The sequence below is a fragment of the Saccopteryx leptura genome, chromosome X, assembly GCF_036850995.1.
Source record: "Saccopteryx leptura isolate mSacLep1 chromosome X, mSacLep1_pri_phased_curated, whole genome shotgun sequence".
Classification (NCBI taxonomy): Eukaryota; Metazoa; Chordata; class Mammalia; order Chiroptera; family Emballonuridae; genus Saccopteryx; species Saccopteryx leptura.
Genome location: NC_089516.1, coordinates 103,424,439 through 103,496,527, shown reverse-complemented (window position 1 = coordinate 103,496,527; position 72,089 = coordinate 103,424,439). Strand labels below are relative to the sequence as shown.

Below are 72,089 nucleotides of genomic sequence, written 5' to 3'. Positions count from 1 at the left end.
ATGATGGTTCACACTAGTTCAAAGTAGCCTAAGTAATAAAGCAGTAAACCTCAGACTTAAGTAGTTACTACTAACAAATCTGTGAATAATAGTACCTTGGAAATCTTGAGATTAAAATAGGGTTGATAGCTGTTGTTTCCTGTAGCTGTTTCTGTTTTCATAGAAGTTGTGTGGTCTTAAAAGTAAAAACTCTGGAGGCTGGCCACATCATAGCCGAAGACTTACCTCATTTTGACAGTTACCTGTGATTTGCAGTCTACTTATTTTGGATGTGTGTCACTGAGCATATGGAAGACCTGCCATAGCTTGCCACTGTAATTAAAAGGAAATCTTATGAATCCCTACATGATATGCCCTTTCTTACCTCTCTGGCCTTACATTGTACACTCTCTGCTTGGTACTTTTAGTTCCATAACATGTCAGGATCCTCCTTCTCAGAGCCTTTGAATTTATAATCTCCCAGCTTCTACTAGCCTCTCTTTTGCTTTTCAACCTTCAGCTTTTCAGCTCTATGTCACATTAGAGAAGCCTTCTTTGATTCCTCTATTTAAAGTAGGTATCCTTCAACACCCTCCCCTTACTCTTTCAATATCAATAGTTTTTAAATCACTCATTATTCATCACTGTGCATTATTGTCATATTTGTTTGTTTGTTTAATCTTTTCTCTCTTCTTGACTAGAGTATAAACTTCATAAGGGCAGGGACTTTGTCTAAATTCTTTTTTAAAATTTTTTTTATAGGGACAGAGAGAGAGTCAGATAGAGGGATAGATAGGGACAGACAGACAGGAACAGAGAGAGATGAGAAGCATCAATCATCAGTTTTTTGTTGCGACATCATAGTTGTTCATTGATTGCTTTCTCATATGTGCCTTTACCGTGGGCCTTCAGCAGACTGAGTAACCCCCCCACTCTAGCCAGTGACCTTGGGTCCATGCTAGTGAGCTTTTTGCTCAAACCAGATGAGCCTGCGCTCAAGCTGGCAACCCCGGGGTCTCGAACCTGGGTCCTTCCGCATCCCAGTCTGATGCTCTATCCACTGCACCACCGCCTGGTCAGGCGACTTTGTCTAAATTCTTAAACCTTATGTTTCCAGCATCAAACACAGTGCTTAGTACATATCAGTGATTAGTAATTTTTGATAGGTTGCTTTCTCCAAGAAGGTAACGATAAGCATGGGTGAAAGATCTTCCTCAATTAGCATACAGGACATTTAAAGAATTTTATTTAACATCTAGATGAAATATTTCTCTATATTTTTGAAAGTTTATTTCAATGTAAATATGTTTATAGAAACATACTCATAGTGATTGATAGAGTACAATTTAGTTTAACTTACATTATATAATTTGAACCAAAAAGATGAGACATGATTTAATATTTTAAAAAGGATTGGAAATCTGGTTTATTTTAATCAATTATGAATATAATAAAGAACCTCTCTCAAAAGTTTTTAAAGCAGGCAGCTAAACTCAGGAACATTTTATCTTTGGATTACTTCTGAATAATACACAAATTGCCCTCTAAAGCTTCAAAGTTGGTGTACCAAAATATTTTTTAAATGATTGTGACAGCTAACATAGTGTATAGTAAGGAGCTATGTGTCACAAATGAAACGACTATGATAGCTATCTTATTTTTTTACTGTTCTATTGTTTTATTTTTATTTTTTAAAATTAATTTTAATGGGGTGACATTGATAAATCAGGGTACATATGTTCAGAGAAAACATCTTTGTTAGTATTTTATGTTGCTTATAAATCTACACAAATCAAGACTTAAGTAATTTATTGATTCTGAGTTCCAGTGATGTGTTGGAACTGGCTTGTACCAGATCATAAGAGTAGATTGTGTATACATCTTTCCAACTCCACTTTAATTGACTTAAAGTGGGTAGCTTGAAATTGAGCATATTGGGAGTATTTATACCATGAGAATCAGCAAATGCCACAATCAGGGCTTTCTTGCTCTCCCTGTTATCCTAAACCAGTTATTAAATATTTACTAGCACACCATATCGCTGTTTAACATTATTAGTTTATCCTCTGAGATCAATAAGAAATCTCAACAAAATAGTTGTCAGTTCTGATTTTTATATAAAAAATGTTTCATCTCTAAGTTTTCAGTCTCAAATTGAAACTCTACGATAGGCAAAGTATATCTTCCTTATGCAACCTGCATGGGTGATAGATAACGACGTTTATGTGGTTTTAAATTTGTAAGTACTTATATGCAAACTCTCTTTATTTCAAGGACAATGGGACTCTAGTAATGATTTCAGAAATAAATGGTTCCTTCTTGTAAGACTAGAGCAGAACATACACACAGTAATAAAAAAATATTAAAAAAACAGCAACAAAAAAGCAAAAGACCTAAGTAGCTTCCAATGGAAAAAAAAAACAGCTCTGATAAAAAAGAAAAAATAAATAACTTAAAGTATATGTTAAGAAGCATGGAGTTTGTTTTGGCGTTGATGAAAATGTTCGCAAATTAGATAGTGGTGATAGGTTAGACAAATTTGAGAGTATACTAAAAAATACCAAATTATATTTTGAAAGGGTGAATCATATGGTATGTGACTTACAGTTCAATACAGTTGTCAGTAAAAGAATCCTTAAGGTATATAAAAGAACAACATAAACACAGATGCAAAGAAGAGTTAACAGAGAAATACGGTTTCACAAACTTATCAAATACTTGGCTTATACTGATTTAGAGTAAGTTGTTACCTTCACAGATTCTAAAGAATGGCAAGGGTTGGCAGGCACATGAACAAAGCTAAAAGCAATCAGTATTTCTTTATATTTCACTCCCCCCTTATTCTTCAACACCTTTCCCTTAACAATTAACATAATATTTCTATTATACCCTTTTGGTGTGGGTCCAAACCAGGGGTCAGAATTTTTATTTTTTCTATAAAGAGCCAGATAGTAAATATTTTAGGCTTTGTGAACCACAAGATCTTTACCACAACTACTCAACTCTGCAGTTGTAGCATGAAAACAAACATAGATGATATACACAAATGAGTAAATTGTGGTTGTGTGCCAATAAAACTACAGAAACCAGCAGCCTATTGGTGTTGGTGCATAGCACAGGCTCTGACTTGCTGATCATTTGTTTAGACTGTGAAATATTGTGGGAGTGTTAATTCTGCTTGTGAAATTATATTGTACAGAGTAGTGTTTTGCAAACTAAGGATGGGGATGGCATATGTATTAGAATCACTTGTCATTATATCTTGTCTTTGCAGGAATTTTTATTCAAGCTTGATGAAAAGCAAAATTTAGGTATTCCTTGAGTCCCTGACCAATACCCATTTTAACATTATTCTAAAATAGTACATATTATCCTATCCTCTATGTAAATTACAGAACTGTTTTCTTCTCAGTCTTTCCCACATGATCTCATGGAAGCAAGACTGAAAAGTACTTTTAAGTGAAAAATACCAAGAGCCACAAGACACAAGCGATTTCTTTTACCCCAAGAGAATGATCAACTGTTAAATTAAGAACAGGAAACAAAACTTTATCCAATAAATTTGATCATTATTTAGTATACATTTAAGTCTCCATATTATTCAACTTAAGGTAACTGGAGGCATAAGGGATAAAGGATAAAAAGTGGTAACTATAAACAAACATTTCTTAAATTTGAAAATAATGACTGATTCCACAAATGACAGAGGCAATTACTAAGCAAAAGACAATATTTACTTGTCTTATGTAAAAAAAATAGCCATATTTCAAATATAGTTATTACATGTCTGTTAATATGGGCTTATTTTTAATGAGAGAGGTTTGAGCATTTCTCTTTATATAGCCCTATATGTGAAGCAGTGGTTCTTAAGGGTACACCAACTGGCAGATTATAAAATTTATCTCTGGAGATTACACTGTCAGAAGTCTGATATTCCACCTAAAGATCTGTCTCTACTCATCCTTCCAAAATAAAACAGCCTTAGTAAGCCATTATTACAGATGAGAATGTGGTTTATCAGTGTGTAGGGGCAGAAAAAATGCTTAAAAACTGCTGATGGAAAACACCAAAGCAGATGAATATACATGAATATAAGGCTATATCACAGGTAAAAGACAGGATGCTTTCTTGTATCCATAAGAAACACTTAATGAAATTCATTAAATAATCAGGGTGCAATAAATGTGTTAAATTGCTAGCTCATTTATTCTCATATTTTAAATTATTGCCATTAAATGCTTGGATATAAGCCTGATAACCTTTACAGCATTCTGGGAAATGAAGTGGACCATTACAAAAGAAAAATACTTTGGATTAGTTTAGTATGTTGTATTAAATTAAGCTTGTTGCCATTCCTCCTTCTAACTCATTTTGTTTAGTCAAGTTCCCTGTTCACAAGGTATCTAAGAAATGAGACAAAATAAGCAATAAATAAATAAATAAAAATACAAGGCAGAAAGTGATGTTTCCCAAAATAAATATGGAGTGCCAGGGAAATTTATAGGTGGGAGAGATGTCATCAGGTTGGAGCAGAGTAACAATCAAAGCTCCATTGATTTCTAGACCTCTTCTTTCATGCGTAAAGTAGTTACCAATGTTTTGGGATAAGTTAGACACTGCCTTTCAGCAGTACTTATTTTTTTAAATGTATTATTAGGCCTTCTTAATGTGTGATTTTAAGTTTCTTAAGGGTAAATATGTTACATTTTTGGAGCCATAAATTTTACTGTTGGAACACTTTACTCCTCAGATAGTGTAAATTAGTTTGGGAAAAAGAGGTTATTCATCTTACTGGGTTCAGACATGTGTTTTCTGAGTCGTTTCCAGGCACATATATCTGTTACCTAATATATATGGTGGAAGTGTTTTAGGGCTTTGAGGGAGAATTAGTACTTCTATTCCTCAGCAGGCATTTGGGTAGCAGATGAAGAAGTGAGACAGTTATGCAGTTCAAGTGTAGGCGCCCCTGCAGCACACACACACGCACACACACGCACACACTCACATACAGCTGACTTGGCAGCTGTGAGTATGGAGGTGGAGACTCAGTGACTGCTAAACTACTTCAAGTGCTTGCAAGTCTGAGGCTGGATTTGAAGCCTCCAGCGTGTTTGGAGTTAATTCCTATTAGGTTGGACTCCGCCCCTCTCTCCCAAAGGTAAAGCAAGGTTCTCAGGCATCACTGCAAAGAGCAGCTGGGTTTCCCATCCCCTTCTGACAAGCTGTAAGGAGAAATTATTTCTGAGATCTGAGTTTGAAGAGAGGGAACAAGTCAATCAGCCTTCGTGGTCAGAAGGTAAATTTGCAACTTCGGCCAAATGAAATTGAAACGGCTGGATAAGAAACTGCTTTGCTCTCCCCTCCCTCAGCACTCCCTTCTCCCCGTCCTTTCTCAGGCTTCCTGCCCTTTTATCTCACAGCTCAGAGAAGCTGTTTCTTCCCAAAGGCAGGCTGATCCATTTTCCTTCCTGATAGTTTGTTGTTTGCACAGAGGCTAAGCAGTGCTGGATTCCTATTTGATATTGACATGGTTTGAGGACCTGAGGGTTAAATGCTAGCTGGTTTCCCCAGAAGAATTGGTAATTTGAGGAGAGAAAGCACATGTCTGTGGAAGTAGACAGAGGGATTTTGTTTTTACTTGACTGTAAAAATAACAGTGGATCTGGTTTGCTGATGTGCTGGGTTGATCTCTTAGACTTCCTAAACCAAGGTTATGAGACTGAAATGGGGTGATGGTGTTAAACTGAAATGCAGATCTTGAAATCAGGAGGGCTGGAAATAAAAGAGTGCATTCACTCAGTAAATATTTGTGAGTTCCTACTATGTGCCAAACATGATGAGTTGTAGAAAACCTGAGACAGTTTAAGTATAAATTCATTCTTGAAAAGAACACTGGGCCAAGTGATTCCATTTTGCAATGGGAAACTTAAAGCAGAAAAAAACCCTAAGAATGAGGATAAATCACTTAGAAAGTGTTTGGGGAAAGAAAGGCGCAAAGAGTGATGTTCTATTTTTTGGGTGACATCAAGTCTTCTCTATTACTTATGGGAGAATGGAGTCTTGCCTTGTAGGTGGGAATTGACAAATATCTTAGTGTTCAATAGACCACAGGTATTATTTCACTCGAACTTTACAATCCATCATCTTCATTTTATAGGTGAAACTGAACCTCAGAAGTTTTAAGTGATCCTCTCAAGGTCATAAAACCTATAGGAGATAGACCTCAGGACTCTCTCTCAAATCTGATTCCAAAATCAAGGCTCTTTCCCACAGTATTTCTCAATCATTAGTTCCCATTAGAGTCAACTGAGGATTTTTAAAAAATGAAAATCCCATAAATTCTTATTCAGTGACTCTGAGGAGTGTAATAATCTGCATTTTGAACAAGTATTGAAAGTGCAGAGGTTTTAGATTCCTGATTTGAAGAAACACTCTTACCATACCATGTTGCCTCTCATTTGCTGAAGTGGGTTGGGAAACATTCAGGCCACCTTCTTCCTTTACTGGCCAGATTCTCTGAATGGAGGTATCTGCTGTGATGACATCTTATTCCCTGTTGAGGCCATGATAAGAGGGACTACTGGGGCAACAGTAACAGGGTTGAGGCTAGAGCCTAATGGTGGGAAAAGATGGTTTACCAGTTAGCCCATTGTTGATGGAGCTTAACAATGTCTTGCCAGAGCAGGCCTATAGTAGTTTTTAACTGATATAGGGTATGAGACAGGACTCCTAGCCAATCAACTAAGCACTGAAGGTGGTGGTACCTGTCAATCCAGAGTAAGAACTTATATGAAGACCTCTACTTGGCACTCTACTTTCCAAAGCAGAAGACAGATAGGGGGCTCAATGAACAGCACTTATTTTTCTAAAGAAGGGAGAAGCTCATATGAAATATAGAAAAATCATTCTAATCTTTAACTTTTCTAACCTCAGACTCTGGAGAAAGGGAATAACTTGAGATCTGATATGGAAGTTCTTTTTATGGGCTCTCTCTGTCTCTGCATGGTCAACTTGATTATTTAGAATTGATCTTCTAAGTTGTCAATGATTTGGTGGTCCTCTCTCTCTACTTACTGTCTGGATTCTTGTCTTCTAATGCCTTATCTTCTTGTGATCATCTCCACCTCAGGATGGAAAGATGCAAATAAATAAATAAACCAACTCTACACAAGTAGTTTTTCTAGTCTTTCTACCCCAGGATAAAAGAGTAATGAAGGAGGTAAAAAACTTAAAAAGGGGATCGCAAGCATGAAAACTGATGAATTTGAAAGACAAAGTTTAGTGTAAAAGTGAAGTCTTCACCCTGGCTGGTTTGCTCAGTGGTAGAGCATTGGCCCAGCATGTGGATGTCCTGGGTTTGTTTCCCAGTCAGGGCATACAAGAGATGCTACCATCTACTTCTCCATTGCTCCCCCTCCCTTTTCTCTTTTTCTCTCTCTTCTCCTCCCACAGCCATGGCACCATTGGTTTGAGCGCATTAGCTCCAGGCACTGAGGATGGTTCCCTGGAGCCTCTGCCTCAGGTGCTAAACATAGCTCAGTTGTGAACATGGCCCCAGATGGGCAGAGCATTGGCCCCCACACAGGGGTTGCCTAGTGGATCCTGGTTGGGGTGCATGCGGGAGTCTGTCTCTCTATCTCCCCTCTTCTCACTTAGAAAGGAAGAAAAAAAGTGAGGTCTTCTTATGCATAGAGTGATGTTTTCCAAGGGCTTGGAGAAGAGGCTAATGAGGAATCATTGCTCAATGCATGTAAAATTTCAGTTAGGCTATTGAATCAATTCTAGAGATCTTCTGTTCAATTTTGTGTTTATAATTAATAACACAGTGTCGTGTACTTTAAAATACATTTAGAGGATAGATCTTATGTCAAAAGTTTTTAGCATACATATACACACCCACAAAACAATACAAAAAACTTTTGGAAGGTTATGAATATGTTTAGTACCTTAATTGGGGTCATGATTTTACAGATATAAGCATATGTCTAAAATCATTGAGATGTATACATTAAATGTGTACAATTTTTGTATAGCAATTATATCTCAATAAATCTTTAAAAAAGTGAGGTCTTCTTCAAGTCATTGAGATACAATGGGAAATAAAGTCCTTGGAATGGCTACATCATGATATGATTTTAGGCATAGGAAAACCTGAAGCAACTCACTTTGTGGAGATATAGAGGAAGAGAATCTTCTGAGTGACTCCGGTGGCATAAAAGGAGAGAAATATTGGAAAATGGTCATAGGTCCTTTTTGAGGTTGTGTCTGAAACAGAATAATTTAGAATGCTTGGGTTGTTTATATATTACTCAGCTTGATAGAAGGAGTCACATTAGGCAAAGACTTTTTTTTTTTTTTTTTTTTTTGAAACAGGGCTCTATTTATGCACTGGAAACATACCTCTTTAACTTGGTCATTCCTTAGGGAAGTCTCAATATTGAGTATGATGTATTTGTAACAAGGTTGGCATGTAGGCAAACACTATCTGGGGGTGTGAGTAGAAAGGCTTGTTTATATTTATTTATCAAAACCAGGGACAACAAAACGGCTCCTTGCAGACCAGTTTGAAGCCATTAGCTTTACCATCATATTTCCCTCAGTGGATGCATATCAGAAACTCCTTTACTAACCACTTCATGTTCTGGTTATTGTTTTACTGGCTGCTTTGCCAGGGCCTTTTACCCTTGGTAAGGTATAGCTTTCCTTTACTCAGAAGTTATATGACATGTTCAAGTGAGAACAAAAGATTTCAAGTCTTTTTCTGTGGGGACTGGGAGGAGATGAGATAGAGAAAGTTTGGTCTGTTTTTCTCTACCAAGAAAAATATTGTATAAGAGCAATGTTTCCAGTTTTGCTGATACTAAGTGCCCACATATGAGTAGATACATACAAGAATGAAAAGGTAGAACAAATTACTCAAGACTGGACAATCAGACATCACAGGGAGAGGTAGAGTGCTCAATTTGGGAGAAAAATTCTAACAGTAAGTCACTAGCAATCTGAGTTGATGAAGGATTTTCATATGGAGGACAGTGGCCAACCTGTTTTCCACTCCTTCTGAGGAACTTACCAAGGCAATTGGCCCTAAATTACAGCATAAAATATTTAATATGAAACATAATAAATGATTTCATGACAGTGAAAATTGTTAAGCTACTGAGTAAAATTGTAGATTTCCCTTCTTTAGAGTTCTTTAAAAGCATTATAGATAACTATTTGGCATATACAGCTTAGGTACTTAGGTGGGTTTCCTGCTTCATGTAGTTTGAAGCTAGCTCTATTCATGATATGTGTTAGAATGACTACTATATCTCTAAAAGTCTTGAACATTAGTCCTTAGTAAAAGTAGTAAATTTAGAACATTCTTCATGCTTCCACACTGGTTGTTACAAGTTTCTAGCCACATTCACTGCATCTTGTATAACCACTCTCAGAAGCAGACATGTGACCCATTTAGGAGATGGAACAACTAAAAGAGACCATGTATACCTAAAGAGAGAGGGTCAATAACAATTCTATCAATGCCTGGCTACTAGGCCAATTAGCAGAACCAACAGGGTGAGTTCTCGGTTTTTGAAATCCATTGTAGCTAGACATTCTAGGACAGGGAAACAAAACCTTTGCATACATGAAATACACAAGAGTAAAAATAGAATGAAGTATAACATTGCGTGTGATTTTTACTTATGTGAGTGCAAAGTTTTGACTAATGCGTGGGAATAAACTTAGATTGCTTTTGAGAGACAAAGGGAAGTAACTCCACTGCAGACAATGCAAGAACTAAAAGCATTTATTTGAATGCATTTCCCTGTCCAATACATGTGACTATGTAGCAATCTGTATGCACAAACTCCACATGATCTATTACCTCTCTATCTAGCCGTAGGAGAAGCTGGGCTGGAGCTTATTTTGTGTTCAGAAAATATTGAGCCATTGGACTTCTGAGACCTCTTCCTTGACTGCATGAGTTCAAGTCTACAATTCACAAAAGTGTACATCCAAACTATTTAATTCCATGGTCATTTTTAGCTTTATATTGTTTGAGTCCTGAAGACAGACCATTAGCAAATTATCTGTGGCAGTACTTTTCAATCTGCTGTCCAAGGACAGTGCTGGCTCACCACTGTTCTAATCCTAAATAAGATAACTAACTCATCCCAAGTTTCAGGCATCCATAGTTTTAACACTGAGTCCCACATCCCAGGAAACCCCTTAGTCCCAGGGAACTGGCATGGTTGGTCATTCTAATTCTAAATGAAATAAAGACAATAATTTTTTTCCTGATGTTGAAAGCATTTAATTTAAATTTTGAATACCAGTGTGTTTTTCCAAAGATGAATGTATTTAATTTAAACTGAATTTTTTAATTCTGCCTTCCCAAAGTGTGGCTTTAAAATACCATATAAAAATACCATTTTAAAGATAAAATTATGATCACAGTGGTTGGTAGTGCTGTAATATTTTTATTAAAGTACAGTTGACATATAATATTTTATTAATTTCAGGTATACAGCATAATGATTCTCCATTTAAATACCTTCTAATGTAATTACCACAATATGTCTAGTAACCATCTGTCATTGTACAAAGTTATTATGCTATTATTGACTACATTACTTACACTGTATGTTACATCACCATGACTTATTTTCTAACTGCAAGATTGTATTTATTTCCCTTCACCTTTTTACCCATTTCCCCACCACCATGCCTGTGGCAAGCATCACTTTCTTCTCTATAGCTATGACTCTGTTTTTGTATAATTTTGTTTTTTTTCATTTTTTAAGTACATATAAGTGAAATCATATGGCATTTGTCTTTCTCTGTCTGACTTATTTTACTGAGAATAATACCCTCTAGGTCCATCCATGATGTTGCAAATGGCCAGATTCCATTCTTTTATTGTTGAACAGTATTTTATTGTATAAATGTGCATACCTGTATATGGTTGTGTATGTGTGTGTGTAATAGGTGTGTATATATATATATATATATATATATATATATATATATATATATATATATATATTTACATCCTCTTTATCTAATAGATAAGGTATTAATAGAGTATTGTAGTTTTTTAAACATCTTGATTTGTTACAGATGATGATAACCTTATGTCAGAACCCCTCCTCCTATTTTTAGTATAGTCTAAGTATTACTGATTGATATAGTTTCTTTCTCTGCCCTTCTACTGGTTGTCATACTGGGACTTTTGATCTCAAGGTGGTGATGTTCATGAGGGACATATGTGGTTAGTCTGACTACAATTTCTGAGCTTGAAACAACTTATGTTCCTGTGCTCCTGGTTTACACACTGCTTAGAGAAAGTGGCCTTTCCCATCATCCCTGCTCCCCCTCTAATTCTTTCCTCATCCTTAAACATTTTGTTAGAATCCTCGGTGGGAGACAATAGAGGCTTTTTATTGAAATACTTTTGGGGTCATGAGGGAGAATATAAGGAAAGGCTGCAGGCAAAAGAGAAGTGGGAAATGATAGCTGTGCCATTGAATCCCTGGGTAATCATGGGAAAGTCACTTAGCTTTCTGACCCTCAGTTTGCTCATTTGTAAATTGGGGTTAATACCTTTCTCAGCAACCTGAAGAGATTGCTGGGCAAAGCACATGAAATAACGGACTTGGAAGAGACCATGATGATGCCGCCGCAGAGGTTTATCAGCTTGTTTTCTCTCCTCCTCCAGCCTGGGCTTCCAGAAATCAAAACTGTTACAGAGGGCTGCATGCACTTTTCATAATCTTACCAACTCTACTATAGCAAGCAGAGGCATTACCTCATTGTGGCCAAGTACACTTGCTTTCTCACAGTAATTACTCAAAACGAGTTCCACTTTCCCCTTGTTGGCTTTCAACCCCTCATCACATCTTTCTCTCATTCCCCCCACTTTCAGGCACAAAGCCTCATTCCCAGGGGCCCAGCTCAGGGAACTTTCTTCCCAAGCCCTAACATTCCAAAGTAAGCACCTGCAATTTATGATCTCTGCTCCCTTCCTGCACAAAGCACATAGCACACAATACATATATATCAAGAAAAGAATTGCAATGGAGTGAAAATAGAGCATTATACTAAGACTCAAATAGCTCGGCTGTGGTCTGGCCTGTGTACTTCACTAGCCCTTTACCCTTGGTTAAATCACTTCCTCTCCATATTCCCATCTGTAAATTAAGGGTGTGGTAGGAAAGTGCTAGCCTAGGAATCTACAGATCAGATTTCCTATTCTGGTGTTTTTGCTTTCTAACTTACTCTGTGACTTCGGAGAAATCATTTCCTTGTTTACCAGACTGTATTTCCCCATATGTAAAACAAGCAGGTTGAATTAGGTGATTCATTAAGGCTCTTGCCATCTTGGAAATTAGATGCTTTTGTGAAATAAGTTTTGATAAATAAACATGACTTAGAGTGTCTAATTTGTGCCAGGCACTGTATGACGTGTGAAAGGGATCATGGCTGGGCACAGTTCCTGAGACCCTAAGTGTAATTCCTGCTTTCTCCGACTGTCGGATTGGCCCATAGAGTCGACTCCTGTACTTTCCTTGTCTTCCATCTTTAAACCCCACTTCCACCATCTGTAACTTTAACCAGTATAGATGAAACATGGAGAAGCTTCTGAAATATACTACATCATTTGTCTGCTGGATACATTCACAGTGCTATCATGGAGCTGCAGAGTGGTCTCTGTCTCCCCTAATCAAAAAACAGGCCAGTAAGCAATGGCAGATTAATGGAGTTGGACAGAAAGTGTTTGATATTTGACAAAGGGGTCTATGAAAGCCATTTGTAAACTGGACTGAGAAGATTAGTTTTATTTATTTATTTATTTATTTTTAAAATTTTTTTCATTAATTTTAATGGGGTGACATCAATAATTCAGGGTACATATGTTCAAAGAAAACATGTCCAGGTTATCTTGTCAATTATGTTGCATGCCCATCACCCAAAGTCAGATTGTCCTCCATCACCTTCTATCTAGTTTTCTTTGTGGCCACCCCCACCCCGTAACCACCACACTCTTGTCCTTGTCTTTTAGTTTCGTTTTTATGTCTCACCTACGTATGGAATAATGCAGTTCTTGTTGTTTTCTGATTTACTTATTTCACACCGTATAATGTTTAAAAAAGACTCTCAGCATCTTGAATCTGAGATAACTTGTTCCAAAGGCACCTTGAAAGGTCGTTGTAGCTACATATATGTTCCTGCTGCCCATTAGGGGATACCTGATCTATTTTAGAAATATGAGAAGCTTTCTTGATTATATTAAGCTAAGAAAGAGGCAGCTTTTCTTAGCAGTCAGTCTAGAGTTAAGAAACCCTCACTGGTTAGAAAGTTTGCTCCATTTTGGTTTGGGATGAAAGTGACTAAATGGTGCTTACTCAGTGATAAGTATTGAATGTGAAACTAGGCAGCCCTTACTTTATTCTACCCATTTCTTTTTAAAAACTTTATTTAGAAAATTAAATTTAACAGGGTGACGTTGATCAATAAGAGTACATAGGTTTCAGGTAAACATTTATAGCATTAGAACTGTTGATTATGTTTTGTACCCTATCACTCAAAGCCAAATCATTGTCTGTCATTGTTTATTTGTTCCTTTTCACTCCCTTCCCCCTATTCTTCCCCCATATTCCCCTCCCCCTGGTAACCACTTAACTTTTATCTATGTCCATGGGTCTCAGTTTTATATCCTACCTACGTGTGAAATCATATAGTTATTTTCTTTTTTAATTCAGTGAGAGGAGGTGAGGCAGAGACAAACTCCTGCATGTGCCCCAACAGGAATCCACCCAGCAATCTCACTAGGGGGTGATGCTCCACCCATCTGGGGCCCTTGCTCCATTGCAAACAGAGTTATTTTTTAGTGCCTGGGGCAGAGGCTGTGGAGCCCTTCTCAGTGCCTAGGGCCAACTCACTCCAATTGAGCCATGGCTGCAGGACAGGAGGAGAGGAAAGAGTGAGAGAGACAGAAAGACAGAGATAAATGAAAGGAGAAAAGATGAAGCAGATGGGTATTTCTCTTGTGTGCCCTGACTGAGTATCAAACTCGGAACATCCACATGCCGGGCCAATGCTGAACCACTGAGTCAACAAGCCAGGGAAAGCTTTTTCTGATTTACTTATTTCACTCAGTATAATGTTCTCAAGGTCCATCCATGTTGTTGTAAATGTCACTATGTCATCATTTCTTATGGCTGAATAGTATTCCACTGTACATATGTACCACATCTTCTTTACAATCCTCTACTGAAGGACCCTTGGGTCATTTCCATGTCTTGTCCACCGAGAATAATACTGTGATGAACATGGGGGTGAATGTGTCTTTACATGCCCAAGTTTTCAAGTTTTGGGGATAGATACCTAGTAGAGGGATTGCTGGGTCATATGGTAGTTCTATTCTTAATTTATTGAGGAACCACCATACTTTCTTCCATAATGGTTGTACTACTTTACATGTTCTACCTATTTCAACTTGACTGATGTATCTCTGTGAAAAGCCAACATGAATGCACTACTGGCCATCCTACCTATGTCAGATGGGCACATTCTACAACTCCATGGTAAGCTCTTTTTCCTTCTTTTCCCTTATATTAAGGGCAGGCCTTGTGAGTTGTCTTCCTTCTTCTTTTGTTCACTGAAAACAACTTGGCTCCTCACCCTCTTCAGATACCACCTACTTCCAGATCTCCACACCAGCAAGGTCATTCCACTGGAAGCTGGAGACTCTCTGGGCAGTGTGGGCTTCATTCAGGCTTCTCTCTAGCTACTTGTTACATGCTGTATGTCTGGAGTTAAAAGTAGTCAGATCAGCCTGACCAGGTGGTGGCGCAGTGGATAGAGCGTTGGACTGGGATGTGGAAGGACCCAGGTTCAAGACCCCGAGGTCGCCAGATTGAGCACGGGCTCATCTGGCTTGAGCAAAAAGCTCACCAGCTTGGACCCAGGGTCGCTGGCTCCAGCAAGGGGCTACTCAGTCTGCTGAGGGCCCGCGGTCAAGGCACATATGAGAAAGCAATCAATGAACAACTAAGAAGTCACAACGTGAAACGAAAAACTAATGATTGATACTTCTCATCTGTCTCCATTTCCTGTCTGTCTGTCCCTGTCTATGCCTCTAACTCTCTCTCTGTCTCTGTAAAAAAAAAAAAAAAAAAAAGTAGTCAGATCAGGCTGAATTTGAGTTGGCAGAGAACTCACTAATTCTGTTCTATGGTTTTTTTCATTGCAGCCTAGAGACCACAGAACTAAATCAGGTAGAAGGAAAAATGGGAAAAGTGCTGGAAAGCAGCATCCCATAAGGACTCAAATGGTCCTCAAGAAAATAATCTTATCCAGAAGCAAGGACCAAGTGGCACATAAATAACCTCCCAGGACTGGCCAGCCAGATGATAAATAGGCTGATGGAGCCTACATGGTAATTTTTGGTATTTGATGCTGTGACCCAACTCATCTCCCCATACCTGAAGAGAAACCTGAGATCATGAGGAGCAGCCTGACACTGGTGGGGACCATCTGGGCCTTCCTGTCCCTTGTTACTGCTGTGGCCAGTTCTACCAGTTACTTCCTACCTTACTGGCTTTTTGGATCTCAGCTGGGGAAACCAGTGTCATTCAGCACATTCCGGAGGTGCAACTACCCTGTGCGGGGAGAAGGGCACAGTCTGATCATGGTGGAAGAGTGTGGGCGCTATGCCAGCTTCAGTGCCATCCCAAGCCTTGCTTGGCAAATGTGCACAGTGGTGACAGGTACCGGCTGTGCTCTCCTGCTCTTGGTGGCACTGGCTGCAGTCCTGGGCTGCTGCATGGAGGAACTCATCTCCAGAATGATGGGACGTTGCATGGGAGCCGCACAGTTCGTGGGAGGTAAGACAGTGTCCCTGGGATTGGAGCTTTGAGGGGTGGGGTGGGAATGGGAAGTGCTACTTTATTGGAAACCCACTCTCACCCCTCACCTATGTTCATCTCTAAGACTACAAAAGTTGAATCCTTTGAAACAGTCTAAAATTCTCTAAAGGGCAGTGTATGGCAGTTTTATTCATAGTAAAATTGGTGACTAGACAGTTGATATCTCTTTTTCTAGCTTCCATTTTCATCACCTTCTGCACGCAGGGTGTCCATTTAAGAATACTATCCAGGTATACTTTACAAGGGTAGCAACATATATTCTAGTATTATTGCTTCAAAATAAACTTAGTCTTTAAAAGGTCTGATCTCAGAAGACAGTGATTTAATAAACAAATGCACAGAAGTGCTCATTACTAACAAGAGTTTAATGTAAAGTCCCTGCCAAAGAAATATATCTCTAATAGTGAATTGCTAAGCCCCAAATGGACTGTAGATAACTGCTTATTTGGCCCATATCTAAGGCTAGCCCTGTCTGGCAGCCATTAACAGTCTTTCTGGATTTCCGATGGCCTTATCCCATACTATTATCTTTTTCCTCATTCAGGCTTCCTCTAAATTAGTGCAGGTAAACCGGAGCTGCTGGCAATGTATGAATGGGCTAGGAAAAACCAAATGCAAAATGGCTACCTGTAGAAAGGCAATGGGAACAGTTTAATTTGAATTGTATAAGGGGGAAATAAAGCTAGTTTAGACAGATAGGCAAATATATATTAATATATGAATATGTGAGGTATATTTTACACCTAGATTAGGCACTGGGAAAAAGTGCTTATAGAAGCGATTGTTGAAGTCTGTCAATTTTGCTCATAAAGTTTTTGAAATCGTTATTTAATTCATTTTCATTATCATCTTCATTAGCAATATGGTGTGAGTGACTGAAGCCAAGAAATTTGAATCCCACTTCTGGCTCTCCCTGTGATGATGGACAAATGACAGTGACCTCTCCTGTTTTCAATTTCTTTCTTTCCTTGAATTTGTCACTGACAAGATAGTCCGGGTCCCAATTTTCTTTCTTCTCTCCAATGATTATCTTCAGGAGGTCTTGGGGAGAGATGGCAGTGATGAGCAAAGACAGTGGTTCTCAACAGGGGCTGATTTATTTCTCACTTCCTTTCCTAGGGACATCTAGTCATGTTTTTGAGACATTTTTGGTTCTCACAGTTTGAGGGGGGTGCTACTGGCATCCAGTACTAAAGGCAAGGGATCCTTTTAAATACTCCACTGGCACACGAGAACAAAAAAAGCTCCCCACTTCCAATAACAAAGAAGTATCTACCCCAAAACATCACCAGTGCCAAGGTTGAGATACTCTGAGCTAAGGTATCATGGTTCCCTGGCCTGTTTATGAAAAACACCATTTTTTTCATTGAATCACAGTTAAGGGGATGTTTTCAGGTTCTCTCTTCCTCAGACTCATTATAAAAGTTTTAAATTTGTTTATTTATTTTTTCCCAAGTGAGAGGAGGGAAGATAGACTCCTGCATGTGCCCCCACTGGGATCCACCCAGCAACACCCATCTGGAGCCAGCACTCTTCCCTTTTTAGGCCATGCTCACAACTGAGCTATTTTTAGCACCTGAGTCAGAGGCTCCAGGGAGCCATACTCAGTGCCCAGGGCTGATGTGCTTGAACCAATTGAGCCATGGTTACAGGAGGAGGAGAGAGAGAGATAGAGAGAGAGAGAGAGAGAGAGAGAGAGAGAGAGAGAGAGAGGGAGAGAGAGAGAGAGAGAGAAAGAGAAAGAGAGAAGGGGTAGAGGGAAGGGTGGAGAGCAGGTGGTTGCTTCTCCTGTGTTCCCGGACCAGGAATCAAATCCAGAACATCCACATGCCAGGTCAACACTCTACCACTGAGCTAACCTGCCAGAGCAAAAATTTAAAATTTGAATTAACATTCTAGCCTCCCTTATCTCTGAATTTTTCCATTCTTTAGCTACTAATGGCTTTTCTGGACACATTAGAAAGTCATTAGATTGCTTCTTTTTTCCCCTTGTAAACCATGGTATAGAACCAGTTACTAAGCCTAGTTTAAATAATCCCACTTTTGGGACTCCCTGGATATCTAAAGTGAACCTTAAGCAGGCTCACCTTTCACTTACCTGTCAGGAGTAAGAGGTGGTCCTTGAAATTCATATTCATAGCTTTGAGGCCCAGCTCAGTACTAGACACAGCAGGTTTTTAATGGAATTAGAAAGAATGAACAAATGTCTAAGACAATGTCTATGTATATTGGGATAAGATGGGTATATGAGAGCTAGGTTCATTCATATCCTTTCCTTTTCTTCCAGGCTTCAACTCAAGTTTGTTAACATCCAAGTTATCTTCTTTTTCTGACTTGAGAGTGACAACTTAGTTTCATTTGCATTTCTAAGACTTTCTGGCAGAGAGTAAGAAGTGCTAACTGGGAGAAATCAGAAATTTAGTAACAATAGCCCCCATCAGACTCCAAGAATTAATAGTGGCTCCTACTGACAGCTTGCATTCTACCTTGGGCTTGGCTGAGACTTTTAGAAAACCCTTATGGTCTTCTATATGATATATTTTCATTGATTCCACCTCCTAGGTCTAGAAACTCAAAGGAAATTGTTGAAAGGAGATGTGAGTAGGTAATGGAGATTTAGACACGCATAGACTGAGTGAGGAAGAACTTCACCTGAGCGGCAGATGTCATATAGGGGAAGTCAAAAACGTGCCATTTTAATCTCATGTAATTCTGCCATTTTATATTCATCATTGACCTTTTCTCATATGAACATGGTGGCAGTATTTACACATAGTTGAGGGTCTTCAACATTAAAAAATAAAACACAATTTGACAGTAGTCATGTAAAGAGTTAGGACTCAAGGTATGCTTTAAGGTTTATCCATGGGAAAGGGAATGATATTAGACAGAATACTAAATTACCACAACTTCCACATTTGTAGCACCAACTCACTGATAGGCATTACCACCTCCATTTTAGAAACCTATGCCTGTTAAGGTTGCATCAGATGTGAAGGAGTGGTGAAGACTACTTGGTTATATCATATTTTCTAGGAATCCCTTGGCACATGGCCATTTCTCAAGGCTCTTGAGAGATTTCAGGTCGTACCCCTCAGATACAGGTTCTACCAGTGGCAAAGAGCCAAACATGGTCAGCATTTTGAGCTCAATGAATAAAAGACAAGAGAAAGAGCTGTGGGGGTTTAGTTTAAACTTGTTCAGCTGAGGGAAATTGATTTTGTTGCTTCAGGCCTGCCCGGTTCTCCACAGCTAGTGCATTAACTGAAATACAGTAGGGGGAGGAGCCAATTTGTTTCAGGTCTGGTTTATCTCTGCCAGACCCCAAACCACTGAAGAGATGGAGTATCCATTAAGTACTATCGCCGCCCCTTGCTTGACTCTTGTTCCCCAGTTTGGCAGCTTCCCACAGAGATGAGTGGTGGGAAGTGGGAGAGACAGGAAGAAATAAAGATCTGCTTGACTGAGTCATACTCAGCAAGGTGACATGATGGGGCCCTTGGGTCTCATTTGCTCCACCTGCTGCTGATCCAGCTGGACAAGCCTAAAGTCCGGAGAGCCTTCCACTGGGACCTTCATGCCCTGCTCTAACCGGTGAAGGAAACATCTGGCCAGGAGATTATTTCAGCCCTGGGGATATACTGAAGTTTCCAACTAGCTGGCCCACAGTCCCTGAGAACAGGGTCATAATTCACATTCCCTTCTGTGTGTGTGTATACATATACACAAGATACTTGTGAATTATTGTCTATCTTCTGTGAGAGCTGAAGAAATAGATGAGAAATAAATATAGGGGATTTTTTGGCAGAAAAAAGTGTAAGATCTTGGATCGGGTTACTTGAGGGAGGCCAAGAAGTTTTCCAGAGTAGGGAATGTATCAGAATCACCTGGAGTTCTTAAAAAATGTGAACTCCACAACTCTCCAGTCCTCTTTCCCATTCTGAGATACACAACAACAGGTGGAAGGCTGTGTGTTCTGAAAAATCCCCCTAGTGACTCTGATATGTATGCTGTGTTTTCTCACCCCAATCAAAATGAGAACCACCACCCTGGAGATAAATATATATATATATATATATATATATATATATATATATATATATATATATATATATATATATATATATATATATATATTCATTCCAAAGGATACATCTTAACACACTCAGACAAGCATCAATGTTTTTTCTTAGGGTAAGGTCTTAATGCTATATGCTTTAAGGTGGATGAAAATTGTCACTGGAAACATATCACTGAGAACTTGATTCAAGGAAAGGGTGCTATTCTAAAAACAATTATCTTCTGTGGAAAGCATTTATTTCCTGGAAAGTCCTCTAAAGTTTCACCAGGCATTATTTAACTTAGCCTTACCATACTGAGCAAGAATTATAAAAGTGGCTTTCTGTTCGGGAAAATGGTATTCAAAGAAGTTAACCTGCTAGCAATGACTCAAGTAGCAAATTGGAGCAGAGCAGAGACAATGGTTTAGAACTTCTGACTTTCAGCTCTGGGCTTTATGCACTACTGCTATTGATTTTTCTTTTTCCCTTTGTAGAAAAAGTGCTATCACGGTGTTTTTCAGAGTGATCCATGAACCACTTGGCTAAGTATTACCTAGTGTGCTTATTAATGCAGATTCCTTAGGGCCATTGTAAGACTACTAAATCAGAACTGATGCCTGGCACTCTCTGGTTTATATAGCTTCTCATGTAGATTTAGTTTTGAAACTATAATATGGAATATTTCTGATTTATGTAGCATTCAGTTGAAGAAATAAAGTATTACCAGTACAGTTGAAGTCTCCTTCAGACTCTGATCATATTCCCTTCTCCCCAAAGCAAAGGTAATTACTGTCTTGGATTTGTCATTTATCATTCCCCAGCAGGTTTCAGTACACACTAAAACTTGAGAACCTCTGTTCGGTTTTGTTATAATGTTGCTTTCTTATTGAATTTATTGGGGTTACACTGGTCAACAAAATTATACAAGTATCAGGTGCACAATGCTACAACACATCACCTGTTCAATGCATTATGTGTTTACCACCCCGAGTGAAGTCTTTGTTCATCACCATTTATCCTCCCATATCCTCTTCCACCTCCCCCCACACCCTTCCCCTGCAATCCCCACTGTGTTGTCTATGTCCATGATTTTTTTGGTCTCCTTTATTCAGGTTTTTTGTTCAATCCTTTGACCCCCTTACCCAGACCTAAACCCCAAAAGTTGTCAGCCTGCTGTCTATAAGTCTTTTTCTATTTTATCAGTTTAGTGTGTTCATTAAATTCCACATATAAGTGAAATCAAATGTCACTTCTCTTTTCATGACTGGCTTATTTCACTTAGCATAATGCTCTCTAGGTTTATCCACGTTGTTGTAAAGGGTAACACTTACTTTTTTTCGGCCAAATAATATTCCATTGTGTAAATGTACCACAGTTTTATATCCACTCATCTACTGATGGGCACTTGAGCTGTTTCCGACCTTGGCCATATTAAATAATATTGTAATGAGCACAGGAATGCATATATTCTTTCAAGTTAGTGTTTTGGGTTTCTTCAGATAATTTCCCAGAAGTGAAATTCTTCTGTTACCTCAAAAATTTTTTAATATATATATATATATATTTAATAGAGTGCCCTCTTCTCCAAGGTCTGCTTGTACATGAGTATCTCTCTCTCAAAGGCCAAGTCAAATGCAACTTCTCTGTGAAGCCTCCACTAATCTACTTTAGAAATCTCTAGAAGAATTGAAATGCCTTATCATTCTGACTGAAAATATTATGTCCAAAAAATGGGAGAGTTCAGTGGGGAAGTTCCCTAGGAGGGGAAAGCTAAGATATAGCTGGAGGCAAGATATAAATTTTTCCACTGTGCTTGAGTTGCATTGTTACAAGAGCAATATTTTGAGAAAATTAATAACAAATAAACTCATACTAGGCTTCTGCTCAGGGTAGTAAATACAAAGTACTAATAATCATATTTGGACAGGTATTTATGGATAGGGTGGAGTGTGTAACAAAATGGTTGCCCATTGAATAGTTATACTTGTGAATGGGAGGGGATGTGTTAAGGGGGATGATTTCACCTAGTAAAGAGATTTTCCCTGTCCAGAGACAAAAATTAGGCATTTTCCCAATTGAGAACGTGCAATTGGAAAGCTGTTGCAATATTGGGAAGTAGTAATTCTGGCTGCAGAGGAAAGTTGAGGGCAGGCTGGATGCAGCTGCAGGTAGGGTTCCAAGTTCTCTTTCAGATTGTGTGCCTGAGTGTTTTTATTGTGTTGAAGTTGCACAGGACTGAAGCTAAGTAAAGTGTCCATCTTTGGGCTCCTCCTTGGTCCAGGAAGTGAACTTGCAATCATGTTTGGAGAGAACATTTGGTACATTCTGTGAAAGGAGATTCTTATTCAAGGCAAAGTTGAGGAAGAGAAACAAGGTGGTCACCTGCACATGTGCAGTAGGGGAGTGATGATGGTAACACATTCTAAAGGGCTTTTTTTCCCTTCCTATAGGAAAGTACCCCACTGAGCATATGCAGTTGAGACAGACTTCTACGAAGTGCATGTGTGGTTGGAGGCGCAGTAAAACTGGGAATTAATAATGACACATAGAGAAGTGGCAGCCAGGACTACAGCTCATATGTGGCAGGCCAGTATTTCAACTAATTTTCTCTGCCAACAGACCCCATGCTCCTAATATTTTTAGGATTGTTTTTCTTAAGTGTTTGTACCAAGACCAGATGTATCACTATATTACATGTATTACTAGGGTGCTTTTAAAATGCATATTCCTGGGTTTCAGTTACTGAATCAATTGCCTGTAGTTGAAGGCCCCAAATCTACATTTTAAATAATATCCCACTCTTCCAGGTGGCAGGGCCTAGTACTGGCAAATGACTTTTGTGTTGCTATTTGAAACATATATTTACAATTTGAAGTCGATGAGAACTGCTGGGGACAAATATAATAGAGAATAAATTTCCCTGTGATTTTATATTTTAAAATATGTCTCCCAGGACATTTTTCTACAGCTTTGGTAAAATGTAATGGAATCAGCTGTCAGTTATAAGTCTGTTTCCATGAAGTATGTGCACAACCTATTATGAAGTATGTGCACAACCTCTCTAAAAGCAGGATGGGGGATGGAAGGAATGGCAGGGCAAAGTAGGCAGAGCATGGAGCCATATGCACTGGGGCAGAAGGCATGCCTTGCAGAGATTTCTGATCTCTGGCCTGGTGCTATGGAAACATTGCAAGATAGAAACTCTAAGCAGGCAGCTTTTGCATGGAGCCTTATTTAAGTTTTCACTTTTCAGGCATTTCTTATGAGAACAAAGAGGTGAGGGAAATTTTTAACATGGAGAATATAGGTGGAAAGTGAGAGAGAAGCCAAGAGGAAAGCCTACTGTTTAGTAATAATAAGTCCTTGTTGAATACTTTCTATGTGTCAGAAACTTTGTAAATATTACTTGTTGAAATATCCCTGTAAATAGAGTACTAGTACTCCCATTTTATTTATTTATTTATTTTTAATAATTTTATTTTTTTAATGGGGTGACATCAATAAATCAGGATACATATATTCAAAGATAACAAGTCCAGGTTATCTTGTCCTTCAATTATGTTGCATACCCACCACCCAAAGTCAGATTGTCCTCTGTCACCCTCTATCTTGTTTTCTTTGTGCCCCTCCCCACCCCCTTTCCCTCTCCCATTCCCCCTCCCCCCCATAACCACCACACTCTTATCAATGTCTCTTAGTTTCACTATTATGTCCCACCTACGTATGGAATAATACAGTTCCTGGTTTTTTCTGATTTACTTATTTCACTTCGTATCATGTTATCAAGATCCCACCATTTTGCTGTAAATGTTCCGATGTCATCATTTCTTATGGCTGAGTAGTATTCCATAGTGTATATGTGCCACATCTTCTTTATCCAGTCATCTATTGATGGGCTTTTTGGTTGTTTCCATGTCCTGGCCACTGTGAACAATGCTGCAATAAACATGGGGCTGCATGTGTCTTTACGTATCAATGTTTCTGAGTTTTTGGGATATATACCCAGTAGAGGGATTGCTGGGTCATAAGGTAGTTCTATTTTCAGTTTTTTGAGGAACCACCATACTTTCTTCCATAATGGTTGTACTACTTTACATTCCCACCAACAGTGTATGAGGGTTCCTTTTTCTCCACAGCCTCTCCAACATTTGCTATTACCTGTCTTGCTAATAATAGCTAATCGAACAGGTGTGAGGTGGTATCTCATTGCCGTTTTGATTTGCATTTCTCTAATAGCTAAAGAAGATGAGCATCTTTTCATATATCTGTTGGCCATTTGTATTTCTTCCTAGGAGAAGTGTCTATTCATATCCTCTTCCCATTTTTTTATTGGATTGTTTGTTTGTTTGTTGTTGAGTTTTATGAGTTCTTTGTATATTTTGGATATTAGGCCCTTATCTGAGCTGTTGTTTGAAAATATCATTTCCCATTTAGTTGGCTTTCTGTTTATTTTGTTATCAGTTTCTCTTGCTGAGCAAAAACTTCTTAGTCTGATGTAGTCCCATTCATTAATTTTTGCCTTCACTTCTCTTGCCTGTGGAGTCAAATTCATAAAATGCTCTTTAAAACCCAGGTCTATGAGTTGAGTACCTATGTCTTCTTCTATGTACTTAATTGTTTCAGGTCTTATGTTTAGATCTTTGATTCATTTTGAGTTAATTTTTGTACAGGGGGAGAGACTGTAGTCCAGTTTCATTCTTTTGCATGTGGCTTTCCAGTTTTCCCAGCACCATTTATTGAAGAGGCTTTCTTTTCTCCATTGTGTGTTGTTGGCCCCTTTATCAAAAATTATTTGACCATATATATGTGGTTTTATTTCTGGACTTTCTATTCTGTTCCATTGGTCTGATTGTCTATTTTTCTGCCAATACCATGCTGTTTTGATTGTCGTGGCCCTATAATATAGTTTGAAGTCAGGTATTGTAATGCCCCCAGCTTCATTCTTTTTCTTTAGGATTGCTTTGGCTATTCGGGGTTTTTTATAGTTCCATATAAATCTGATGATTTTTTGCTCTATTTCTTTAAAAAACGTCATTGGAAGTTTGATGGGAATTGCATTAAATTTGTATATTGCTTTGGGTAATATAGCCATCTTGATTATATTTATTCTTCCTAGCCAAGAACAAGGTATATTCTTCCATCTCATTACATCTTTTTCGATTTCCCTTATCAATGGTTTATAGTTTTCATTATATAAGTCCTTTACATTCTTTGTTATGTTTATTCCTAAGTATTTTATTTTTTTTTGTTGCAATCGTGAAGGGAATTATTCTTTTGAGTTCCTTCTCAGTTGTTTCATTGTTGGCATATAGAAAGGCTATTGACTTCTGTATGTTAATTTTGTATCCTGCGACCTTACTGTATTGGCTTATTGTTTCTAGTAGTCTTTTTGTGGATTCTTTGGGGTTTTCGATGTATAGGATCATATCATCTGCAAAAAGTGATACCTTTACTTCTTCTTTTCTGATATGGATGCCTTTTATTTCTTTGTCTTGTCTGATTGCTCTGGCTAGAACCTCTAGTACCAGTACTCCCATTTTAAATATGAGGTAACTAAAGTACATAAAGACTAATTAAGTTGCCTAATGTCACACAACCTCCAGGTAGCAGAGCTAGAATTTGAATTTAGGTTTAAATTGATTAACCTATTCTCTCTCTCTCTCTCTCTCTCTCTCTCTCTCTCTTTTCCCCAGCTTTATTGGAATATAATTGACCTATAACATTGTGTAAATTTAAACTGTACAACATGATGATTTGATACATGTATATATTGTGAAATGATTATCACAATAAGGTTAGATAACACACTCATCACCTCATGTACTTATTTTTTTGTGGTAAGAACATTTCAGATCTACTCTCTCAGTAACTGTCAAGTATAAAATACAGTATTGTTCTCTTAAGTCATCATGTTGTGTTGTCTCTCTAGTTTTAATGCCTATAAGATTCTTAGTGCCTGCCAGAGATATTATTGCCAAGAGGTGATCATTTCTGGACACCTGTCTTTGGAAGGACAAAACTTTCAAGAGTTAATGATCCCTGTGATTAGTGAGAAAAAGTGTTGCCAATGACCTACTATGTGACCTTGGCTAAATCACTCTCCTTCTCTGGGTCTCAATATACATATCTCTAATGGGGAGGGATTAGTGTAGGTCAGTGATGGGCAATCTTTTGAGCTTGGTGTGTCAAAATTTGCCAAAAAATCGAGCATAACTCAGGTGGTATGTCACTTCAAGAAAAAACAAAACAAAACCATAATTTCACGATATTTATAGTTTAAATAACAAAAATGTATAATAACTGTATTTAATAAATCAAAAACATTATTTAACTTACCTGCTTAGTAACTTCTTTGTTCATCTGTCAGTCGGTTTCTTTTGTTGGTCTTGATATTATTTAACTTGTGTGGGGTGCCGTGAACTAAGATAAGTGAGGGGGAGGGGGAATTCTTTAACTAACCTGACTATTAGTGACTTTTTTGTTACTGAATTTCATTGGCTAAATCTTCAATTGAAGGTTGGTATTTTGTACACTTCAAGCCCAAGCAAACGCTACTAACTTCATCTGTCAATATGTTTCTTTTGTTGGTTTTGATATTATTTAACGCTGAGAATAAGGTCTCACAAAAGTATGTAGAGAGAAAAATTTTGAGTAAAGCCATTGCTATATTTTTCAGGGTGCTAAAAGTGTCTGGTAATCGGTTCCAGGCACTCCAAATTTCCTGTTCGTAGTGGCACTCCTCTTGATTCTCCAAGCGGCACCTTTCCAGATTCTCAAACTTTGACCTCAAGTCGACAAACACCTGATCCCAGATGCTGTCTTGAAATTCTGCAAGTTGCATCTTATGTAAATTAAGATGGCTACCGCTATTTCTAATGGCAGGAAACGGCACCCATAGCACAGGCCCTCACCTCTCCTCTCCCAGCCTCCCCCTCACTTATTTCAATAATGATGGTCAATTAGAAATCCACAACACCCCAGAACAGTGGATTGGATGATGGTTGCTGTGGTTATGTGGTTGCTGGTAATGGTGATCACAAGGCCCCAGAGATGCATCCCCAGTGGCATTCCGCTGCTCCCAGCTCTGCCGGCCGGAAGTGAGGTCAAAGATCCCCTAACGGCCTAACAGGAAGATATCCCAGAACTAGATGCTCTGTGCCGGAGTTCTGTTGTTTTGGCCTACAGACCTCCGGCGAAGAGTGTCTACACTACAGCAAATGTTTTATCCTCGGCTACTGCACCTAGCCATGCAGAAGCCGAAGATGAAACATCCTTCTCGCCATGCGGCCCCATACTTCTCTGGTATGTGGCCGCATGCAGCCACGTGTCATCAAAAATGGCTACATGTGTCAGTGCTGACACGCATGTCATAGGTTTGCCGTCACGGGTGTAGGTAATCTACAAAGACCTTTCCCTCTCTCAGGTTCTATGGTTGTATCAGATATCTAAGGTGATCTGCCATATCTGCTATGGAGATCCCTTCAGAAGGCTTCTCACTTAGTGCAGGTGAAGAAAGCTGTCTGTAAGGTAGGCAGAGCACACTGTGAAACATGCATTTATTGAGCACTTATTATGTGCCAAGTACCAAGGATACATAGTTGAAGATAAAAATGGTCCCTCTCTTCAAGGAAAACACACTCGAGTAGGAATACAGAAAAAACATTTGTGAAGGCTATATATCACAGTATATTTTAATAAGAAGGGTAAGCACAGGTGGCTATGGGAAGAGAAAGAGAGAGAGAGAGAGAGAGAGAGAGAGAGAGAGAGACTGTGTAACTTTGCCTGAGGGTTGGGAATAGTGAGGACAGGCTTCCTTCGGGAGGTGTTCCCTGACCTGAGCTCCTCAGCAAAGTCTGAAGAGCAGGGAGGCAGAAGAAAGTGAAAGGTTCCTCCTGCCATGTAAAGAAAAGCATTTGACCAGCACTACCATGTGCTTGAGAAGTCAGAGTTCATGCCAGTCCTAGGAATCTGAATGTGGAATTTAGAAAGTTGATCTGCTGTTCTTTAATAAACTTGGGTGCTTTTCTTCCTAGTCTGTGTGAGAAAGCTCATTTATTAACTCTTCCCTCAAAAGGCATACAATGGATGCAGGAAAAGGGTTAGCTTCCACCTCCAACTTTGTCCTTAGCCCATTGTGCAAACTCTGAGTTTATACACTCTGGTTCATACTTTTTCATATCATAGGATTTCAATTTATCTGGGGGGAAAAAAACCCAGAAGTAATGCTCCATTGTCACTGGATAATTTTCAGAGCCTAAAAACGCCTTTGAGTGACCAATTTCATTTCCTTTAAGACTATGAGACAGACAAGAATGCAAGAATGCCTTTTACTGAAGGAATTTCTAACCTTTTTTTTTTTAGTTTCTAAACCCTTTCTCATTGTGAGAATGTTTTCTTTTTTCCTGTTTAAATGCTTCCTACTACTTATTAAAGTCTTTTTCTCTGGCCTCATTGAGTACAAAAAAAAGCATGGGTTGCCAGGCTGCAGAAAAACTTAGAGAGTACTTTGAGCTTTCTTCCAAAAAGGTTCACCTGAAGGCAAAATGGACTTATTAGCTTCTCAGAGTATATATGGAACTTTCCTCACTGAGGAAAAATAAGTAAAGGTGAGGTCAGAGATCCCTGGAGCAGTCTGCCTTTCACTGTCCAGCTGAGCCCCAAAGCTCCAGAACCTATAAATATGCTACTCATTCATCACTGATCAAACACAGGCTCTCCAGAGGTTCTGTGTTATGTGTTAGTTTCTGCATCCACATTTCTGGCAGTTGACCATCCCATGACCTTTGGTGTAACATTCAAGTATAGTGTTCTCGTAATTAAGGTTTCTTGGTTGCAAGTAGGAGACTCACCTGAGATCTCTCAGTGAAAAGAGAGTTCATTATAACATAAGGAAAATGGAACTCGGACGCTATTTTGAAACACTGAATTCTCTCTAGCTCTTTGGCAGTATGGAATTTTTCTTCATGGTATGTCTGCTTCATGTTACTGTATCCTCTTCCTCTACCAATCAGTTATCCAGAAGTAATGGGTATTCATAAGTTTAGAATAAACTTAGCTTCAGCTTGACACGGATTTGATTCTACCTCCTGACATATTTTTTTCAACTTCATCTCTATCTGCTAATTAACTCAGCATTTCTGTTTCTTGATTAAAACTTTTAGAAACAAGGGTCTGGCCCAGATTATATCTTCATGCTAGGTTATGATGTCACTGATTACTGACCAGACAATAAATTTTGTTGCTTTGTGTCAGATGTTAATGTTAGGTCCAATTCACTGTCATGAAAAACATGATTTGGGGGAAATCAGAGGTTATAAAATGCAAATCTAGGCATCAGCAAGAGCTATAGATAAGGAAGTTGCCCTTATAAGACAGTGTTGGCAAGAATCAGATTTGTTTTTCTGATTAGAAGATTAAGCTTACTACTAAGGTCCCACAAAATTTCCCTGAAGCGATTAAAAGATGTAAGCAAAATGGAGATGAAGACAAAGGGCACAGTGGAAGGGACTGGAAGCTAAAGAACGGAAGCATATGTACCATGAATTTGGAATGATTTCTCAGAAGAAAGAAGTGTTTCTTGAAGAGGGAGTGTGGTGCCTTCTCACTAGAAGTCTATATAACATATATTTTCTGTAGATCTCAGTCTGGCATCTGATTCCAAGTTACAGAAATTATGACCTACCTTCAACCACTGGGGATCCACTTGGCTCTTAGAAAAGGCTGACTTTTCAGGAAATAGCAGTAGTCTCTACATTGTGATTGTAAATCATACCAAGACAGAAGAAGACTCTGGATGGAGAAGCAAACTTAGCTTTGTAAGTCATTCTGAAAAAAATATTTTGGCTGTAAAAATTACATTGGCTTGTCTCAATTCCAAATACTGTTTTTTTATAAGTTTCCACCTCTACTACCTACTACAACTCACCAACTATGGCATGGCAAAGAATCCTGTTGAGTTGGTAGTGCTATAGGCATTTAAGTTAAATTGGGAGAGGTAAGATCTGAATGGAGGAGGCAAAAATTGAACTGAGCTAATCCAGAATGAATGTTGGGGTGACAGAAGACCTATTATAATTTTTCTGCCTCTGTGTATGTTTTTCTTTACAGGGCTGCTGATAAGCTCAGGCTGTGCGTTATACCCCTTAGGATGGAATAGCCCGGAGATAATGCAAACATGTGGGAATGTCTCCAATCAATTTCAGTTAGGTAAGGTGGCCTGAGCAGGATGGCAGTGGCAGTTTATCTATTTTTGAAAGTGCTTTACCTCTTGGACAGGCCTTTGCTTGCTAGTAGTGCTTTCCTGAGTCTTTCTCATGTGTTACCTTGTGAGAAACAGTGGCTTGGCCAGTCTCATCTGGCCTTGTGAACTTACAATGGATGGACATAAATTCCACTTCCTTGACAATGTCTTCCTATACCTCTTATGTACTTTTATCCAGAGTTTTTTTTTTTAGCAGTTTGGGGCAACCTTTTCTACAGAGAAGTTTCAAATGCTTAGACACTGATGATCTGTCATCCTTTGAATAAATCTTTGTTCTTATTAGTATTTCCTTCTATGCACTGTTTTCCAAATACAAGTCAATAGTATCTCTTCTCACATTCCACTCAGGCTATCACAAAAGATAATTTGGTTTACACCATACATTAGCAGCCTAAGTTTAATATCAGGGATTGTTACTGGCAAGTTACATGCATTGTTACATTGTTCCAAGCATATTAATGGCAAGAACTGTTAAGTATTACAATAGAAGGAGTGACTGAAGTAGCTTTGGACTCTTCTACGATTGCAAATGCTCATTGAGAATGACTTAAACTTACTATTGTAAATTGGGAATAGATTGGGCCCTAATTGGAAGATTTCAAAATATTTCTCCAACCTACCATGATAAAACAGAGTAAGAAGGAAAATGTCTAAACTTCCTTGAATATTCTCAATTGTAGAAGAAAACTTCAGAACAAATGCCACCCATCTCCTATAGCTTATACCCCATTACTTTCTTTTCTGTCTGTTGCCTCAGAATGTATTTTGTCTTACCTGACCAATTTTTACAGGAAAGAGTTTTTTACTGTACTAACACACCATGAGGAAAGGACTATAAAGAAGATATCATACAATAATCCCTCTATTGGGTATTTATCCAAAAAACTTGAAAACATTGGTATACAAAGACACATGCACTCCCATTCATTGGGACATTATTCACAGTGGCCAAGAATGGAAACAACCAAAGTGTCTTTTGATAGAGAATTGGATAAAGAAGCTGTGGTACAAATATTTAATGGAATACTATTCAGCCATAAGAAATGATGATATATTGCCATTTCCAACAATATATTAATAGATGGACGTTGAGAACATTATACCAAGTGAAATAAGTAAATCAGACAAAGATAAGAAGTATATAATTTTACACATAAGTGGAATATAAGACTGAGACTGATGGACATAGATAAAAGCGAGTAGTTAATAGAAGGAGGTGGTTGTGGAGGAGGGGTTGGGAGGAGAGAAGTAAAAAGGGACCAATATACAATGATAGAAAATGATTTTACTTTGGTTGATGAATATACAGCATAATCAACAGTTCAAATGCTATAGAAATGTTTGCCTGAAACCTATGTACTCTTATTGCTCAATGTCACCCGGTTAAATTTAATTTTCAATATAAAATTTTTAAAAAATATAACAAACAAAAGACCTGGTTCTGATGGCTTCACAGGTAAATTTTACCAAAGATTCAAAGAAAAGATAACACCTATCCTTCTCAAGCTATTTCAAATAATTGAGGGGGAGGGAAGACTTCTAAGCACATTTTATGAGGCCAACATTATCCTAATTTCAAAACCAGGGGAAGACAATACAAAGAAAGAAAACTGTAAGTCAGTATCCCTGATGAATATAGATGCTAAAGTTTTCAAAAAAATATTAGCAAACTGGATCCAGTAATGCATTAAAAAGGTCATAGACCATGATCGAGTGGGATTTATTCACAGGAGGCAAGGCTGGTACAATATTTATAGATCAATCAATGTGATTTCTCACATAAACAAAACAAAAGATAAAAATCACATGATTATCAGAATATCAATAGTTGCAGAAAAAAAGCATTTGATAAAATCTAGCACCCATTTATAGTCAAAACTCTCAGGAAAGCCTGACCATGTGGTTGCACAGTGGCTAGAGCATCGAACTGGGATGCAGAGGACCCAGGTTTGAAACCACGAGGCTACGGGGTTGAGTGCAGGCTCATTCGGCTTGAGTACAGGATTGCCAGCTTGAGTGTGAGGTCACTGTCTGGAGTGTGGGATCATAGACATGACCACATGGTCACAGGCTTGAGCCCAAAGGTAGCTGGCTTTTGAAGCTCAAGGTCACTGGCTTGAGACCAAGGATGCTGGCCTGAGCAAGAGGTTACTCGGTCTGCTGTAGCCCCCCAGTTAAGGCACATATAAGAAACAATCAGTGAATAACTAAGGTGCTGCAACGAAGTATTGATGCTTTTCATCTCTCTTCCTTCCTTTCTGTCTATTCCTATCTGTCCCTCTCTCTGACTATCTCTCTGTCTCTGTCAAAAAACAAACAAACAAACCCTATCAGGAAAGTGGAAATATAGGAAACATACCTCAACATAATAAAGGTCATTTATGAATATATGACAAGCCTCCAGCTAGCATTATACTCAATGGGCACAGATTAAAAGCAATCCCCTTAATATCAGGAACAAGACAGGGGCTTCCTTTTTCACTCTTCTTACTCAATATAGTTCTGGAAGTCTTCGCAACAGCAATCAGATAAGAAGAAATAAAAGGCATCCAAATTGGAAAAGAAGTAAAACTGTAATTATTTACTGACAACATGATGCTGTACATAGAAAACCCTAAAGTATCCACCAAAAAACTACTAGACCTGATAAATAAATTCAGCAAAAGGGAAGGGTATAAAATTAATATTCAGAAATCAGTGGCATTTTTATATACCAATAATGAACTGTCAGGAACAGAAACAGATTTAATGGTGGGTGCACCCGTGTGCGCCTTGGGCCCTGACTTCTGAAGGGCCCCACAAAACCCCAACTTTACACTTATTTCCAATGACAAGGGGCCCAATATTTTCTTTGGCACTCAGGGCTTCAATCAACATTAATCTACCTCTAGTCAAGAAGACAAATTAAGGAAACAATTCCATTTACTATTGCAACAACAACAAAAAATAAAAACTTAGAAATAAATGTAACCAGGGAGGTAAAAGACTTGTACTTGGAACATTGTAAGACATTGAAAACAGAAATCGAGGAAGCTACAAACAGTTGGAACATATACTGTGTTCATGGATAAGAAGAATTAACATCATTAAAATGTTCATACTAACCAAATCAATCTGTAGAGTCAAAGCAATTTTTATTAAAATACCAATGGCATACTTCACAGTTCTAGAACAAATATATATATCAAAAATTTACATGGGCCTGACCAGGCAGTGGTACAGTGGATAGAGCATTGGACTGGGATGCCAAGGACCCAGGTTCAAGACTTGAGCACGGGCTCATCTGGTTTGAGCAAAAGCTCACCAGCTTGGACCCAAGGTTGCTGGCTCGAGCAAGGGGTTACTAGGTCTGCTGAAGGCCCACAGTCAAGGCACATATGAGAAAGCAATCAATGAACAACTAAGATGTCACAATGCGCAATGAAAAACTAATGATTGATGCTTCTCATCTCTCCGTTCCTGTCTGTCCCTGTCTATCCCTCTTTCTGACTCTCTCTCTCTGTCTCTGAAAAAAATTTTTTTACATGGATCCAAAAATAATCCAAATAGCCTCAGCTATCTTGCAAATAAAGAACAAAGTAAGAGGTATCAGACTTCATTATATCAAGCTATAACACAAAGCCATTGTAATCAAAACATCCTGGAATTGGCATAAGATCTATACAGACAGATCTATACATAAGATCTATGTAACAGAACAGATAACCCAGAAATAAATCCAAACCTCTATGATCAGTTAGTATACAATGAAATAGAGACAGTCTCTTTAATAAATAGCGTTGGTAATATTACATAAATACATGCAAAAAAAATAAAACTAGACAACCAACTTACACCATTCACAAAAATAAACTCAAAAGGGATAAAAGACTTAAATGTAAGTTGTGAAACCATAAAAATTCTAGAATAAAACAGAGATAGTAATGCTCAGATGTCTCTCAGAAATATTTTTACTGATATGTCTCCTTGGTCAAGGAAAATAAAGGAAAAAATAAACAAATGGTACACAAACAATCAAATTAAAAATGGACAAAGGACCTGAATAGATACTTTTCCAAAGAGCACATACAGATGATCAATAAACATATAAAAGTGCTCAATGTCACTAATCATCAGAGAAATGTAAATTAAAACCATAATGGGGTATCACCTCACACTTGCTAGAATGGCTTTCATTAACAATTCAACAAACAACAAATGCTGGTGAGGTGTGTAGAAAAGGGAACCCTTGTGCACTGCTGGTGGGAATACAGCCTTGTTCAGCCACTATGGAAAACATGGTGCTTCCCCCCAAAATTAAAGGTGGTACTGCCTATGACCTAGCTCTCCCAATTCTGGAAATATGTCCTAAGAATCCCAAAACACTAACTGAAAAGAAGATATTGTCTTCTTGGCAGAAGTGTCTGTTCAGGTTCACTCTTCCCTTTTTTCTTTTTTTTTCTTTTCATGACAGAGAGAGAGAGAGAGAGAGAGAGAGAGAGAGAGAGAGAGAGAGGGTCAGATAGCGACAGAAAGACAGGAAAGGAGAGAGATGAGAAACATCAATTCTTCATTGTGGCTCCTTAGTCTCCTCAGTTGTTCATTGATTGCTTTCTCATATGTGCCTTGACTGGGGAGCTACAGCAGAGCAAGTGATGCCTTGCTCAAGCCAGTGACCTTGGGCTCAAACCAGCAACTTTGGGCTTCAAGCCAGCCACCTTTGCGCTCAAGCCAGCGACCATGGGGTCATGTCTATGATCCCACCCTCAAGCCAGCAACCTCGTTATCAAGCTAGTAAGCCCATGCTCAAACCAGATAGGCCTGAGCTCAAGCTGGTGACTTCGGGGTTTCAAATATGGTTCCTCCACATCCCAGTCCAACGCTCTATCCACTGCACCATGGCCTGGTCAGGCCAATTCTCTTTTTAAAATTTCAATTTTTGCTTGTGTTTCTTGCTGAGATTTGTGAGTTCTTTATATATTTTGGATATTAACACCTTATTGGAGCTGTTGTTTGCAAATATCATCTCCCATTTAATTGGCTGCCTTCTTGTTTTGTTGTCAGAAGCTTTTTAGTTTGATATACTCCCATTTATTTGCTTTTTCCTTGATTTCCCTTGCCTTTGGGGTCAAATTCATAAACTGTTCTCTACACCCAAGGTTCATGAGCTTAGTACCTATGTTTACTTCTATGCAATTTATTGTTTCAGATCTTATCTGTAGGTCTTTGATCCATTTGGAATTCATTTTTATGCAGGGGACAAACTGTAGTCAAGCTTTATTCTTTTGCATGTGGCTTTTTAATTTTTCCAGCATCATTCATTCAAGAAGCTTTCTTTTCCCCATTGTGTGTTCTTTGCTCCTTTGTTGAAGATGATTTGTCCATATATATATGTTTTTATTTCTGGGCTTTTGATTCTATTCCAATGGTCTGTATGTCTGTTTTTCTGATGGACCTATGCTGTTTTGATTATTGTGACACTATAGTATAATTTGAAGTCAGGTAGTGTGATACCTCCAGCTTCACTCTTTTTCCTCAAGATTGCTTTGGCTATTCAGCTTTTTATGGTTCCATACAAAGCTGTTGATCTTTTATTCTATTTCTTTAAAAGATGACATTGGGATTTTGATGAAGGTTGCATTAAATTTGTATATTGCTTTGGGTAATATGGCCATTTTTACTATGTTGATTCTTCTAATCCATGAATATGGAATATTTTTCTATTTCATTGTGTCTTTTCAATTTCTTTCAATAAGGTTTTGTAGATTCTTTCTAGGTATTTTTGTTGTTGTTGTTACAATTGTAAAATGATATTTTTAGTTCATTTTCCAAGGCTTCATCATTGGCATATAAAAAAGCAATAGACTTTTCTATATTGATTTTGTATCCTAGAACTTTACTTTATTGTTTTTTTGCTTCTAATAGTTTTTTGATGGAATCTTTGAGGTTTTCTATATACAGGATCATGTCATCTGCAAAAAGTGAAACATGTATTCTTCTTTCCTGATATGGATGCCTATTTTTCTTTCTCTTGCCTGATCATTTGGGCTAAAACTTCCAGGACTATGTTGAATAGGAATGGAAAGTGTGGGTAACCTTCTCTCATTCTTGATTTTAGAGGAAAAGCTTTAATTTTTTCACCATTTAGCATGATATTAGCTGACAGTTTGTCATATATGGCCTTTATTATGTTGCAGCACTTCCCTTCTATTCCAATTTTATTGAGTATTTTAAACATAAAGCGATGCTGTATCTCATCGAATGCCTTTTGTGCATCTATTGATATGATTATTTTATTTTTGCTCCATGTTTGTTGATGTGGTATATTATGTTGATTGATTTCATCTTTTTGAACCATCCTTGTGCTTGTGGAATGAATCCCACTTGATTGTGACATATGATTTTTTAAATGTGTTGTATTTGATTTGCTAGTATTTTGTTTAGGATTTATCTGTATTCATTAAAGATATTAGTCTATAATTTTTTTTTCTTGTGTTGTCTTTACCAGGTTTTGATATGATGGTTATGTTGACCTCAGAAAACATTTTGAGGAGTATTGCTTCTTCTTCTATGTTTTGGAAGACTTTGAGAAGGATAGGTACCAAATCTTTTTTTAAGGTTGATAAAATTCATTACTGTAGCCATTTGGTCCTGAATGTTTTTTGGGAATTTTTTAATATTTGTTTCTATTTCTTCCGAGCTTATAGATCTATTTAGGTTTTCTACTTTATGACTCAATCTAGTAAGATTGTATAGTTCTAGGAATTTCTCCATTTCCTCTAGGATGTTGATTTTGTGGCATATAATTTTTCATAATATTCTACTATGACGCTTCATATATATATATAATGTCTGTATTAATTTCTCCTCTTTCTTTTTTTTTTTTTTTTTTTGTATTTTTCTGAAGCTGGAAACTGGGAGAGACAGCCAGACAGACTCCTGCATGCGCCCGACCGGGATCCACCTGGCACGCCCACCAGGGGCGACGCTCTGCCCACCAGGGGGCGATGCTCTGCCCCTCCGGGGCGTCGCTCTGTTGCGACCAGAGCCACTCTAGTGCCTGGGGCAGAGGCCAAAGAGCCATCCCCAGCGCCCGGGCCATCTTTGCTCCAATGGAACCTCGGCTGCGGGAGGGGAAGAGAGAGACAGAGAGGAAGGAGAATAGGAGGGGTGGAGAAGCAGATGGGCGCTTCTCCTGTGTGCCCTGGTCGGGAATCGAACCCAGGACCTCTGCACACCAGGCCGACGCTCTACCACTGAGCCAACCAGCCAGGGCCTCCTCTTTCATTTTTGATTATTTTTATTTGAGTTCTTCCTATATTTTTCCTTAGTGATTCTAGCCAGTGGTTGGTCAAACTTACTGATCTTTTCAAAGAACCAGCTCTTTGTTATATTAATGTTTTTCTGTAGTGTTTTTTTCTCTATTTTATTTAGTTCTGCTTTAATTTTTACTATTTTCTTTCTTCTGCTAACTTTGGGTTGCCTTTGTTCTTTTTCTTGTTCCTTAAGGTATGATGTTAGGTTGTTTACTTTGGATCTCTCTTATTTCTTGATATGAACCTGTAATGATATAAACATCTGTCTTATTACTGCTTTTGCTGCATCCTAGGAATTTTGATATGCCATGTTGTTATTTTCATTTGTCTGTATATATCTTTTCATCTCTGCTTTTATTTCTTCTTTGACCCAGTCACTTTTTAGAAGTATATTGTTTAATTTCCAGATTTTTATGGGTTTCCTTACTTCTTTTTTACAGTTGAATTTTAATTTCAAAACCTTATGATCATAAAATATGATTGGTATAATTTCAATCTTCCTGATTTTTTTGATGTTAGTTTTGTGGCCCAACATATGGTCTATCTTTGAGAATGGCCCATGCACACTGGAGAAGAATGTATACTTTGATGTTTTGGGATGAAATGTCCTGCAAAGGTCTGTTATGTCCATTTCGTCCAGTGTGTCATTTAAGGCCAATATTTTCCTTTCTTTCTTTTTTCTTTTTTTTTAGTGAGAGAGAGAGAGAGAGAGACATGCAGGGACAGAGAGACAGGAAGGAAGAGAGACGAGAAGCATCAACTTGTCATTGTGACACTTTAGTTTTTCCTTGTTTGCTTTCTTATATGTGCCTTGACCCAGGTGTTTCAGCTAAGCCAGAGACACCTTGCTCAAGCCAATGACTTTGAGTTCCAACCAGCAACACTGGGCTTCAAATCAGCAACCTTTGGGCTCAAGCCAGCGACCATGTAGTCATATCTATGATCTCATGCTCAAGCTGGCAACTCTACACTCATGATCATGAGCCTGCACTCAAGCCTGGTGAGCCTGTGTTCAAGCCAGCAACCTCAGGGTTTCAAACCTGGGTCTTCAGCAACCCAAGCTAATTCTCTATCCACTGCACCACACCCTGGTCAAGAAAAGCTGATATTTCTTCAGCGATTTTCTGTTTGGATGATCTATCTAAAGTCATCAATGGTGTGTTGCAATCTCCCGGTATGATTGTTTTTTTGTTTTTGGTTTTTTTTTTGGTCTGCTTCTATTTTTGAATAAGTTAGTAGATGTCTTATATATTTGGGTGCTCTCTGGTTTGGTGCATATATATTAAGAAGTGTTATGTCTTTTTCATATAATTTTCCCTTTATCATTATGAAGTGTTTGTCTTTGTCTCCGGTTACCTTTCTTGTCTTGAAATCAGTGTTGTCAGATATAGGTATGGCTACACCTGCTTTTCTTTGGATATTATTTGCTCAGAGAATCATTTTCCAGCATTTTGCTTTGAATCTACTTTTGTCCTTGAAGCATAATGTGTCTCTCTAAGGCAGCATTTTATTGAGTTTTGCCTTTTGATCCAATCTGCTACTTTATTCCTCTATATTGGTCAGTTCAGTCCATTTACATTTAAGGTAATTATTGACACTTGAAGATTTCCTATAGCTATTTTATATTTTGTTCTCTGGTAGCTCTGTGTCTTCCTTAGTTCTTCTCTGTTGTGTGTCTGTCAGTTGTTTTTGTTTGGTGTTGTTCCATACTTTTTTTCCCTGCTTCATCTTTTTTGAAGTTGTGTCTTTCAGTAGTGGCTTTCTGCTGGTGGTTACAATTAGTTTATTAAGAGCAAAATGTTCATATGTACAGGAGTCCTGTGTCTTATGAGTGCTTCTGCACTCCATCTTCCTTTGCTACTGTGGATCTTTATCCTCTCCCCTTTTAAATTATTGTTGTCACAAATTATCCTTGTTTTGATTGTAAACTTGTTGGAGATTTTCTTTGTAGTTTTTATTTGTTCTGCCTTTTTGTCTGGTCGAATAACCCCCTTGAGTATTTCCTGCAGGGGAGATTTTCTGGAGATAAATTACCTTAGCTTCTGTATGTCTGTAAAATTTTTTATTTTTCTCTATGTTTGAAGGATCACTTTGATGAACATAGTATTCTTGGCTGCTAATTCCTCTCTTTCAGTACTTTGAATATTTGGGTCCATTCCTTTCTGGCTTGTAGAGTTTCTACTTAGAAGTCTGATGATAACCTAATGGGTTTTTCTTTATATGTTGTAGTCTTCTTTTCCTTAGCTCCTTGAGGATTCTTTCTTTGTCATTGATTTATGACAATTTTATTATGATGTGCCTTGGAGTAGGTATGTTTGGGTTGAGGTAACTTGGCATTCTGTTTGCTTCCTGGATTTGAGGATCGAACTCTTTCTATAGGCTTGGGAAGTTCTCATCAATTATTTGTTTGAATAGGCTCTCTGTTCCCTTCTCCCTCTCTTCTCTTTCTGATATACTCATTATTCTTTTTTCTGGTATTTTTCTGAAGTAAGAAGTGGGGAGGAAGAGAGACAGACTCCCACATGCACCTGTCCATGACTCACCCAGCATGCCCACTAGGGGGCAAAGCTCTGCCCATCTGGGGCATTGCTCTGTTGCAACCAGAGCCATTCTAGTGCCTTAGGTGGAGGCCATGGAGCCATCCTCAGCACCCAGGCCAACTTTGCTCCAATGGAGCCTTGGCTGTGGGAGGAGAAGAGAGAGATAAAGAGAAGGGAGAGGGAGAAGGGTGGATAAGAAAATGGGCACTTCTCTTGTGTGCCCTGACTGGGAATCGAACCTGGGACTTCGAGATGCTGGGCCAATTCTCTACCACTGAGCCAACCAGCCAGGGCCCTGATATACTCATTATTCTTATATTGCTCTTTCTGATGTAGTCAGAAAATTCTTGAAGAGTATCTCAGTTTTTTAAATTTTTGAGTCTTTTCCCTCTTCTTTCTGTAACATTACTAGTTGCCTGTCTTCTATGTTACTGATTCTTTCTTTTATCATGCTTGTTCTAGTAGATAAACTTGCTACCTCAGTTTTTATGTATTGGGTTGTTCATCTCTGTTTTTAAAGTTTCAATCTCTTTGGTGAGATATTTATTTTGTTCATTAATTTGTTTTCTGAACAAGTTGCCTATTGGTGTTTTCTTGCATCTTGTTGAGTATTTTCAGAACTTCAATTTTGAATTCTCTATCATTTAATTCCAAGGTTTCCATGTAATTGAGATTTTTTTCTGGAGATTTTTATTTTTTCTCTGAACTACATGTCTGTCTTGTATAACCATGGTATTTGATTTCTTCTTCCTTGAAGAATTTGAGAGTGGTATTGTTAAGAACCCTAACAAACAAACAAACAAACAAAAAAACCAACTAAACCATTAAAAATTAAAAATAAATACTAAATAGGGTTAATTTCCCTTTGTACATCACTGAAGTAACCAATGTTGATCTTATTTACTGATATTTAGGAAGGGGGGAGAGAGAGAAATGAGGATGGCTAGGAACAGGAAGCATCCACTCATAGTAGTTGCTTCTCATATGTGCCTTGACTGGGCAAGCCTGGGGAAGGGTCTCAAATCAGCGACTTCAGCATTCCAGGTTAATGCTATATCCCACTATAGGTCAGGCAGAATGATTGTTCTTAAATTTAGCTGTGACTCTAGTTTTGTCCAGTGAGGAGATGATTGCAGCATCCACATATTTTTCTGCCATCTTGGATCTCCATTGGCATGATTTGTTTTTGGATTTGAAACCAAAATCAAAGGCAAAAGAAGCAAAAATAAATAAGTGGGACTATATCAAATGCAAATACTTCTGCGCAGAAAAAACAACAACGTAAATACATGAAAAGGCAATCTATAGAATTGGAGAAACTATGTGCAAATTATATATCTGATAAAAAGTTAATATCTAAAATATAGAATAACTTATACACTTCAATAGAAAAAGTATTAAAAATGGACAGAATATATGAATAAATATTTTTAAAAAACATGTGAATGGCAAATAGGCCCATAAAAAGTACTCAACATCACTAATCATCAGGAAAATGTAAGTCAAACCCACAATGAACTGTCATTCACTCTTGTTAAAAGGACTATTATCAAAAAGATAAGAAATAATAAGTGGTAGTGAGAGTGTGGAGAAAAGGAAGCCTCATACATTATTAGTGGGAATGTGTATTGATGCAGCTACTTTGGAAAACAGTAGGGAGTTTCCTCAAGAAATTAAAATTAAAATGGCATATTATCCAGCAATTCCACTTCTGTACATTTATTCAAAGAAAACAGAAATACACTTTGAAAAAATATATATGCATCCCCATACTCACTGCAGTATTATTTATAATAGTGATGACATAGACACAGCTTACATGTCCATCATTGAATGAATGGATAAAAAAAAAGAAAAATATATATATAAAGAAAAATATACACATACATACATACATACATACATACATACATACATAGAAATATTATTTATCCATAAAAAGAAGGAAACTCTTGCCCTGGCTGGCTGGCTCAGTGGCAGAGTGTCGACCCAGTGTGTGGAAGTCCTGGGTTCGATTCCCAGCCAGGGCACACAGGAGAAGTGCTTTTCTGCTTCTCCACCCTTCCACCTCTTCTTTCTCTCTGTCTCTCTCTTCTACTCTTGCAACTAAATCTCCATTGGAGCAAAGTTGGCCAGGGTGCTGAGGATGGCATGAGGATGGCACCATGTCCTCTGCCTCAGACACTAGTATGTCTCAAGTTGCAATGGAACAACTCCCCAGATAGGCAGAGCATCGCCCTCTGGTGGGCTTGCTGGGTGGATTCCGGTCAGGCGCATGTGGGAGTCTGTCTCTCCTGACTTCCCACTTCTCACTTCAGAAAAATACAAAAAAAAAAAAAAAAGAGAGAGAAAATTTTTACATTTGCAACAACATGGATGGAACTTAAGGACATTATGCTAAATGAAATAAGTCAGAGAAAGACAAATATCATAAGATCTTAAACAAAAAAACAAACAACTCCCCAAAGAAACTCATGATTTAAAAATGCATACAGAAAATAGAGTGATTGTCAGAGAGGTAGGGGTGGGCGAAATGGTTGGAGGAGATCAAAAGGTACAAACTTTTAGTTATAAAATAAATAAGTCCTACAAATATAATGAACAGCATGGTGACTACTTGATAATGTTATATTGTATATTTGATAGTTTCTACAAGAATAAATATTAAAAAATATCATTATAAAATTTTTAACTGTGTGGTGATGGATTTTAACTATACTTATTGTGATGATCATTTTGTATATAATATATATCAAACCATTTTGTGGTATACTTGAAACTAATGTAGTATTATATGCCAATTATATCTAATAAAAATGAGTTTACAATTAAATATTTAAAGCAAAAAAAGGAACCATGGGCTTGCACTGCAACGTATGATGAAAGGGTCGTTGCAGATTAATCAATGTGTTCATTTATCACTATTGAGATCCAATAAGGGCTTGTGACTTTCTCAGAAAGAGCTTGAGACTAGATTCTTGAATCTCACACATGCTGTAGGTCAGGGGTTGGGAACCTATGGCTCGCAAGCCAGATATGGCACTTTTGATGGCTGCATCTGGCTCACAGACAAATTTTTAATAAAAAAAGTAACAACGTTAAAAATATAAAACATTCTCATGTATTACAATCCATTCATTTCCTACCGCTCATGTTCATGGTTGTGGGTGGCAGGAGCCAATCATAGCTCTCCTCTGGGATAACACCAAATTTTTATTAGATAATGTGTAATGTACATGGGTCATTGTATGGCTCTCAAAAAATTACATTTTAAAATATGTGGGGTTCATGGCTCTCTCAGCTGAAAAGGTTTCCGACCCCTGCTGTAGATGCTGCCTAATTGCAATCCAATTTGTGTTTGTTCAGTGAATCCCCAATTCAATAAGAAGGGAAAAGTCAGACAAAGACTCCAATGAATAACCTTGCCAAGTACATACTTCCCCATACTTTAATTTGATTAAGTAAATGAAAGATTTAAGCTGAGAAAGGTGATTTGATGGTTGTTAATTTAACTCTAACCGTCAAAAGAAGATTTCATGGACTTGATCATAAACCATGATTCTTTCTCAGTCCAACACTAAAATAATTCTTTAACTCTACTTTCTAGTTATTCTTCATCAAGCCTCTAACTGATATTAAGAACAGTGGAAGCCATGAAAGAACCCATAAGAGATTGACTAGCAGTAAGAGTGAGCTTTAGTACACCTACATCTTTGGCTCTGTGACTTTGGCCTTTTGGGAGTTTATTGCTACCTTATGGAGTTGTTGTGAGGATTAAATGAGATTACACTTGCAAAATATCTCTTATAGTGTTTAGTATATAGCAGCCCTGCGATTTTCAACTGGTATGCCACAAGAATTTTTGCTTTTAAAGATTATGTTTATTGATTTTAGAGAGAGGAAAGAAGAATCCTTAAAACATGTGCTACCTCATTATTTTGTCAGGGGCAGTGATTTCATTTTTATTAGATTGTCCAAAAAAAAAATGACAACAGCCAACACAACAATAACCACCTGGTGTGAATGAATCCAAATTATACCTATTTTTGGTCAGATCAGCAAAAAATAAAGGTTTTGGTGTGCCACAGAATTTTTGTAATTACTTTATGTGTACCATGAGATGAAAAAGGTTGAAAATCAATCTAGTAACCAGTCAATAGTACTTTCGTTTTCAGGACAAAAAATATCTATTACAGCAAGGAGCCACTGAATAGCATGATGAATAAAGATGAATAAAAACACAACTTAATGGTAGAAAATCCTGGGTTCAAATTTGATCCCTGTAACTTACTAATTGTGCATATTTGGACACACTACTTAACCTCCCTGTATGGAGATTGATAAAAATATTTTTCTCCGTAGGTTATTGAGATAATTAAGTCATGCATACATATATATAAAGCATTGAGTACAATAGTCTTCACCAAATGTAACCTGCTCTTAGTAGCTTTTTTCTCAAGAGCCTTTTTGGAGAGAATGTCCTAGGCTTGGCTGCTGGTTTGGAGGGAGGGACCCATCCAACTCGACAAAAGCCTGCAACAGAAGCTACCCAAAGCCCTTTTGTGTGCTCCCTGTGTTTCCTCTCTCAGAGGCTCATTTCCTTTGTTTTCCCATCATTTCCTCTCATTTTTACCAGTTCAAAGCTTTTTATGGTGACTTGGATTTGGCCTTTATGGGTTCATTTTCCAGGCATTTCCTGTTACCTTTCATCTTTGTTAGTTTCCTTCTTTATGGACAGTCTGTTTTCTTGTGCTCACCAGAGTCCAGTAAAGCAGCTTAAATGCATCCTCATGTCCACAGAGGGGCAGCAGAGTGTAGTAGAAACAACCTAGACCTGGATGTAAGAACAGCTGGCTTTTAATTTTCCCAAGCTTGCTTGAGCACATCCCTTTCCCACCCTGAGCCTTGGTTTCCTTGTTTTTACATAAAGTGCAGTGTACTAGACAGACAAACTACCTGAGGTTCCAGATACCTGCCTAGCTCCCTGTTGTGATCTGCCTACCTGTAGGGTGAAACCTTTGATCTAGTTATATATATTTATATATATCTATAGATATATAATATATAATATCTATAGATATAGATATAGATATTGTTCTTAAAGACCAAAGGAAAATGATAAAATAAACCGATCTACTTAAGGTAGTCCTCATAGAGGAGAGGAGACTTGAATGTTACTTACCCATCTGGGTGAGGGTAAGGGGTCTGCTAAGGGGATTGCTGAAAACAACTCATTCATTGGGCAGTATCACCTAGAACGCCCTGGGAAGCCAGTTTTTCTGAAAAAAACAACCAACCAACCAACAAACAAACTCATGACTCAGGTACTGGTTAAGGTTTTTCATTTTCCGTCCTAGCTCACACAGACAGAGTCTCTCTCCAGAGAAGAAGCTGGGCTAAGCTAGAAGAGGCAGGATGGAATCCATCTGTCAGGGAGCAACTTATTTCCACTGCATATCCCTGGTGCTTGGCACACTGTTGGCACTCTCTAAATGTTTAATTGAGTGGCATGGAAAAATTCTAGGGCATCTGTGATACCATCTCATTGTGTCACCATATCCAAGTCAGTTCAGTTTTTTTAATTGAAATAGATTTGACATATAGCATTTTGAAAATGTAAGATACACAATATGTTACTTTGATAACCTATATGTATATGTAATATGGTAACATTGTAGCAATAATTAGCACATCATGTTGCATAATCACCATTTTTTTAGTAGTTAGAATAATTAAGTTCTAATCTCTTAACAAGTTTGATGATTATAATACTATATCATTGTTTGTATCCACTATATTGTACATTAGTACTCTAGGGCTTATTTACTAATCGTTGCAAGGTTGTATACCTTTAAAAAAATCTCTCTTACGTCTGACACTCTTGAAGCGCCTGGTAAGACCCTTTCGATCTCTTGGCTTTTTTAGATTCCACAGAAAAATTCTAGTTCTTTAAACCTATTTCCCTATGTCTAATGTAGGGATGATATTCTCTGTCTTCAGGGGTTGTTCTGGCCAAGAAATAACTAAGTACACATAAATTCACCTTATGTAAACAATTTCCTACATGTGTAAGAGATAAAAGATAAGAAAGCTGATGTACCATCAAATTTTCTCCTCCCTATTATTTTATTCCTTAAAATTCAGAGCCAGTTTTCTCACTGACCATTTTCTATTAAAAATAGTAAAGAACTTAAAATAAAGAGACTCTATATATCCATGATATGCTAAGTACTTTTCATTTTGAATAAAAATTATATGATGCTTGTCAACATTCCTGTCTTTCCTGAAATAGCCTGCATGAGAAAAGGGTGCTTACTCCTGTAGTATTTATACCTGGTCCCTAAGGTGATTTACAGCCTGATGACTCCTGAGGAGGACAAGACTCTAAAAAAAGACTTCAAGGGCAGGTTCTCTGCTTTATTTGGCCTTATTTCTCCAATTAACGTCTTACAAGGGATCTGGGAGGCTAACTGACTGAGACAATGAATGCAGGATTATGAAACGGTTGTTTATACACATTGGACAACCACACGATGGCAGCAAAGTCAGGTGAATTCATTCTGTTCTTCAGAATGCCTCTGATCTTCAGATCAAAGGATATAATTCACACTAATTTCTTTGTTTCTATTTCCCCCCATCAATTTCTTTCTATAAACCTTAGCATCAGCTTTCTTTGTCCCCCTCACAGCATTTATCTATCCTATCTACTCTAAAATGATACTGCGTCCTAAGCCTTTGTGTAAAAACAGATCATTTTTAAATAGCAGTGTTAATACTGTAGCATCCATTTCATAGGGTTCTCATGCAGATGAAATGATGTACCTAAACCATTTAGTACAGGAACTTTATTCAGTAAATGTTGACAATAACTGCTATTATTAATTTTGTTATTAGTATAGGTTAGACAGAACTGGAAGGCTTTTTAATAAACTAAGATGGGTTTCAAAAGCAGGAGCAAAAAGGAAAAGCAGGGAAAATCCTTCCACATCCCGGGGCAATTCTCTGACAAGGTTAGACTTACAGGTATGAAAATATATATCTGTGTGCTGTGTCATATAACTTTTTCAAACCATCTTCACTAAGTCCCACCCAGGTTAATTAGGGGCATTTACATACAAATATATCTTTCCAGAAAAGATATATTTTATTAGCATTACATCAACCACAATAAAGATTGATTTCCTTCCACTTTCATGTAAATCTAGACTAATATGGGAGAAGGATAAGGTCTGGTTCAGGATGTTACCTGTTGAACGGTGCATTGAAATCATCTAAGGCTAGGCCTTCTCCCCAGAGGCAATAATTCTATAGATATGGAGCAAGGCCTAATAATCTGTACTATAGAGCTCTCCCCAGACATTTTTAGAAACTAGTTGACTAGTTGAAAAGGGTTTAGCTGAGAGAAAAAAGAGCTGAGAAGTATTAATCATTTTTGGTGCTGTGCTATGTGCTTTATATTTGTCATGTCATTTGACCTTCACAGCTGCTCTGTGAAGTAGGTGGTGTCACTTTCACTTTACACATGGGGAAATTGAAACTCAGAAAGGTTAAATGACTTGCCCAGACATTCAGTTTGTAAATGAAAGGGCATGGTTTCAAAACCAGTCTGTCTAACCCTCATTTTAGGCTCTTGTCATTGTACCATGTGATTTCCCAAGCTCGAAAGGCCTGTCCCAGTCTCTACCTTATGACTAAGGGGGAACCTTGGTCAAGCATTTTATTTGGCTCCTTGAATGGTTTATCTATAAAAATATTCCTGCTTCTGGCTGACACTTGATGAAAAAATAGAACAAATGAAAGAGGATTAAATTAGAAAATGTACTAAAAAGTGCCTCATATATTGTAAAGTGCTACACACATATTGGGTGCTATTATTTGTGGTTTTGGTTATTACTCAGGGAACTTGGGCCCCAGGAACATCCTTGTGGGCTATATCTCTTGGCCAGTGGAGCATAGAGGGAAACAGCTGATGCTTAGAGCTTGCGTTGCTTATATAGAGGTAAGTCAATGTCTGGAATAAGGATGCACTTGCTCTTGAGTCCTAAAGTAGGAGAGCTTGCCAGATCTTGCTTGCTTGTATTCATTAGTACTTGAAAGTTATATTAAAAACAGAAAATAGTCACTCAATAAACATATTCTGAACACTTACTATAATATAAGATGCTGAATGAGGCACTGTAGAGAATTCAAGAATATAGTCTTCACTGAGTCATGAAGAAGCAGAAAGCCTAAACAGACCAATCAACAGGGAGGAAATAGAAAAAAACTATTAAAAACCTCCCCAAAAATAAAAGTCCAGGCCCAGACGGTTATACTAGTGAATTCTATCAAACATTCAAAGAAGACTTGGTTCCTATTCTACTCAAAGTCTTCCAAAAAATTGAAGAAGAAGCAATACTTCCAAACACATTTTATGAGGCCAACATAACCCTCATACCAAAACCTGGCAAGGATGGCACAAAGAAAGAAAACTACAGACCAATATCTCTAATGAATACAGATGCTAAAATACTAAACAAAATACTGACAAACCGAATACAACAACATATTAAAAAAATAATACATCATGATCAAGTGGGATTCATCCCAGAATCTCAAGGATGGTTCAACATACGCAAAACGGTTAACGTAATACACCATATCAACAAAACAAAGAACAAAAACCACATGATCTTATCAATAGATGCAGAAAAGGCTTTTGATAAAATACAACACAATTTTATGTTTAAGACTCTCAACAAAATGGGTATAGAAGGAAAATATCTCAACATGATAAAGGCCATATATGATAAACCATCAGCCAACATCCTATTAAACGGCATAAAACTGAGGACTTTCTACCTTAAATCAGGAACAAGACAGGGTTGTCCACTCTCTCCACTCTTATTTAACGTGGTGCTAGAAGTTCTGGCCAGAGCAATCAGACAAGACAAAGAAATAAAAGGCATCCATATCGGAAAAGAAGAAGTAAAGGTATCACTTTTTGCTGATGATATGATCCTATACATCGAAAACCTGAAGGACTCCACAAAAAGATTATTAGAAACAATAAACCAATACAGTAAGGTCGCAGAATACAAAATTAACATACAAAAGTCCATAGCCTTTCTATATGCCAACAATGAAATATTAGAAAACGAACTCAAAAAAATAATCCCCTTCACGACTGCAACAAAAAAAATAAAATACCTAGGAATAAACATAACAAAGAACGTAAAGGACCTATATAATGAAAATTACAAAGCATTGTTAAGAGAAATCGAAAAATATACAATGAGATGGAAAAATATTCCTTGTTCTTGGATAGGAAGAATAAATATAATCAAAATGGCCATATTACCCAAAGCAATATACAAATTTAATGCAATTCTCATCAAAATCCCTATGAGATTTTTTAAAGAAATGGAACAAAAAATCATCAGATTTATATGGAACTATAAAAAACCCCGAATAACCAAAACAATCCTAAGGAAAAAGAATGAAGCTGGGGGCATTACAATACCTGACTTTAAACTATATTATAGGGCCACGATAATCAAAACAGCATGGTATTGGCAGAAAAATAGACACTCAGACCAATGGAACAGAATAGAAAGCCCAGAAATAAAACCACATATATATGGTCAAATAATCTTTGATAAAGGGGCCAACAACACACAATGGAGAAAAGAAAGCCTCTTCAACAAATGGTGTTGGGAAAACTGGAAAGCCACATGCAAAAGAATGAAACTCGACTACAGCCTGTTCCCGTGTACTAAAATTAATTCAAAATGGATCAAAGACCTAAATATAAGACCTGAAACAATAAAGTACATAGAAGAAGACATAGGTACTAAAATCATGGACCTGGGTTTTAAAGAACATTTTATGAACTTGACTCCAATGGCAAGAGAAGTGAAGGCAAAGATAAATGAATGGGACTACATCAGAATAAAAAGTTTTTGCTCAGCAAGAGAAACTGATATCAAAATAAACAGACAGCCAACTAAATGGGAAATGATATTTTCAAACAACAGCTCAGATAAGGGCCTAATATCCAAAATTTACAAAGAACTCATAAAATTCAACAACAAACAAACAAACAATCCAATAAAAAAATGGGAAGAGGACATGAACAGACACTTCTCCCAGGAAGAGATACAAATGGCCAACAGATATATGAAAAGATGCTCAGCTTCATTAGTTATTAGAGAAATGCAAATCAAAACTACAATGAGATACCACCTCACTCCTGTTAGATTAGCTATTATCAACAAGACGGGTAATAGCAAATGTTGGAGAGGCTGTGGAGAAAAAGGAACCCTCATTCACTGTTGGTGGGACTGTAAAGTAGTACAACCATTATGGAGGAAAGTATGGTGGTTCCTCAAAAAACTGAAAATAGAACTACCTTATGACCCAGCAATCCCTCTACTGGGTAAATACCCCAAAACCTCAGAAACATTGATACGTGAAGACACATGTAGCCCCATGTTCATTGCAGCACTGTTCACAGTGGCCAAGACATGGAAACAACCAAAAAGCCCTTCAATAGAAGACTGGATAAAGAAGATGTGGCACATATACACTATGGAATACTACTCAGCCATAAGAAATGATGACATCAGATCATTTACAGCAAAATGGTGGGATCTTGATAACATTATAAGGAGTGAAATAAGTAAATCAGAAAAAAACAAGAACTACATGGTTCCATACATTGGTGGAACATAAAAATGAGACTAAGAGACATGGACAAGAGTGTGGTGGTTACCAAGGGTGGGGGGAGGGAGGACATGGGAGGGAGGGAGGGAGAGAGTTAAGGGGAGGGGGAGGGGCACAGAGAACTAGATAGAGGGTGGCGGAGGACGGTCTGACTTTGGGCGAGGGGTTTGCAACATAACTTAATGACAAAATAACCTAGACATGTTTTCTTTGAATATATGTACCCTGATTTATTAATGTCATCCCATTACCATTAATAAAAATTTATTATAAAAAAAAAGAATATAGTCTTCAGTGAGCTTGACATTTATTTGAGCATACATTATATATATGCTACCATAATATATATATATATTATATAAGTGCAACCATAATAATGTCAATTCCAAACTTTAAAGATGTCAATCCTTAGAAGGAATAAATACTACTAGCTAAGGCATACAATGAGATCTCTAGAATCTATATTCTTTTCCTTAGTATCAGTTTTCATCTATATTACAAAAACAGCCCTTGACTTTCTCTCTATTCCTAAAGATACTGCACAACACTGCCTTAATATGTCTTCCATTTGGTGGCCAAAGTTATATTTCAAAAATGCAAATTTGATGTCATTCTCATTCTTTAGTAATAATTACCCATTACCTTCAGGATAAAATCCAGACAACATAGCATGGCCTGTATGAAACTTGGACATAATTTCTTTCACTACACAAGATTTCCCCTTGCCCACCCACCCTGAAAATACCATGTCCCTGCAAACTTTTACAACCTTGCATGTTTTTTCTCCCCTTTGTTAGAAATATTTTTCTCCTCTACCTCACTTAGTTAACTCTCTACCTTCCTTTGAAAACACCTTGACCCCTTTCAACTGATTTGATACCCTTTATCCATATCCTCATATCACTCTATGTCATAGCACTTGTCACAAAAATAGTGTATTTACTTGTTCCATTTCTATCTCTGTTACCTTTCTTTCCTTTAAAAAACTTTTAAGACTTTATTTTTTTTCATTTGAGAGAGAGAGATTGAGGAGGGAGGAGGAGCAGGAAGCATCAACTCTCATATATTCCTTGACCAGGCAAGCCTGGGTTTCAAACCAGGAACCTCAGTGTTCCAGGCCAGTGCTTTGTCCACTGCACCACCATGGGCTACCTTTTATTCATCTGGTTTGTTGAGTTTACCTATGAGAGAATATGTTTAAAGAGTTTACCACAGTGTCTGGCATATAGACACATTTGACCAATATTAACTATTACTATTTCAGTTTCAGACTTAATTAGCTGAGGAAGTTCAAGTACATGTAAGCAGAGGCCTATTAAGCAGATGTTAGAGGATCAGGTTCAATTTCTTAGAGGCCAAATATCCTAGAGAGCTGATGCTGAGTCAAAGAATTCCAATACTTGGTTAAGGGGGATTTGACCTGTCATTTTGAGGAGAGTATCTGTCTTAGTTTGTTTGGGCTACTGTGAGAGATACTAAAGATTGGGTGGCTTATGAACAAAAGAAATGTTTTTCTCACAGATATGGAGACTGAGAAATCCAAAATCAAGTTACCAGCAGATTCAGTGGTAAGAATCTACTTTCTGATTCATACATGGTTGTCTTCTTGTATCCACATATGGTATAAAAAGACAAGGGAACTTTCTGGGTTCTTTTAATAAAGGCACTAATCTCATTTATGAGGGCTCTGTCTTTATATCCTAATCACTTCCTAAAGAGTCTCATTCCAAATACAATCACATTGGAGATTAGGATTTAATTTATGAATTTGTGAGGAATACAGACATTTAGTCTATAGCAATTCCAAAAGTACTTTCAGGAAGCTGCTTCAAATGTACTTGTTGGGATGTATAAAGGACAACACAGAGTGGCATGGAGGATTTCTTTGAGGTACAGAGGAGAGTCAGTCTTGAGAAAGACCCTGAAGTACAATTTAAATTAGCCAGAGATATGGTTTCTCCCAGTAACAATCCAATGAATAAAAAGACCAGCAAATTAACTAAAACTCAAGCTAGCAAGGTAAAAGATGACATAAGTAAAAAAAAAAGTTCAATAAAGTATAAGGATAAGTCAGAAGCAAATGCTCAATTATGGTGGGAATGATTTCAATAGAAAGACACAATTTGTTTGGCAGAAGTGTTTTTAAGAGAGAGAGAAAAGATCAACCATATCAGGCTGTCTCTGTCATCATGAAGATTTGACTCTTTACTGAATGCTACCTTGACTTTCTAGCAAGTACTCTGGTCTGTTCTTACTATTTAGAACAGGGGTAGTCAACCTTTTTATACCTACTGCCCACTTTTGTATCTCTGTTAGTAGTAAAATTTTCTAACCGCCCACCGGTTCCATAGTAATGGTGATTTTTAAAGTGGGGAAGTAACTTTACTTTATAAAATTTATAAAGCAGAGTTACAGCAAGTTATGGCATATAATAATAATTGCTTACCAAGTACTTTATATCGGATTTTCGCTAAGTTTGGCACAATAAATCTTTGTAAAACAACATACTATAGTTAAATCTATCTTTTTATTTATACTTTGGTTGCTCCGCTACCGCCCACCATGAAAGCTGGAACGCCCACTAGTGGGCGGTAGGGACCAGGTTGACTGATTTAGAACATGAGATTGAACCAAGATCGTGTTGGTAACATAGAACATTTTACTTCCCTAGCAGAACTGACTGAGCCAAATAATGACTATTAACAATAACATGTTTATCCGAATTACTGAAGTTTTCAGAGGACTTGTTTTTTCTTTTTTTGGCAAAGCAGCCTAATACAGTTCTTGAAATCTCTGACAAAGCAGTCTGACAAGTTCCCAGGCTGCCTATCTGGGCTCCTGTTGACACATAGGTCCAAGTTAAGAGATTGAGAAGAATGTTGTTCTCATGGATTTTACTATCTTTTTACTGAAGATTTCAGTAGGGTGTGTGTGGAGGGGAGCTAAAGCATTTGGCAATTGTCTTTGAATTAGTTGGCTTTGCTTTATCTTTGATGATTATTCATCTGCGCAGAACTTGAAAAAGAAAATTCTCTGTTCATTTACCTTGGTTATATTAAAAATGTTTTTTTTGTTGTTGCTACCTATAGAGACCTTAAAATCACCAGTATCTCTCTCAACAGGTGGGACCACCAGCTTTTTTCAAACCCTGCTGCTTATTTAACATAAAGTTCAGGTCCCAGAGGCAAAATTATGTTGAGGAAGCAAATATCAACCCACCCTTTCTATCTTCTCAACCGTGCACACCAAACAGCATTTGAGAGGTGCTTTGCAGCCCTGGTTTCATAAGCTTAGATGATGCCATAATGATGAGAATAGCAGCTGGCTTTTCTGAGATGGTTCTGCCTTGGAAAAAATAATATCCTCATTAGGAAGAGGTCTGTTGAAGAATTCAATCTCTGCACTTCTCAGACCTATGCACAAAGTTCTCTAGTGTTCTAATGTTCTCTAAAAAAAAACCTTACTTGCCGCCTTTCTTCTCTCCTTCCCCATATCCCATTGACCCTACTTTAGTCTCTTTCTCTTGTTCGATTTTTCTCTGGTTATTTCTTTCTATATTCCATAGAGTTCCAAAGGAATTTTAAGTGTTTCTCTGTAGCTGAGGATATTGCCCCCAGGGCCAGTGCAGGCAATCTGTGCCATGAACCTGCACCTCTCGTAATTGACCAGGTCCTAAGGGAGAATGGTGAAGAATGAGGAAATAAACACAGAAAGACAAAGGATGGGGTTGAGAAATCTCTGTAGGCTGATAGCCCACAACAGCCCAGATATTTTCAGTCAGCTTTATTTTATAGTGCAGAGAACAAAGCTGTTTGCAGAACAAGGAAGTCTCTGAGACAAAGTCACATTTCTGAGGTATTACCAGAAACTTACTCAAGAGTGAATAACCATTTATCAAATGTAACAATCTTAACTGGAACAAAGAGTAAAAGAAAGGGTATATAGATTGCCTTAAGTAACTCAATCAAACAAAGAATGTGGAGAAGGGTTCGTTCGCCTTTGGCTTAATCCTTAGACTGCAAGGACCATGTCAGTTTATAGCCTGTCTCCCACAAATCTGATTTCATATGATGAAGACTGTGAAGACCACCCAGGTACTTCCCAGGTAGACATCTCTACATATCTTCCCTGTCTCTCTGCTCTGGGTGATGAATTTGAGGAAAATATGCTGATTCTCATTATAGGTCATCCTCCATTTTAGGTGTTGCTTCTTATTTTATTTGGCCTATGTAAGGTTAGAGCAGTGTTTCAAATTTCCTGGTTATTGAACTGTATGGCCAGTAGCTGTGTCCACCATCACAGCTGCCTGGCCTGTGCAGGTTTGCATTTGATTTGGACAGAAGTAATGAAACAATGGATCCAAGAACTGGTGGGGCATTACCTTTAATCCTAGCTCGCACCGGTGGGCGAGATATACACACAGTGGGAAAATACTTCCCTTTCCATTCAGGGCTCCCAAAGCCACTGACTTATCCGAGTTTCCTAGAATCAAAGGTTTCTAACTCACCAGCCTTATTTATCTCTGTTCCCATCTCCTTTTCCCTGCACAAATTTCTCCTTCAGCACTCCATTATCTTACCTGCCTCTCCTCTGCAATGCTGTTGGCAGGATCTGAGAGAGAGAGAGGCCCCCCCCCCCGCCTTATCTTATAGTGTAGAAATTAAAGCCTTTAAGCCAATATACAAATAAGAAAGTCTCTCATACAAAGCCACTTAACTGAGGCATAAATGGGATTCCTCTAAGAGTGCACCACCCCATATCATGCAACAGTCAATGGCGTAGGGAAAAGCTTAGTTTTGAGAAGATCTTAGTATTAGAAGGATGTTGAAAAGATCTTAGTATTAAAAGGCTTAGTCTTAAAACTAAGCCTTAGGCTATAAGGACCTTAGTTTACAGCCTGTCTCCCACACCCAATGCAAACTATAAGTGAGTAAACATATATATCATATTTACAAACTTATTTGAATAATATGGAGTATATTAGATGAAATAACAGATGTCAATATTGTTCATTTTGCATTCTACCTGAACCACCTTCCAACATCTTAATTCCTTGATTTCCCAGGTTTTGTATCTAATCTTCATACAGAAATACAGTCCCTTCTAACATGTTTATGATGTTTATATTCTTTTTTTTTTTTTAAATTAGGTGGGAGTCGGGGAAGCAGGGAGACACGCTACTGCATGCATCCCCACTGGGATCCACCTGGCAAGCCCTCTATGGGGTGATGCTCTGCCCATCAGGGGCATTACTCCATTGCTCAGCAACTGAACTATTTTAGTGCCTGAGGTGAGGCCATGGAGCCATAATCAGTGCCTGAGGCCAACTTGCTCAAACCATTTGAGCCCTGGATGCAAGAGGGGAAGAGAGAGAATGAAAGAGAAAGAAGGGGGAGGGAGAGGGGTGGAGGAGCAGATGGTCGCTTCTCTTGGGTGTTCTGATCAGGAATCAAACTTGGGACTTCCACATGCCAGGCTGATGCTCTTCTGCTGAGCCAACCATCCAGGGCCACTGTTTCTATTCTTAGAATAGATTTATTCCTCTTGCCCTACCACAAAGCTATTACACAATTCTTAACCACTCCATCAACCTCTCCTCTTCCAAACTAATATTTGGGACTTTTTACCACTGATAGTGAGTCACAGCATATCTTTTTCTAGAGTATTAACTCTCAGAACTTGATATTGGCAACACATGCATCAAAACAGAACTTCTCATATCTTTACATTTCATCTAGCCTAATCAGTTTTAGAGGTGTGAGTGGTGATTATGTGCTTGCTACTTCCTCATTTCCCTCTTTCTCCAACTGTTCAAGGGTCTAGAATTCCATCAGGTGAGTCTCTGATAGGGCATACTTGAGAAAGCCAAAAGACATACCATATCTCTCTTTTAAAAACTTTAATAAAGGAGTCTAAGGTTGACAACAATGTTAAAAGGAAGAAGGTATAGCTTGTCCATATGCCTATTGCTCCCACACATGCACAACCTCCCCATTATCAGCATTCTGCACCAGAGTGGTCCATTTGTTATAACTGAAGAATCTATGTTGACACATTATAACCACCTAAAATCCATAATTTACCTTAGGATTCACTCTTGGTGTTGTATATTCTATGGGTTTAGACAAATGTATAATGACATGTATTGGTCATTATAATATTATACAGAGTATTTTTAGTGTTCTGTCAATCCTCTTTGCTCCTCTATTTCATCCCTCTCTACCCCTCTCAATTCATGGGAAAACATTAATCCTTATACTGTCTTTATAGTTTTGCATTTTCCAGAAAGACATACAATTAATAATGTACAGTATGCTGCCATTTCAGATTGACTTCTCTCACTTACTAATATGTATTTATGATTTCTCCATGTCTTTTCAAAGCTTGAGAGCTAATTTCATTGTTTTTGGCTCTGAATAATATTCCATTGTCTGGATGTGCTGCAGTTTACTTATCCATTCACCTACTGAAGGACATCTTGGTTGCTTTCAAGTTTTGGCAATTATGAATAAACTTGCTATGAGCACTCGTGTGAGGGTTTTTGTGTGGACATAAGTTTTCAACTGCTTTGGATAAATACCAGAGTGCTATTGCTGAACCCTATAGTATGAGTATGTTTCATTTAGTTAGAAACTGTCAAACTGTCTTCCAAACTTGACTCATTCTCTTTTTATGCCTTTGCCTCATCCTCCAAGGAGGACAACTTACTTTGGATTAATTCTTTAGCATTTTTGGCTTTTAAACTCGTGTTTAGAACATGCTCCCTGCACAGAGACCCTGTCTTTAGACTCTTCGACCCTTTCCTACTCTGATTGCAAACCTGACACCACACTAACACCAGGTTTTACCAAAAGCATTGGTTTATGGCTAATTTCCTCATTAGCTCAGTGTGTTCCATTAACAGCTGGCCAGACATCAAGTGCCTGCAGGGCATAGAACTGGGGATGTATGAAAAGGGGTCAGTTTAAGTAGCTGCCATTGACAATTTGTTCTCTAAATAACAAAGATGTAAAAATGCAAGTTAATACTGAATCAAAGTAGAGTTAATCTCCAAACAAATTTGATTTCCAGTTTGGAATAAAGGCAGCATTTCTTGATTTAAATGCCAGACCTACTGCTGAGTGATGATTTAATAACTTTTATGAGAAATCGTGTCACAGCAAATTCAACACTGGAATAGAATGACTCACGATAAGGTGTTAGAAATGATATAGAGGAGCACAAAAATAAATAGGCTTATCTTAGGGCTCATTCAAAATCTTTGTATAAAGATAATTTGAAGTTAGATCTTCTTCTCTCCCCTTATCCTGTCACCCAATCTTTGTCTTCACAGATATTTACAAACATATGTAGAAATAATCTCCACTTGCAATGTCAGCTCACATTTAATCTAAAAAGAAAGGTAGTAGTGAGCCTGACTATTTTTGAAAAGGACCTCAAGAACTCATCTGGTCCTATTGCTCTGTCTTTAGGCAGACACCTAATTGTTTTTTCCTATTTTAAGGGTGAATGATCTGTGTTCAAGTGGGTTAAGAGATTTCTTCAAAGATTTTAGTTTCCTGACTCCCAGAGAATCAGTGTTTCCTCCTCAATACCTTATGAGATCTCTCTCCTTGACCTTCCCCAGCTTTCTTGGACTAGTATACTAGAATGCTCAAGGTTGATCATGTCCCTGTTCCAGTGAACTTTCCAGGTCAATAAGGAACCACACAGAACTGTTCCTAAAAGAGAAGATTATATTCTGTTGGGCCAATCTTTCTATTATCAAGATTAATTTTGAAGGATTAAGAGTTAAGGATTGGTGATGGTTTTGTGACTTTACTAAAGGTGATTGGAGGTAAGAGGTGGACATTTATTGTCCTTGTTCCCTAATTTACAGCCTTTTATAGAGAAGACAAGTTCTTTTATAGGTCATCAGACCAATATCTAGGCTTTCTGTAGAGTTAGTGTGTACTGACAAAAGCTCTTAACCTGGTAATGTACTTCTTAGAAGATATGCTTTCTTTCCATTTGCCATACTAGTTATGTAATCTCTGTTCACTCAAGTAGATAACAGGGAGATTATGGGGAGAAATTTGGATAAATCTATATTCTCTCTAATTTTTCTAGGATTCCTGTGTGGCAGCAGCCTCAGGCTTCTTAAATGGTGTTCAGTGGCCTAATAAAAGTCTCTGTGGAGAAAACTCAGAGTTTAGTGTGACAATGAGAGTATTTTGATGTTGACTCCTAGCCTAGTGATACCTGGTTACAACTTGATTTCAACAAGGTTTAATGAGATCTTTTTAACCAGGTTTGGGTTTTTTTTCCCTCTGGAGCTTTCCATTCTGTTTTCTTCCTGTTTAAGACTTTGGGGTAATAGCATGGTATACATTTACTCCTTTCATTTACAGAAACAAGTCTTTTCCTGGTCCTAGGATGCATATACCTGATAGAAATATCCCTGCTACTATAATTTGGAGGATGACCTAACAAGAAAGTGAAGAAACAGAATGAGACCTCTGCTGCCTTGTCTAGACTAGATTAGGAACATGGCAGAGAAGAGGAAGGTGCCTGAGAGTGCCACTCCTCCAGAACTTGCTCCTGTCTACTCTTCCATATGAGCACAAGAGATTTTGGTTGTAGGGCATAGGGGAAACTTTCAGGTGAGTCAATGACAAATTGATTTAGGGACTCCCTCTTAAAAACTTACCAGTCAAGAGTCCGGTAAGAAGAAAATGGATTTTGGGAGAATTAGAAAACCAGTATAGGGCAGGGCACCAGATTGAGAGCAGAGATATGATCTGGATCCCCTCCTCTACCTCTGCATCTGAGAGTATTCCTCAGGTTGTCAACTGAGCCTCATATTCCTGCTTGTGTACTGGATGCAATAAAGCCTGCAGTCTTCTTCCCAAGGATGGCAGAAGTTGAAGGTTTGTTCATCTCTAGAGTTTTCCACTCTGTGAAATCAAAAGCATTATATAAAACCTCCCACTTTTAGTGAATAAGTATATATCTAAGGGAAGGCATAACAAGATGGGGTGGGAAGAGATACAGATCTATTGGCTGCTTGCCTCAATATGGTATTCTTAATTCACCTTTTCCAGAGTTCTACCATTGTTGTTTATGTTGAACTCAGTTTTTAGATAGTTGAATTTCATTTTTTAAGGAAGCTTCTCTTTCTTTTTTTTTATTTTTAAGTGTTATTTAGGAAATGATCTTTAACAGGGTGACATTGATCAATAAGAGTACATAAGGTTTCGCCTGACAAGACAGTGCTGCTGCGGATAGAGCATTGGACTGGGATGCGGAGGACACAGAGTCAAAATCCTGAGGTTGCTGGCTTGAACACAGGCTCACCAGCTTGAGAACAGGGTTGCTGGCTTGAGCATTAGATCATAGACATGACCCCATGGTTGCTGGTTTAACCCAAAGGTCACTGGTTTGAAGCCCAAGATCACTGGCTTGAGCACAAAGTTGCTGGCTTGAGCAAAGGGTCACTCAATTTGCTGTAGCCCTCTGGTCAAGGCACATATGAGAAAGCAATCAATGAACAATGAAGGAGGTACAAAAAAGAATTGATGCTTCTCAGTTCTCTCACTTCCTGTCTGTCTGTCTCTCTATATATCTCTCTCTTTGTCTCTGTCACAAAAAAGGAGTGCATAGGTTTCAAGTAAACATTTCTATAGCACTTGAAATATTGATTATGTTGTATACCCATCACCCAAAGTCAAATCATTTTGCATCACCTTATAATTCTCCCTCTTTACACCCTACCCCTACCCCCTCTCCCATCCACTCCCCCACATCCCCTTACCCCTGGTAACCATTTCGATTTTATCTATGTCCCTGAGTCTCAGCTTTATATCCTACCTATATGTAAAATCATACTGTTTTTAGCTTTTTCTGATTTACTTATTTCACTTAGTATAATGTTCTCAAGGTCTTTCCATGTTGTTGTAAATACCACTATGCCATCATTTTTTATGGTTGAGTACTTTTCCACCGTATATATATACCACATCTCTATCCAGTCCTCTATCGAATGACACTTTGGCTGCTTACATGTCTTAGCCACTGTGAATAATGCTGTGATGAACATGGGGGTACACATGTCTTTACATACGAATATTTTCAACTTTTGGGGGTAGATACTCAGTAGAGGGATTGCTGGGTCATATGGTACTTAGATTCTTAATTTTATGAGGAACCACCATAATTTCTTCCATAATGGTTGTACTAATTTGCATTCCCACCAGTAGTGAATGAGGGTTCCTTTTACTACACAGCCTCTCCAACATTTGTTATTACATGTCATGTTGATAATAATCAATCTAATAGATTTGAGTTGGTATCTCATTGAAGTTTTGATTTGCATTTCTTGAATAGCTTGTAAAAATGAGCATCTTTTCATGTATCTTTGGCCATTTGTATGTCCTTTTGGGAGAAGTGTCTGTTCAGGTCTCTTAATTTTTTAAATTGTATCGTTTGCTTGTTTGTTGCTGAGCTTTGTGAGTTCTTTATATATTTTGGATATTAACCCGTTATCAGAACTGTTGTTTGCAAATATTATCTTCCATTTAATTTGCTGCCTACTTGTTTCTTGTCAGTTTCTTTTGTTGTGCAGAAGTTCTCTAGTTTGATTCAGTCCCATTCATTTATTTTTGCCTTGACTTCCCTTGCTTTTGAGGTCAAATTCATAAATTGTTTTACAGCCAAGGTCCATGAGCTTAGTACCAATATTTTCTTCTATGTAATTTATTGTTTCAGATCTTATATTTAGGTCTTTGATTCATTTGGAATTACTTTTTGTGCAAGGGGGACAAACTATGGTCAAGTTTCATTCTTTTGCATGTGGCTTTCCAATTTTCCCAGCACCATTTATTGAAGAGGCTTTCTTTTTCCTATTGTGTGTTTTTGGTTCCTTTGTCAAAGATGATTTGGCCATATGTATATGGTTTTATTTTTGGGCTCTCAATTGGTTGCATTGGTCAGTATATCTGTTTTTCTGCCAATATCATGCTGTTTTGATGATTGTGTGTCTATAGTATAAGTTGAAGTCAGGTCATGTAATACCTCAAGCTTTATTCTTTTTCCTCGTAATTGCTTTGGCTATTTGAGGTTTTTTATGATTCCACACAAACATGATAATTTTTTGTTCTATTTCTTTGAAAGATGACATTGAAATTTTGATAGGAATTGAAGATGTATATTTCTTTGTGAAATATGGCCATTTTTACTATGTTGATTCTTCTTATCCATAAACATGGAATATTTTTTTTCCATTTCATTGTGTCTTTTTCAATTTTTTTCAATAATATTTTGTAGTTTTTGGTATATGAGTCCTTCACATCATTCTTTTCTTTTTTTTTAAAGACAGATTTATTTATTTATTTATTTATTTATTTATTTATTTATTTATTTATTTATTTAACAGAGACAGAGAGAGAGTCAGAGAGAGTGATAGATAGGGACAGACAGACAGGAATGGAGAGAGATGAGAAGAATCAGTCATCAGTTTTTTGTGGTGACACCTTAGTTGTACATTGATTGCTTTCTCATATGTGCCTTGACCACGGACCTTCAGCAGACCGAGGAACCCCTTGCTAGAGCCAGTGACCTTGGGTCCAAGCTGGTGAGCTTTTTGCTCAAACCAGATGAGCCCGTGCTCAAGCTGGCGACCTCGGGGTCTCGAACCTGGGTCTTCCGCATCCCAGTCCGATGCTCTATCCACTGCGCCACCACATGGTCAGGCACTTCACATCATTCTTAAGTTTATTTCTAGTTATTTTTTGTTGTTTTTGCAATTGTAAAAGAAATTAGTTTTTTGTTGTTGTTGTTTGGTCAGTTCATTTTCTGATGTTTCATCATTGGCATATTGGAAAGATATAGACTTTTGTTCATTGATTTTGTATCCTGTCACTGCCACTTTACTATATTGGTTTATTATTTCTGATAGCTTTTTTTTTTTTTTTTTGGTTAGAATCTTTAGGTTTTTCTATATATGGGATCATGTCATCTGCAAAAAGTAGTACTTTTACTTCTTCTTACCCAATCTGGACACCATTTATTTCTTTCTGTTGCCTGATCTCTCTGACTAAAACCTCCAGAAATACATTGAATAAGAGTGAAAAGAGTGGACAGCCTTGTCTCATTCCTAATTTTAGGGGGAAAACCTTCATTTTTCCACCATTTAATATGATATTAGCTGATTGTCATATGGTCTTTATTATCCTGCAGTGCCTTCCTTCTATTCTGATTTTATTGTGTGTTTGAAACATAAAGGGATGTTATATCTTATCAAATGCCTTTTCTGCATCTATTGATAGGATCTTATGATTTCTTTTTTTGTTTTGTTGATGTGGTGTACTATGTGGATCAATTTCTGTATGTTGAACCAACCTTGTACTCCTGGAATGAACCTCACTTGATTGAGGTGTATTGTTTTTTAATGTGTTGTTGCATTTGATATGCTAGAGTTTTGTTTAGGATTTTTGCCTCTGTACTCATTAAAGATATTGGTCTGTAGTTTTCTTGTTTGTGTATTTTCCATGTTTTGGTATGAGCGTTATGTTTGCCTCATAAAATGTGATGGGGAGTATTGCTTCTTCTACTTTTTTGGAAGATTTTTAGAAGGATAGGTACCAAAAGTTTTTGAATGTTTGGTATACTTCAACAGTGTAGCCATCTGGTTCTATACTTTTGTTTTATGGGAAGTTTTTCATATTTGTTTTTGTTTCCTCCCTGCTTATAGATCTATTTAGGTTTTCCACTTCATGACTCAGTCTAGGAAGATTGTATAGTTCCCAGAACTTATCCATTTTTCCAGGACATTAAATTTGGTGGCATATAATCTTTCATATTATTTACTATGATCCTTTGTATTTCCATGATGTCTGTGGTAATTTCTCCTTTCTCATTTTGGGTATTGTTTTTATGAATCCTTCTTTTTTTGTCAGTGAGTCTAGTAAGGGGTTTTTCAATTTTATGGATGTTTTCAAAGAACCAGCTCTTTGTTGTATTAGTTTTTCCTATATATTTTGTTCTCTATGTTATTTAGTTCTGCTTTAATTTTTACGATTTTTTTCTTTGGTTGACTTGGGTTGCCTTTGTTCTTCTTTTTCTAGTTCTTTAAGATGTGATGTTAGGTTATTTCCTTTAGATCTCTCGGTTCTCGATATCAGCTTGTAATGATATAGACTTCCCTCTCATTACTGCTTTCACTGCATCCCAGAAATTTTGATATGTCATGTTGTCATTTTCAGTGTCTTTGTCTGTATATATCTTTTGATCTCTGCTTTTATTTCTTTAACTTAGTCATTTTTTAGAAGTATGTCGTTTAATTTCCACTTCTGTTGTCAGTTTCTTTACTTTCTTTTTAAAGTTGAATTCTAATTTCAAAGCCTTATGATCAGAAAATATGCCTGATATAATTTCAAACTTCCTGAATTTGTTGTGTTGGTTTTGTGGCCAAAAATATGTTTTATCCTTGAGAACGTTTCATGCACACTGGAGAAGTATGTATAATCTGATGGTTTGGGATTACATTTGTCCTGTAAATATCTGTTGTATTTATTTAGCTCAGAGTGTCATTTAAAACTAATATTTCTTTATTGATTTTCAGTTTGGATGATCTATCTAAAGCCACTAATGGTGTGTTTAAATCTCCAAGTATGATTGTGTTTTTGTCTCCTTTTATTTTTAGATTAGTTAGTAGACATCTTTTATTATTTATGATTTTAATTTGTGTTTACATAGATTCAAGTGTTCCACTGAATATATAACCTACCACCCCCTTATTCCCCTCCCCCCATGCCCCCTAGTAGATATCTTATATTTCTTGGTACTCCCTGGTTTAGTGCATATATATTAAGAAGTGTTATATCTTCTTGATACAATGTCACCTTTATCATTATGAAATGTACATCTTTGGCTCTGGTTACATTTGTTCTTCTGAAGTCAGCATATCAGATATGACACCTGCTTTTCTTTTTTTATTTTTGTATTTTTTTCAAAGTGAGAAATGGGGAGGCAGTAAGACAGACTCCTGCATGCACCTGACCAGGATCCACCCAGTATGCCCACCAGGGTTGATGCTGTGCCCATATGAGGCGTTGTTCTATTGTGGCCAAAGTCATTCCAGCACTTGAGGCGGAAGCCATGGAGCCATCCTCAGCACCCAGGCCAACTTTGTTCCAATGGAACCTTGGCTGCAGGAGGTAAAGAGAGAGATAGACATGAAGGAGAGGGAGAAAGGTGGAGAAGCAGATAGGTGCTTCTCCTGTGTGCCCTGACCGGAAATTGAACCCAGGACTTTCACAAGCCAGGCCAATGATCTACCACTGACCCAAATGACCAGGGCCCTGCTTTCCTTTGGATATTATTTTCTCAGAATTTTTTTCCCAAACTTTCACTTTGTATCTCCTTTTGTCCTTGTGGCTTAGATATGTCTCTTGAAGCCAATAGTGGTTGGATTTTGCTTTTTTTGTGTGACAAAGACAGAGAGAGAGACAGACAGGGACAAACAGACAGGAGAGGAGAAAGATGAGAAGCATCAATTCTTTGTTATGGCACCTTAGTTGTTCATTGATTGCTTTCTCATATGTGCCTTGATTGGAGGGCTACAGCAAAGCAAGTGATCCCTTGCTCAAGACAACGACCTTGGGCTTAAGCTAGTGAGCTTTGCTTAAATCATATGAGCCTGTGCTCAAGCTGGCAACCTTGTGGTTTTGAATCTGGGTCCTCCACATCCCAGGCTGACGCTCTATTCACTGTGCCACTGCCTAGTTAGGTGGATTTAGCATTTTGATCCAATCTGCTACTCTGTGCCTCTTCATTGGTGAGTTCAGTCCATTTGCATTTATGTAATTTTTGACACTTGAAGATTTGCTATAGCCAGTTTTTGTTTTGTTTTCTGGTGTTGTATGTCTTGTTTGGTTCTTTGCTTTTGTGTTTTTTTCAGTTGTTTTTGTTTGGTGGTATTCCATATTTTTTTCTTCTGTTTCTTCTTTTTTTTTTTTTTCTTTTAGGTGTGTGTTTTAGTGGTAGCCTTTTTGTGGGTGATTATTATTAGGTTATTAACAGAAAAATGTTTTTATGTGAAAGAGTCCTTTGTGTTATGAGTGCTTCTGCACTACATCCTCCTTTGCTACTGCAGATATTTATCTTCTCTCTTTTTGTGTTATTGTTGTCACAGATTATCCTTGTTTTTATTGTGACCTTGTTGTCTCTTTTACTTGTAATTTTGATTTGTTTTCTTCTTTATGTCTGGTTGAATAACCCCCTTGAGTGTTTCCTGCAGTCGAGTTTTTCTGGTGATATATTACCTCAGCTTCTGTATGTTTGTAAAAGTTTTTTATTTATCCTTTATATTTGAAGGATCACTTTGATAGTATTCTTGGCCTGCAATTCCTCTCTTTCAGTACTTTGAATGTTTGGGTATTCTATTATGGCTTGTAAAGTATCTGCTTAGATGTTTAATAATAACCTAATTGGCTTTCCTTTATATGTTATTGTCTTCTTTTCTTTAGCTCCTTGAGGATTCTTTTTTTGTCATTGATTTTTGATAATTTTATTATGATATGCCTTGAAGTAGGTCTGTTTGGGTTGAGGTAACTCAGCATTCTGTTTGCTTCCTGGATTTGAGGACCTAACTCTTTTCATAGGCTTGGGAAATTCTCATCCATTATTTGTTTGAATAGGCTCTCTATTCCCTTCTCCCTCACTTCTTCTTCTGACATACCCATTATTCTTATGTTGCTTTTTCTGATGGAGTCAGACAATTCTTATACAGCATTTCAGTTTTTTAAAATTTGTTAGTCTCTCTCTTCTTCTCTTTGTAGCATCTCTATTTGCCTGTCTTCAGTATCACTGATTCTTTCCTCTATCAGGTTTGTTTTATTAGCTAAATTTGCTACCTCAGTTTCCAATTTATGTATTGAGTTCTTCATCTCTGTTTTAAAAGTTTAAATCTCCTTGGTGAGATATTCTTTTTGTTCATTAATTTGTTTTCTGAGCTCATTAAATTGCCTCTTGGTGACTTCTTGCATCTCATTGAGTATTTCCAAAACTTCAGTTCTGACTTCCTTGTAATTTAACTCCAATATTTCTATGTGATTATGATTTTTTTCTAGAGATTTTTCACTTTCTTTTTGAACTACATCTGTCTTGTGTAACCATGGTATTCAATTTCTTATTTCATGGCATTTGAGAGTGGTATTGTTTAGAAACCTAACAAAAAAAATAACTAAAATATGAAAAATTAAAAAAATACAATAATAATATAAAAATTTTAAAACATTATGACAAGAAGTAAAACTGAAGAATAAAAGATCAAAACAAAACACCAAAAATATTCAATTATAAAATTTAAAAAAGATAAAATTCAAAAGAGAAAAAGGAATAAAAAAGAGGTATAAAGGCAAAATAAATTATAGTTTTGAATGGTTTCTTCCAGTAGGTGTCACTGTATTACAACTTTTAGCTGTGTGAAGTTCCTGGGCTTTCTACCACTAAGATGTTGCTGCCACAATGATGTAGGTGGACTGCAGTTGCATTGGTGACTGGGGTATGTTGTGAGGGCTTTAAGGCTTCATCATTATGGCTTCAGCTTTGTGGCTCTAACAATGGTGATCTCATACTGGGTACTCTTTTCCATGTCTCAACAGACCTGGGGACCAAATGCGGATCATTTTTGTTCTTCAGGGAAGAGTGTGGCTCTGGAGAGCTAGCTGTGGGATTTTTCTCTGTCGCTCTTGTTACTGTGAAGTGAGGGAGGCAAGGTCCGGGAGGCTGGAGGGCCATACTCTAGCTTTCTGTGTCTCTGCTGAGTGTGGGCTGCAGGCAGACAGTGGGAACACTGGCCATGACACTGAGTTCTGGTTGCTTTGGTTTATCTCCCATCTGACCTTCTATCTCACCATTCCTCCCTGCAGAAGGAGACCAAGTCACTCCAAGTTTCCTTCTCTGTACCCCTCAAACAAAATCCAGAGAGCCCTAGCTTCCCTCATCCACAGTCCCTCAGAGAAAAAAAAGCCCAAAAATCTCAGTCACACCAGTTTTGTCTCTTCTCCTCTCCAAAGTTCACCACAAATACATTTTATCTTCTGCCCCCCTTTTTCCCCGGTCCCACCTTTAGTCAATTTGGTAAGTGGATCTTTCAGATGCACCTGCAAGCTGAGCTAGGGTTTCTACATTGCATTATAGTTGTTCAATTTCTTGAAATTTCAAGCGGAGAAATCAGGAGCATCTCTTACAACACCATTACTCTGATGTCATCTCTTTTTCTTTCAAATTCAACTCTTCTGTCTTAAAATTGCATTATTTCCATAGTTATTGTAGTCTGGCTTTCACCATGATTTTGGATAGGTACATGGACATCAAGAAGTTATTCAACTACCATAGTCTGTAGGTAAATTACCATTTCCTCTAAAGAACTAAGATTTGATACTTGCCATAAGAGGGGAAAAGGAGTTCACTTTTCATTTTAAGTATAGAAGTAAAGGTACAAAATGCTAATGAAGGTTTCTGATAGAGAAATTTGAATTAAGGAGGTCAGGGAGGCTTCACTAAGAAATTAATGATTGAGCTAAGCTTGGAAATGTGATTGAACATTGACAAGGCTAATATAATAGTGGGAGATGTATTTGTACATGTGTACATGAAGTAAGCAGAGGGAACAATATGCATAGACTTTATGGTGGGAAGGACCAGAGCATATTCCAGAAAACAAATAGTATATTACTATAACAGATTTTATAAATTTAATTCAAAAATCAAGCTATGTGTTAGGGTGTTGAAGGTTGACAATGCAAGTAAACCCATTTTTGAAGTATTGTTAGAATAAATCATATATACAGAGAATCCACTGTTGACAGAACATAGGAGGCATTATCAAGAAATAAACAGATACATCTGTGCTGTTGAGCCAACAACAATCTGGTAGAGGGTAAAAGAAAGATGAAAAATCTATGATATACAAATCTTCCTTCCAATGTTTTACTAAACATGTACACACAGATAAAAGGTGTACAGACAAATTTCTGAAAGGCTACCTGGTTGAGGTGACTTGAATCCACTACAATTAATCAAGGAAAGCTTTTTGAAGGTGCTTAGTTCTGCATAGTATTCAGAGGATGATATGAACTGATGAATAAAAAAAGAAGATATTTCTGGAAGGAGAGACAGCATTAATGATGACTTGGTATAGAAAGACTATTTCTAAGGTGAAACATTTGAGATAAATTAGCTTGGGCTGACCAGAAAAGTGAAACAGCCTAATTTGGGGCCATTGTAGACTCTGTATATGACATTCCAACTGTCAATTAAAAGAAGAAATATTAAGGTTCACTAGGTACCATGTGAGCAGAAATAATTAGTTATTAAAACAAAAATTGTTATAAAGATCAGTTTTGACATCCTCAACTGACTGTAGTTGGGACTAGGTTTCTGTAAGACTGTGAGGTAGTTGAAGGTTGCTGACTACCTCTTTTCCCAGAACCACTCTGCAATTTTGTATCACTGGGCATCTACCCTAATTTCTGGAGTTCTGTTTGCTTAAGCACTTGAGTTTTTATGGTTAGTTTTTTCTCTGATCTCTGGTAAAGTAATAGGTCTTCTTTCTTTGAACATTGACTTTTTCTGAGGAAAACTTCTCTGAAAAATAGACATATGCAAATATGTCAAAAGAAAGAATCTGCCTCTAATAGAGTGCCAGATGTTGAAGTAGATGTTTTTGAGCAGATTACCTTTCCCATTTTTTCAAACTGAAATTAGTTTCTTAGTAGCTTGGCCTTAGTTCCAATGCATATTTCTTCCCTGGATGATGAAAAGTCAGATTAGGATAGAGGAAGAGAGTAAAGGGCAAGGGATATGATTTTGCCCACCAAATCTCTTGATGATGCAGAATATAGTTCTTTGAAAACAGTCCATGCATTATAGTATATCAGTGTGCTAAAAAGTGTGGAGCATTAGAGTCAAGATGAGGTAACATTTATATCCTGACTCTACCACTTCCTAGCTATGTCATTTTTCACCATTAACCTGTGCCTTGATTGCTTCTTCTTGTATAAAACAAGAATAATAAGAGTATCTGTCTTATACAGTTATAATAATTATCAATGAAATATGTCTAAGGATCTTAGCCTAGCTCTTGGCACTCTATCATTGTCTTATTATTGTTATTTCCATCACCACCACTACCACCAATCACTCCCAGGTTCTTACTGTAACAGAATAAACTTTTATAACCGTTTGCTAAAGCAAATATCAGCCATCAGCAAAAGAGAAAAGAAGGACATAAAAATCCCAGTTGCATTCACTGCTTTCTACTTTTACCTTAATCCTTATGTCTCCGTCCCTGTTTCTACAGGTACCTGTAGGCTTGGCTGGGCTTATTACTGCACTGGAGGTGGAGCAGCTGCAGCCATGTTAATCTGTACCTGGCTCTCTTGCTTTGCTGGAAGAAACCCCAAGCCAGTTATGTTGGTGGAGAACATTATGAGGAACACCAATTCTTATGCCATGGAGTTTGACCACTGCCTCAAACCTTATGCTTTGGCAGAAGATTGAAGAGGGTGGGAAAGAGGAGGGAAGTGAGCCTTGAAAAGAAGTATTCAGACTAGACCAGTTGCCACCCACCTGTCAGTAACCTACAGTTGCATGTTTTTAGCTCACCAGTCATTTTCTTTTTCTTAAGCCAGTGGGCCATCGGTTACTTACAAAATTCACCAATACAATGATATTCTCAAGTGTTTACCTACCTGGTGAGTACCCATTAAATCCCAAGTCCCAAAGTACTCCTTTATACAAAATAAGAAGATCTTCACTTCAAAGATAACTGCATATATAAGAAGCTCTTTGATGTTTTGCAGCTCTTTGTGTTCTATAGCTTCTGTCTGCTACTTGACCCAAAGCTTCAAGTTTAGGTAAGAACACTTGTATAGGGAGGAACAAACAGTTGGACAGGGCTGGTTGTTACCAGTTCATTTCTACAGCCCTCTCCTTGTACTTATTGTTATCTATAGAGAGTCACTGCTCCAATTTTTGAGACTTTCTCAGGAGTACACCTTGACACTTCCGCTTTTTATCTTGCCTCTTTCTTTTCAGTTTTGAGGATGCTTGTGGGGAGGATGGCTCGCAGTACGGAAAACATTAACCAAGGATACTTGCTCATAGTCTAAGAAGCATAAAGTCTTATAGTCTGAAATGAAGAAAGTGTTATGCTTTAGAATATTCATAAGAGTCCATTTCATGTTCTGGCTGGATGACTGGCATCAAAATATAGTAGCAAATATTCCTGTCCCTTATAGATTCAGAAATTGTGTCCATTAAATATTCTGAACACATAACAGAATTTGTTGTGCATTCAATAAACATGATTTTATGATGATGATGACAAAAGTGTTTGTGCTGACTCTTTATTGAAATTTATATCAGAGTTCATTTTTATTGACTAGAAAATCCATAGTGGCCTTTTGCTCCTGTAGTTATTTCTACCATGATATAAGTTTCTCTGCCTGATTCAAAGACTCCTCATAGAAAGCTTTCCCTTCCATCTGGGGTAAGTTAGACATAAATAACACAGCCCTGATGTCACCAAAGGCTGATGTATTTTTAGGTCTGGTCTCCATCCCAAATATGTTCAAGGTTGATGGATGGTATACACTTGGTATAGCCCAAGGACAGAATTTGTCTCACCCCCTATACAATTAATTCAGGCTAGCTCTACTGTTTCACAACTATAGCTTTAGGAATTTAACAACAGGGCCTATAACTTCAAGGGGCTTATATATTTTTATTTTTAATTACTTCAGGGTGTTCGGGTACAACCTTGCTTGGAAGGGGAGAAATGGCAAAAAGTGGCCTCATTAGTTACATACTATCCCCAAAAGGGTCAGGGTCCTTATATTGATCTTATGTAAGTAAGTGGATTCAAGCATTTGCTTCATTCATGAGCTCATTCATTTATTTAGTCATTCATTCAGGACACATTTCTTGAGTATCTTTTTATGCCATATTCCCCACTAAGTACTGGGAATAAAAAGATGAAGGCATTTTCTCACCCTAAAAGGCATAGTTGTGAAGTATTGACAGATGAGTAGATAAACAAGGGCCAAACAGTGTGTTAAAATCTAGTAAGTGAGGAAGAAAAGGTTAGAGGGTCTCATAGAGGGGCTATGAAACCAACCTGGAGTGAAAGAGTTAATGGTAAAGCTTCTTAGAAAAGATAATGCCTAATATAAATCTGAGAGATAAATTTTGGGAGCTAGTCAACAAAGCAAGTGTGTACTAGACAAGGGAGCAGGGAAAGCAGTAGCATGGAAACATAAAAGAACATGACACCATCATGAGAACAATAA

The 72,089-nt window shown here is 37.6% G+C and overlaps 1 protein-coding gene across 1 annotated transcript; it reads left to right on the top strand.

The window, feature by feature from the left end:
- Positions 1 to 15,469: 15,469 nt before the first annotated feature.
- Positions 15,470 to 70,299, top strand: LHFPL1 (LHFPL tetraspan subfamily member 1). Its single transcript, XM_066357860.1, has 3 exons — positions 15,470 to 15,851; positions 30,062 to 30,160; positions 70,100 to 70,299. The coding sequence occupies exons 1-3, from the start codon at positions 15,470 to 15,472 to the stop codon at positions 70,297 to 70,299; spliced, it is 681 nt and encodes a 226-aa protein (XP_066213957.1).
- The last annotated feature ends 1,790 nt before the right edge of the window (positions 70,300 to 72,089 follow it).

Bases quoted from the DNA above. Each gene is read 5' to 3' on its own strand.
- LHFPL1 (XM_066357860.1), top strand. From the start codon at position 15,470: ATGAGGAGCAGCCTGACACTGGTGGGGACCATCTGGGCCTTCCTGTCC. The intron at 15,852-30,061 runs GTAAGACAGTGT...TTTTCTTTACAG, and splicing joins AGCCGCACAGTTCGTGGGAG to GGCTGCTGATAAGCTCAGGC. The intron at 30,161-70,099 runs GTAAGGTGGCCT...CTGTTTCTACAG, and splicing joins CTCCAATCAATTTCAGTTAG to GTACCTGTAGGCTTGGCTGG.